At 35.4% G+C, this 72089-nt stretch overlaps 2 protein-coding genes across 3 annotated transcripts; one reads left to right on the forward strand and one right to left on the reverse strand.

Annotated features, from left to right (window-relative positions):
• The first annotated feature begins 2039 nt into the window (after positions 1 to 2039).
• Positions 2040 to 32976, forward strand: drd4b (dopamine receptor D4b). Its single transcript, XM_056462950.1, has 4 exons — positions 2040 to 2540; positions 3334 to 3446; positions 7537 to 8132; positions 31903 to 32976. The coding sequence occupies exons 1-4, from the start codon at positions 2307 to 2309 to the stop codon at positions 32106 to 32108; spliced, it is 1149 nt and encodes a 382-aa protein (XP_056318925.1). The 5' UTR covers positions 2040 to 2306; the 3' UTR covers positions 32109 to 32976.
• Positions 32977 to 52141: 19165 nt separating this feature from the next.
• Positions 52142 to 69172, reverse strand: sirt3 (sirtuin 3). Of its 2 annotated transcripts, XM_056462951.1 has the most exons (8): positions 69014 to 69172; positions 68677 to 68773; positions 63329 to 63502; positions 63018 to 63250; positions 60755 to 60855; positions 58524 to 58685; positions 54070 to 54282; positions 52142 to 52582 (listed from the first exon to the last, which is right to left on the reverse strand). In XM_056462951.1, the coding sequence occupies exons 1-8, from the start codon at positions 69102 to 69104 to the stop codon at positions 52580 to 52582; spliced, it is 1074 nt and encodes a 357-aa protein (XP_056318926.1). In that variant the 5' UTR covers positions 69105 to 69172; the 3' UTR covers positions 52142 to 52579. The 2 variants fall into 2 exon arrangements, with proteins under 2 accessions (XP_056318926.1, XP_056318927.1); XM_056462952.1 differs by lacking the exons at positions 60755 to 60855; positions 63018 to 63250; positions 63329 to 63502; positions 68677 to 68773; positions 69014 to 69172 and adding an exon at positions 58966 to 59050.
• Positions 69173 to 72089: the final 2917 nt, after the last annotated feature.

A 72089-nucleotide genomic window follows, 5' to 3' on the forward strand; every position in this document is an offset into this window, starting at 1 on the left:
TATAACCATAGTTTATCTTATAAAATATCATCATAATGTTCTAGCCTGTTGCACTTCAAATGAAACATAAGCATTTTCCAAATGTTTGTTGTATTGAGGATTGAGATACACAATTTTATATTGCACCTATTGAACCTCAGCCAGACCTCCCTGGTCGTAAATTTTGCAATAATGAATTACACTGTACAGTTAAATCATTATCAAGAACTGTGATTTGTTATTCAGCAGATTAAAATATGTGCGTCTTTAAATAAGGAAAACTGATTGATAAAATATAATTTAATTATTTGAATATAATTTAAAATGCACTTTTCTTTATAGGACTTTTTAATGAACATTATATTTTTATGATGTATGTTAAATTGCATACAGGCCTTTATAATTTGAATTCTTCTGTAGCAAACAAAAGAACATTTGAAGAATGTTTTGTTTTGTCCATTCAGTTAAATCAGGGCTGCTCAATCGTGTTCCTGGAAATCTACTGTACCTTCCTGCAAAGTTCAGCTCCAAACCTGATCAAACACACCTGAACCAATTAAATAGGACCTGAACAGCACTTTATAAATACGGGCAGATGCGTTTGATATGGGTTGCAACTGAAATCTGCAGGAAAGTAGATCTCTAGGAACAGGGTTGAGCACCCCTGAGTTCAATTCCCCAACTGTTTGTCCCTTGAATTGTAATGGTTGCTTTCCAATTTTTTTTTTTTTTTTGTTGCACATTAACTTTCACATTTTGATATATTTCATTTTGCACAACTTTTTGGCTGTTATTTTGTTAAGAACCCTTTAAGATGTTTAATGGAGGTTTAATGGCAAAACGTACAGACTTACATACTTAAATTTATATGCCAATAGAAAACAACTTTTAAGAATAAACCTACCCAGAGAAATATTCAATGAACAAATATGACAACTTTTTTCATTTGTCTTACAAATAACTTAAATATAATAAACTATGAAAGGATGTGTATATAAAATACAATCAATAACTGTATTAAATAAAATAAGCCAATAAGTAAATGAATTTCATAGGGAAAAATAAAAATAAAGTCTGTTGCACTTCAAATGAACAAATTTGCTAAATGTTTCTTAAATAAGCTGTTATTTTGATGAGAACCCTTTAAGATGTTTATTGGAGGTTGAATGACAAAACAACAATTTTAATTGTTTCTTTGCTTATACTTTGTGCCAATAGAAAACAACTTTTAAGAATAATCAATGTCAAATATTCAATGAACAAATATGTAATAATAATAATACCATTATTACATAATACAAATAACTTTTATTCATGTGTCTTACAAATAAATTAAAAAATAATATAATACATAATAAAAAAAGTGTGTTTATATATTACACTCAATAACTGCATTGGATAAAAATCAGACAATAAGTAAATTAATTTCATAGGGAAAAATAAAAATAAAGTCTATTGTGCTTCAAATGAAAGCATTTGCTGAATGTTTGTTAATTAAGCTGTTATTTTGCTGTTATTTTGATGAGAACCCTTTAAGATGTTTATTGGAGGTTAAATGACAAAACAACATTTTTTTATTAATTATTTGATTATACTTTATGTGCCAATAGAAAACAAATTTTGAGTTTAAAACTACCTGGAGAAATATTCAGTGATATAATAATAATATCATCATTATAAATAACAATACAAATAACTTTTATTCATGTGTCTTACAAATAAATTAAATTAAAATATAATAAACAATAAAAAGTGTATTTATATAACTGCATTGAGTAAATCAGCCAATAAGTAAATTAATTTTATCGACAGAATTAATAATAATCACTTAGAAATCCACTTACAGATAAAAGAATGTAGTTATAAAGATGCTTTCGCAGGATGACAGAGTTCTCATTATGGTACAGTATGTTTAAACCGCTATACAAGCCATAATAAATGAGAGTCCTACAGACTACTGTAGCAGCGCCACTGACTGACTGAGAGCGAGCGCGCGTCTCTCTCCACTGTGATTACGCGCGCGCCTGGAGATATACTGCTGTCTTTTTTACATCGAAAAGTTTCACATTGACTGCAACTCCCATCAAATTAAATGCAGCTCGTGACTTTCCCCGATTCTAGGACTGTATTATTTAAGCAGAGACGGCAGATGGATTGACCTCCAGCACTCAACGTGTCTATCTGGCGCGGTGCTGCTGCTAGTTTATATGGCTTGTCTTCTGCGTAACACAGGATGCGCAGAGATGGACCACAGTGGACAGGACAACATGAGATATTTATGAAAAGTTTCCCCGAAGAATCCGTCCTCGCCCGGATCAAGAAGGACAATGTCTGTGAATATCTCGAGCACACTTCAACCCGCGCTCTTTACCTACAATGTTCCAGCGCTCGTGTTTGGGATTTTGCTTATCATTGTTATCATCTGTGGAAATGTGCTCGTGTGCCTTAGTGTTTACAAGGAAAAAGCGCTCAAGACGACGACAAACTATTTCATCGTGAGTTTGGCTGTGGCAGATTTGCTGCTAGCAGTTCTGGTTTTACCCCTGTTTGTCTATGCTGAGGTAAGTGGTGTGTTTGACAACAAATTCTGTCTGAGCTTTACGAATACAATACGAATATAATTATAATACGAGGGGGAAAATGACCTAATAGTTTCTAGTATTTTGTTTTTGTAAGTTCCCAGCAAGCATTTATTTGTTTTTTGTTTTTAATAGATGTCTAATAGATGTCTAAACATTGTCGTCTTGGTCAGTGAAAATCTAATAGACGTCTAAGAATAGCCCAAAATTAGACTAGTTATCAAATAAACAGAAATGAATGACTACACACAAGTCTGTCTATTTGACCACTAGTCTAGTTTTGGGCTATTCTTAGAAGTCTATTAGATTTTCACTGACAGCCCAAGTTTAGCCTTGTTTTAGCCGAGCTTTCTACGTTTAGATGTCTAATAGACGTCTATTAAACACAAAATTGTTTGCTGGGTTGCTAATGTCATATTTTATTAGCAGAAATAACTGTTTAGCACCATATTTATTATCAGTGTGCTCTAGTATAAACTGTATTGTGGTCCCAATATAGTGTATTCCAGTGCATCTGTATTGGATTGTATAGGTTAGATAACTCTTTCTTTGAATCTCTTTCTCAGGCTGTTTTAGGCCACTTATCTCATTATCCTCAGGTTGTCACCGCATTAAATCGGTCAAGTTGTTGCTTCGTTAGGCTCATTAGGTTAGTTTGACTCATTTAGAAAATCAAGGACAGTCTGAGTATCTGTGTCTAAGTTGGTTACCTGTAACAAAATGAATTGTATTGTTAAGAATATGCTAAATGATAAGTAATAATCTGTCTTTGCAGTTTCAAGGAGGTGTTTGGTCCTTGGATGTGTCTGTCTGTGATGGACTGATGACTATGGATGTAATGCTGTGTACAGCGTCTATATTCAACCTGTGTGCAATCAGTGTGGACAGGTTTGTATTTCTTATCCTAACAGCATTGCTTTTCCTGAGAAAAGGGGAAGTTCGCTTTGGGAGCCCTGAGGCATTTTCTCGAAAAAGAATGCAAACTGTATAATCAGTTTTTAGCATATTATTTTGACCTAATCAGGGTTGCAGAAACAGGTCATGCTGGTTTTGAAGTTCATTATCATAGTGCACAAGGCTATATTCATGCAAATCAATGTTTCCGGAAATACAAAAGAGAGCGTTCTTTGAGTCTCTTTAATAAGAAAGTTTAAAAGAGCAATATTCAGAAAAAAAATGTTATCAGCTGGTAGGCCATGACCCTAAAGTGGGTCATAGATCTGAACTGATAGCTGAAACTAGCAAACTAACAATGCAAATTATTCATTCTTTCATTAATTCATTTTCTTTTCGGCTTGGTCCCTTTATTAATCAGGGGTCACCACAGCGAAATGAACCGCCAACTTATCCAGCAAATGTTTTACGCAGCGGATGCCCTTCCAGCTGCAACCCAACACTGGGAAACTAATACCAAATTATATGAATGCAATTAACTATATAATTGTATTTAGTGAAGAACAGAATAACCTCTGTTGGTAATGTCAAAGGTGGTGTGCCTAATCTTGACACAATTCATCGGTTGTGTAGTAGAAGGTAGATGCTAAACAAGGACTGGCTGTATGACATTCCCTCATCAAGTCCAAAACTATGCAAGCTACTTTATTTATGGGTTAATTTGCAATCAGATTTATTTTTCCGGTGACCACAATTTCGTTTGTCCAGTCAATTTTTGGTAGTTGAGCACATTATCTTCGAAATTCAAAATGGTTTTAGTACCATTACAGCTATAAAACCAACATGCAACTAAAAAACTGATTTTCCTATTCAGTCTTTAATTTAGAATAGTTAGAATTATTCATATTTAGACTCTATTTTCATATATTTCATAAGTCAAAATTATTGATTTTAGTTCAAATTGCTGTTAAACGAACAATTCACCCAACATTTTTGTCATTATTTACTTACACTGTACTTTTTACCAAAGCTGATTGAATTTTTTTCTCTTAAAGAAAAAATATATTTTGAAGAAAGTTTGAAACTGGTAGCCATAGACTGACATTTATTGTTTATTATTATTATCTTTATCATTATTTTCCCTTTCCAATGAAGTCAATGGTTATCACTTTGAAAAATTGTTCAGAATATCATAATGTGTGTTCAACAGAAAAAAAATATAAGAAAAAACTCATGAAGGTTACCTGAGGGTGAGTAAATGGTTAGTAAATTTAAATTTTTGGCTGAATTATCTCTTTAAAGGTTATTAATAAAAACCTCAATGCCAATAATGCACTGTTATTTCTAAATTCACACTGAGACTTTCATTCATCTTCAGAACACTAATTAAGATATTTTAGATTAAGATTTTAGATAAGATTTATGCAAAAAAAGGTTTATCTTATTTAGAATTTTTGTCTTCTAGTCCAAACATCTACATTTCAAAGCAAAACAAGATTATTTTCCTAACTCTGTTAGATAATTCAGCTTGTTTGATGTAAAAACTTTTCGATATTTTGATTAGAAACAAAGTAAGAAAAGCATTTTATTGCATTGTGATTATTAAATTTCTGTACCCCAATACTGTTAGAATCCCTAGAATTTTTGTGTTCCAAAAAAATGAAAAAAGGATTTTGCTTGGCTATATCTTCTGGATGTTTGTTTACTACAGGCAATATGACTCTTGCATCTGCTTGCGCTGCTGACTAATGGTAATAAGTTATACTGCCAGTAGTGAACACACACCCTAACCTGATGCTGGAGAGAAGATATACAGTCGGTAAACAATGTCGTAGACAGTTGAAGTCAGAATTATTAGCCCCCTTTGAATTTTTTTTTCTTTTTTAAATATTTCCCAAATTATGTTTAACAAAGCAATGAAATTTTCACAGTATGTCTGATAATATTTTTTTCTTCTGGAGAAAGTCTTATTTGTTTTATTTTGGCTAGGATAAAAGCAGTTTTAAATTTTTTAAGAACCATTTTAGGGTCAAAATTATTAGCCCCTTTAAGCTAAGTTTTTTTTCAATAGTCTACAGAATAAACCATCATTATACAATAATTGCCTAATTACCCTAACCTGCCTAGTTTACCTAATTAACCTAGTTAAGCCTTTAAAAGTCACTTTAAGCTGTATAGAAGTCTTGAAAAATATCTAGTAAAATATTATTTACTGTCATCATGACAAAGACAAAATAAATCAGTTATTAGAAATGAGTTATTAAAACTATTGTGTTTAGAAATGTTGATTTTTTTTTTCTCTTTGTTAAACAGAAAATGGGTAAAAAATAAACAGGGGGGCTAATAATTCTAACTTCAACTGTATACAGTTTTTTGCAGTTGAATCATTAAAGTCCCATGAAATGTGTTGACTATGTTCTTGTTTCGTGTACTATTTTGTTTGGTCCATGTTCCGATCATCCTTTTCAGTTGTCTTAATGTACTTGTTTGGTGCACATCAAGGACCAAATGCAATCAACATAGGTTCATTCTGAAAACATAGCCCTAAATACATTTCTGGATGTCACAAATTATGTAGCCAAAGGAACGTATTAACGTAGCCAAACGAACACTACAGGGCAGTATGACATACTTCCTTTCGCACTTACCTCGGTGTGGACAGCTTTTTTGCTGTTACCAGTTTGTCTAGTGGCTCACCGCATTACGCACCACATTAAGACACAGAGAGGAGTTGACTGTGACGATGGGGTTCGAGTTTGGTGAAGAACGATTCCAGAAAGTGGGTAAGACAAAAGCAAAAGCCGAAAAATAAAATAAATAAGTAAATAGGATGAGAATGTGGTAAAATGCTGGTCAATCTGTGCTTTTTAAAAACTATCAGTTGGGGTTAGGGAAGGAGGAGGGTGGGGGATCGGTCAGTCAGTCAGTCGGTAAGTCAGTCAGTCAGTAAGTCAGTCATCAGTGGTGGATATATGTTAGAAAAGCAGGCACGAATGGCATTCGTGAGAGAAATTTGAGATCTCAAAAAGCGTACATAGCAGCCTCTGGTGGATTCACGAATAACAAAAACTGCAAAAGAACGTAGCTCCTGGGACGTATTTGGCGCTCTCCAGAAATGTATATAGAGGTACGTATTCATAATAAGCCTGGATTGAATGCAATGTTCACAATTACAGTATTTTAATTAATTAACCATTTAATTAAAATGCTTTTTTATTTTCAATGCTCTACTTTTCTATTGTTTTTCATTGTAAACACAAGCTTGACAGATGCTTGTGGCCGTTATGCTCAAGTTTTGCATCTATTGAAGCAACCATTGCAAGTTTTTGTTTACAGGTGCTCTGCTGCTGTGTCCAGATGCTTTTTTTTAATCAAACCATTTCGAACCCTTGTGTCTAGCATTTTTAGAAGCAAAGAGCCATTTGGTGTAAATGAGCCCTACAGGCTGATTTATACTTCTGCGTCAAGTGCATGGGCATGGTCTGGCGCAGCCTTTGCGCGGTCGCATACCCCTCACCATGGCTGACGCCGACGCTGACGCACACCTCTCAAAATATGTAACTACACGTTGTAAGGACATGTAGCGCAAGCTTTGTGATTAGTAGCTGTGTCGAGTGTGGTCAGTGCTGAGAGCCATGAGCCCGATGGAGTGAGTGTTTACAAGTGTCGAGTCCTGTGTAGGACCTACACATGTTTTGTGTTTACCTTATGGTTAAAGTTGTTGCACATCCATCGGTTCCTGCCTCTAAATGAGCGAGTAGTAGTGTTCAGAAAAAACAAAACACCCGTGAAGAAATTCGACACAGAGGAACATAAAAAACTACCGCCAGCTAGCGTTTCTGAAGTGTTATGGCAGATCAACACAAACAGCACGCAGAAGTATAAATGCACGACTATGCCCAAGTCAGGCACCATGAGTCATGCCGATCACTCTGCGCAGAAGTATAAACCAGCCATAAGAGTGCAGTAACAAACAGTTCATTTTAAACTAACCATTGTTTCTCTTGTGATCATAGTACTTCAAGTAGAAAGTCTTCATTTTTTATATCCATGTAGTAAAGTCCAATTTACATTCTGTTAACAGGTTTATAGCTGTGTCCATCCCGCTGAACTACAACAGAAAACATGTTGACTATCGGCAAATTATCTTACTGTCTGCGACGTGGCTGTTGGCGCTGGCCGTCGCATGTCCTGTCATCTTCGGAATAAACAATGTTCCCCAAAGAGACCCCAGTGAATGCAAACTCGAGGACAACAATTATGTGGTGTATTCATCCGTCTGCTCCTTTTTCATCCCGTGCCCCATTATGCTCATGCTGTACTTTGGGATGTTCCATGGTTTGCGCAAGTGGGAAGAAGCACGCAAAGCCAAACTGAGGAACAGTATCCAAGCCTGCCGGAGTTTACAGCACGCTGCAGTGGCTGCTGCACTCCCGCCATTAGGGGCTCTGCCTGCGTCTCTGCCCCGGGTCATTGAGAGAGATTTGGCCCAGTCTAGTCTTGAAGAACTTGACGACTTCACTCAACCCGTTTGCCCCTTCCCACCAGAGTATAAAAACAGTGCAATACAAACTGTGGCCTACTCTGACATTCAATATGGCCACACAGCCCAAAGAAAGAAGAGGGCTAAGATCAATGGAAGGGAGAGAAAAGCCATGAGGGTTTTACCTGTTGTTGTGGGTAAGTGCTGAAACAGATTCATAAAGTACTGATGTGACTGGATGTGTGGTGGGGGATGTTTGTTTGTTGCAGTCTAGTTGCAGTTAAAAGTAAGGTAATACTTCATTTTGATGGTCCCCTTAGACATTCAGTTGACTTTACAGTATGCAACTTTGCAATTAGAGGTCAATATCCTGTCATTGGAGTGTTAGTAGAGTGTCTGCATAATGTCTGTTTATTTTGACTGTAAGTAACTTTGCAAGTACTCATCAACCTAGGGCACAGGTCTCAAATACAGTTCCTGGGGGGGCCACAGCTCTGAACAGTTTAGTTCCAACCCTAATTAAACACACCTGATCAAACTAATTGAGTCCTTCAGTTTAGTTTAAAACCTATAGGTAAGTGTGTTGAAGCACGGTTGGAACTAAACTGTGCAGAGGAAATGAATTTGACACCTGTGACATAGGGGGTGTTCATATGTATCATTTTTTTTGACAAGAGAAGGTTGACAAGGGTCCCTTTTATGTAAAAAAAAAGCTGGCAGCATTTTGGACACAAATAGCAGTAAAGGGCATCTTGTTGCTATAACAACAGATGCAAAAGTAGCCTTGTGCTGTGTGATTCAGAAATGTCGAGAAAGAGGAAGTTGGCACTTGCTTTGGCTTTTGAAGTTAACAGGGAGGAGAATGCCGGTTCACAATCACAATGATGTTTGTGGGTTCATGACATTACAAGAGGAAGGAAATTGTATGGTGCTAACAATTTAACAATTCACTCCAAGGGCTCCTGTTGAATGGCGCAGCACATTTTAGAACTCCTTGTGCTCTGAAAAAAAGTCTGTCTACAGTCTACACCTTGTCCATTTTTACTTCAGATGTTGTTATGGAAAAGACAGGTCTCGCTACTCGCTTGTCATTGGTCAGCTGTCAAGAATGAAATTGGCGTTGGACATTTTGAACCAAAAAGTTCTTATAGATAATATAAGTAAATATGTAGGTAAAACTAAATTAGGGTTTTTATAAGACTACCATGACACCATGACACCATGACATAATAATCAAAACATGAGGATTTATGCATGCCAACTGTTATTAAGTGTCATTCACTCAGTTATGTCATTTGAAATGCACATTTGAGATGTCTTTGTTATGACAACTTGACAAACAAATATATCATTACCCGCCTTTGTTTTTGTCATGATAACTTGACATTGTCAAGACAATAAGACTTGTCATAAATCTGTCATAACGATGATTGGCATGAGGCCATGAGCATCATGAATATTTTACTGGCAATTTTTTCATGTCTTTGTAAGAGTGTCCTTATTCTAACCAATAATTATTTTATAACCATATTATTAATAATTAATTACTTTTACAGTATTATCAGGCCACCTAGATTTTTACTATATTTTTTTTTATTTCTTTTTATTTTTTTGATTTTTGTGGTGGTAATTCCCAGAAATTTGCGAACAATTTTGCGATTAAAATTTATATATATATATTTATATATATATATATATATATATATATAGGGGCAACGCAGTGGCGCAATAGGTAGTGCTGTTGCCTCACAGCAAGAAGGTCGCTGGTTCGAGCCTCGACTGGGTCAGTTGGCATTTCTGTGAGGAGTTTGCATGTTCTCCCTGCATTCGACTCGGTTTCCTCCGGGTGCTCTGGTTTTCTCCACAAGTCCAAAGACATGTGGTACAGGTGAATTGAAAAAGCCACGATCCACAATCTTTCTTTTACTCAAATGACATGCGCTGCGTATGCTACGACTATAAGTCAAGTAAAACAGTTAATTGCAAACTGAAATAAACATAATTTGATTATATGTTTTAGAATTGGATATTTTTTTCGATTATTTTGTGTTTACGTTAAGAATTTTGCAGGATCGCAAAAAAATTGTGACTCTTTGTTGATTTTGCATTGGATTTAGCAATCGTAAAATCGCGAAAAACTAGAGGGTCTGTATGGAAAGCAGTTTTGACTTTAGTCAATCTCAGGATATGTATTCTTGATATCAACAATTTAATTCTTGATGTCAACAATTAGCTTTCTTGATATCATCAATTCAGTTATTGATTTCAAAAAGGTAATTGCTGATAAAAAAAACTGAATTGTTGATATCAAGAATTGTATTTCTGCGAATGGTGACATCATTGCTGATATCAAGAATTAATGTTGTTACTAGTTGAAATGTAATATTGATATCAACAATTTCCTTTTTGATATCCAGAACTGAATTGTTGATATCAAGAATTAAACTGTCAAAATGGCTTGCCCTAGGGGCTGTTTTATAATGACAGCTAATTTTTTAATTATTGTATTGAGATAGGACAGTGGAAGTTGCAGACAAGAAAGCATTGGGGCCAGAGAGAGGGGAAGGATCAGCAAAGTATCTCGAGCCTGGAATTGAACGTGGGTCATCATGAACACTTCAATGCAGTATGTCGGCACACTAAATCACTAGGCTATTGGTGCAGATGACATTGACATGTTAGTGGCAAATTCCATATGTGTAGTTGAGGTCATGTAGTTGGCCTCATATTTATGACAGATGTATGCCAAGTTATGTTGCATTAGTAATGTCAACTTGTCATGACAAAGACAGATTGTCATTTATTTGTTTATATATGTCATATATTTGTGTATAATAAGACATAATGACATTTGTCATAAGCATGCATAAAATCTCTTTCATATTCATGACTTGTTAGATAATGATTATAAAGCTTTTATGACAGTCAAGTACACCCCTGAGCAGCTTAAAAAAAGTTGAGTGTGAACATAGCCTCAGTTTACTTACTCTAACTAGGCCTGTTACAATGATTAAAACTGGTCTAATTTTAATGGTTGCAAATCCTTTAACAGGCAGGTTAGAGTCATGAGACATGAGACATGAATGTCTTGGTCAAGGCTGTTTTCAAACTGCTTTCAAAACAATTGCTTTTACTTTTTCTTTTAAATGCACACAATCCCTTGCTGGGAGTTTGGCACAAAGCAATGGTGCCCCCAGGGTTACCCTTTGTTTCACTTTCCAGAATATGTATGCAGGGATGGATTTAGTGATTTCGGGGTCCTAAGCATTTCTGGCCATAGGGCCTGAAAGTTCTAAAATATATCTTTTGTACTTTAATTTTTTTTAATTGATTTATCTTGCTGTTTTTTTTATTCTTATATCATTATATCTTTTATTATTCTTATTATATCTCCTTTTCTACATTTTGTCCTAATGAAAAATATTAATGACAACATGTAAAGCACCTTGTAAAACTTTTTAAATAATTAATTTTCTTAAAATGGATAGAAAATGATGCTATATATAATTTATAGGTATAATTTATACTTCTAGATATTTATTTGGATTCACATTGCACACAAAACACACCAGATATTTGTCTTCACGCCTGATGGCATTGCACTTCAATTAAATCATTTTGGGAAAAGGTTACTGACTCACTCTCTAACTTTATGGGCTGTCACATCCCACTGTGTCCCTCACTCTGTATATTAGGTGATATATCTACAATAGATATAAATACTTCAAATGGTCAGTTACTACTGGTGGCTCTAACTATTGCAAAGAAAAATATCCTTATGAACTGGAAATCAAGAAATACCATTCATATCTCACACTGGAAAAACTTATTCAGTACACTGGAAAAACCTCCATCAGTACACAAACGGGGGTGGGGGGGGGGGGGTATGTAGAGGCAGGAACTGTCTCTAATATTAAATAAAAATTTATTAATTTAAAATTTATAATAAAAAATAAATTGTATTAAATTTATTAGTATTTTACCACAATGTAATTCGGTCTTTACATACTTTTAAATATTTTCCCCTCTTGTTCTATTCATTGTCTTTTTCTGTCCCTCTCAAATTTACTTTTATTATTATTATTATTATTATTATTATTATTATTATTATTATTATTATTATTATTATTATCAATACATGTATGTGTGTGTATGTATGTATCAGTGGTGTAGTCCTTGCTATATGCACGTATACTCAGTATGCTTACTTTTTTCCACAAGCTGTTTGGGTATTACCACTTCTGAGGATCAATAATTGCATATACCCTCGGTATACTCCCTTGTTTTTCTGATTAAACTTCCATAATTTAAGTTTATTCATGTCCCCTTTAACTGTATACCATACTTTTGTTACCATTATTAGTATTACTGTTTTGACTTGTCCTCCTCTTATCTCCTCATTATCATTATCATAAGTATTTCTGCCATTGTCATTCTTCAGGTTGCTGTCGTTATTGTAGTAGTGGTAGTAGTGATTGTAGTAATAGTTGTGGTTGTTGAAGTAATAGCTGTAGTAGTATCAGTAATAGTAGACGTCATTGGTGTAGTAGTATCAGAATTAGTAGATGTTGTAGTGGTAAATGTTGTTGTTGTAGTAGTATCAATAGTAGTAGTCATTGTAGTAGTATCAGTTGTAGTAAACGTGGTAGTAGTAGTATTAGACATTGTAGTAGTCGTCGGTGTGGCTGTAGTAGCAGCAGCAGTAGTGGTTGTAACATTAGTAATTTTATGTAGTAGTAGTAGTTGGCATAGTACTTGTAATAAATTATAATTATTATTGTTGTTGTTGTTGTCAGTTGTTATTACTGTTGTCCTTTTCACTATCATTACATTACTATCATTGTTGTCATTCCTTACCACAGATTGTTTTTGTTCTATTTTAGAAATAGATCTACATAATATATCTAAATATATCTACCTATTATATATATATATATATATATATATATATATATATATATATATATATATATATATATATATATATATATATATATAATTATTTTTTTTAATATGTATGTACTCAGACTATCCATCCTGTTACCTTTACATGCAGGCACACACATGTTTTCATGTTTTTTGTTCTCTTTGTATGTGATCCTATTTTGTGTACTACTTGCATATTCTAATAAAAAAAAAAAGATATTTATTTGGGGGCCATAAAATTTCCTGGGGCCATAAGCGACCGCTTACCTTGCTTATTGGTTAAATCTGCCCCTGTATGTTACTGCATGTTTGTTTGGTGGATTTACTACACGTCATCAGATATACTACAATATTCATCTCTCTTTAAATCAGACGCAGAGATAAATGATTCAGGTAAGACTGCGCTTATTAAATTAGAAAAAGATTGCACTGCCTGTACGAGCACACATGTACTACGATTTAATGTCTAAAGTCATTATGCTCTGGACTCAAAAAAAAACAAATAAAAGTGCTGATGCATCTTTAATTACATTTAAGGCTTATTCCACTGTATTGATCAGTTAATATCAAGGAATGATTGTGACCTTTTTCAGTTTCAAATTGACAGAATCACTTTTAGGTTTAAGATGTGGATCTATAAAGAGAATTTAAGCCATGTAGAAACTCCTATAAAGCACATAGAAACACTCACCTTGGATCCATGTATGTGTCTCTCTATCACTGCATGTGATGTCACAGACTGAAGTGTTTTTCAGGAAAGCAGTGCATGCTGTAATGAATAATTAAGCAAAGTGTTTTCTCATAGGAAAATGACAGTGTCATTACTATTTATGAGACGCAACACGTCACAAAGTAGCACTGTTATTTTCAAAGTCACTTCTGGTGACACCATTGACATGGTGGAGAATTCAAATCCGAAAGACACAAAATAGCTTATAAAGTTCCTCAGAAGTGCCTTAAAGGTGCAATGGAAAAAAAAATGTGTATATACCTAAGCAAGCATAACCGAACACTAAGTTTTTAGTACATGGAAATGACATACCTCATGTTTCCTCATTCTTGTGTAAATTTCGTGTGTAAAAATCAGGGAAAAGCAAATTAAGAACAAGACACTGACTCTGTATTTAAAAATGGGATCATTTATATGCACACTCAGGGAACTGTTTGATTGACTACGTTTCCTAGTGAGATTACAACAATTACATTTTTCCCTTAATTTATAATTTATCTAAGCTTGTATTAGACTATGTATGTGGGACTCTTATTTTAAAATGGGACAGGCTATAAAGTCAATAAGACCTGGAAGTTGCTGAGACTTATTTGAGTATGTACTTCCACCTGAGATTGAATATTGAGAAAGGGGCAGGTCTTTTTTTTCCGCATCATTCCTTCGTAGCAAACTAACAGTAAAAAAAGGGCCGTGGTTAAAAATATTGTGGCTGGAGCCATCAAACTAACGTCAATAAAGAAGAACCACCACTTCAAACGTGAAAGCAAATGGTCAGACTTTAATTGAAGACTACCAAGACAAACTTTTATTTTAGTGGATCAACTTGCATGAAATAATTGTTCACCTAAAGAATAACAATTTTTTACAAATTTATTGTTATACCCCCCAAAGAGGTCTAAAGTCTTTTTAAATGTATCTTTTGTTAATCCCCAGTCAGATTGCACAAATTTGTCACAATTTCGGCATGCTCCTTGACGTAGGGTGTCGTGTGGAGTCGTAAACGACAAATGGACGTCACGACACAAGATTCAATCGTTTCTTCTTGTGTAATATGGCATATTAATTTTTTGTCGTTCTTCACGGCGAGTTCCATCATGTGGGTGACACTGGGCAATCGTAGCACATAATTTCTCGGTTATCTCAGCGGGTGCTGCTATTAATGCGCTGGGTCAGATCATCAAAAAATAGGCTGCATATTTCCTCATGAGTGGGTCATGGGTGGATAAGATTAATCATTAATTATGCAAACTTTAACTACCTTTGCTAAAATATTAAGGTTTAAATTAATTCTATCTAACAGACTAACAAATATACAGACATCTCCATTATCACAACCAGTTTCTGAGTTCTCTCAACCTTCCAACAGAGTTTGTTGCTCCGAGGTAATCTGGGAACATGTTCAGTGCTCCGAATACATTGCAAAGCATTTCCTGCTTATTCGAATTTGTCATTAATAATGAAAAGAGTTTAATATAGGCTTCTCTGAAACTTTGAATATTTCACTTTCATTTTATTTAGGCTAGATTATTATTTTATTTATCAAGCCAGCACAATAAGGTAAATTTGTTATACATTTAAGGTAAAAATTATACAAAATTAATTTCAAAAATATCTTTTTTCAAAGAAAAATGTATGAATTATATTTTTGTTTGTGCCCCTCCACTACTCAACTATTTGGAAGGATGATTTGTTTTGTTCTGTGGAAAACAAGGATTTAATTAATGCTTCCCTGTAATTATTGTATCACAAACCTCTGAAATGTTATTATTTTAAAGATTATGTCTTGAGGATTAGTTTAACATGTATATTGTGAAATTTTCCATGTATGTTTGTAATGAAGCAACAAACATATGTAAAGTGCTGCATATAAGTGTTTAATAATAATAATTCCCACACAGAGCACAACTAGCACCTCTTTCAACACCAACCTTTTTTTGCCATCTAGGTACTTACCAGGCACAGCCCTGCTTAGCTTCACAGCATGACAGTGTTAATGCAGAAAACTAGCTGCCATTTAATGTATTTTTATGCATTGTGTCATATCACTGCAGTCAAATGATGTCAACAAACTTCACAAACTCCTCTGTTTATGTGGACGTTGATCTTAATTCCTGCCTGTGATTTTAGAAAATAAAACCACAAAATACAACTTTAAATACATCTGTCTGATCCATTTATTGTGTATAATTGTAATTTAGCTTATATTTTATTCACAACACAACTCAGGAGAAAAATAGGTTACTATGGCATCGTAATGGTGTGTTCAAATTAGTAGCAGATGAAGCGCCAAGTGCAAATGATGTACATGTTAAGTCAATGCAAAGACGTGAATAGACATCCTGTGGTGCTATTTCCTTGAATGAATTGACGCCAAGGACCCAGTTCACGCAAATGAAGCGGCAGGCTTCAAGTTGGAAAATCTGAACTTTAGCAGACATTCATGCCGCAAAAACCAATCAGGAGCTTGCTCTTGTGGAGGTGTGATTATGATGTATCACCTGTTGATGGTGACACGAGGTGAAATCCTCCTGCCAACACGGGAGAACAGCTCATCAAACTGGGCTCAGTTTAGTTCCACTGCTGAAAGCTACCATCATCCAGGTATAGTTTCTGGAGAAGTCGATGAACGCACAGAGCTGGGTGCACCTCTGAAAGGATCTAGTTGACTCAGAAACAGTGCCAAACAAATCAACTCCATTTTTCAGCCTTCCTAATGCACATAAAGCACAGCTACTCTCTCCATAAAAACCATGTTAGCCATTTAGCAACTATACTAGTGTCACCTCGGAGACAGAAGCCCAACCCATGACTCGAATCTGCATCTATTGTGAAGTGAATTTCATGCACAAATGAAGCAAATTTGATGCTATTGAAGCTAGTAAACTTAAAATGTTCACGCATATATTTACACGCGAATAGCACAATTTATTCATGCACCCCTTCAGGATAGATAGCTCAGTCACTCCTAGCTAAGCATCTAAAAATATTGTCATTTAACAAGTCATCTACTCAAATTGTTCAAATATTTTTTGACATCTGAAGGATGATTAAGAATTTATATGAGCTGCGGGAGTGTCAGAGCAGAGCTTATTAATATTAACGACACTTCAAAATATGGTCAAAACCATCCATATCACGTTAGGGCTAAATCCCATGGATTGGAATTAAATTGGAATTTTTCTATTGTGTCAAAGGGGCAATATGGTTCACAGCCATAGCCGACACAACACACAAACAAACACAGTAAACAATAGAATTAATCCTGATCAAGTAAAATATTAATTAAAAAAGGTTACCAATCAAAACATGTTCAAGAGCAGGAATATCCAGTGTACATAAGCAAATACAACATAAAGTTTGTTAAGTAACCCAATTGCAGTTAAAACAACTGAAAGCAAATATCTTATGGGCCTAGCTCATCTGAAATAAGTATATAACTTCTGCCTGATGGCCGGAGGCAAAACCTAGAAAAAATTGCGTGGTTCTCATCTGCTAAAATGGACATAGCCCTCTGTATGACTCTCACCTCATACACATGCCCAATGCTGTTAAGATTTGTTCCCCAAAATCTTTTGAGATAGGTGAACAATTTTTGTAAATCTGTTTTACTTGTCACTCTCAGATTACCATAGCAGCATACCAGCATGGGTTGAAAATGGACCTGTAAAAAGAGAAAAAAAAAATCTGGAGAATTTTACTTAAGCTACATAAATTCTGTTTAGATTACATCATGGAACAATGTTACACATTGCATTAATGCATTCTATGGCACCTTTAAAAATGTGCAGTTTTTTTTGGATGTTTAGTGTACTTTCAGCTGAAACACGAAGATTGGGAACATATCAAGCCATTCCTCCCTTTCCTTTAAAAAAATAAACAGACAGTAGCCTTTTTATTTATATCACAGCTCTGCCAGTCAGAGCCATCGAGTTAAAGAAGCATCTGACTTCCAATAGCCACAGTCTGTTATAGCAATGCTGCGTCTGTCTAACCATCTCTCTGCTTTACAATAAAGCATTCAGTTTTGTGGTTTCATGGGTGCACATATGATCTGCTCTGTGCTGCTGCATCCTAGACTTCTAGGGGCCCTAAGCTAAATTCTGAGAGGGGGCCCATGTGAGTGCATTAATAAAAAATCCCAAAATGACCCCAAATCCCTTAATCTGTTCATTCGGAGAAGTTTTGCTGTCAACAAACAACAGTGAATTGCAACAATCTGTAACACAATAACAAAAGGAATTTTTACTGTATAATAAAGGCATTCAGTTACTTTAATAATGGTTCATGTTAATTTAAAACATAATTAATGGTTTTAAAGATAAAACCTGACAAGAAGGACATTTTTACAGTCAACAGCCATAGATATTTACATTAGAATTCGCCTACTCTGTTGTCTATTAGAAGAAATGCGTCAATAAAGCCCCCGTTTTAGTATAGGGTAATGCTCCTTTGAAATGAATGTGGGACCAAGGTGCAGTGGAGGACTTTGGCCATCCAGAGCCAGAGATATACACACATATCTATGATCCGGAGTTTTCCTGGTGGTCAGTACGCAAATATTTTTTTTAATTTACGAAAATTCAAATTTAATAACACTTTTCTACATCGATGGATAAGTTACGGCACAGGCATTGCCGACAAAGAGAGTATTTGTGTTCATGGAAATGTATTATCATCCCTCCCTGTTTAATTTGATCTAATCCATATCCTGAAACACATCCCCTCTCCTGCTTTCACTTCTCATTCTAATGGAGGGAGCTATTTGTTTGTGAATGAATCCCCGTTATGAACGACTCCTTTACTTAGGCGACAATAATACAAGTTTCTTGCACCGCAGCGTCTTGTTGTCAAATTTCATTTATGTTGTTTGCTTATTTTATTCAACAAAACTAGCATAAGCCTAATATTTAGTGCAAATTGGTGGTAAAAAAAGTTCATAACATACAAAAATGTAAAAAAAAAAATATTACCTATGAAATGTTCTGGCTTTGTGCTTTGTTTTCTTTGTTTGCTTGTTACCACACCTGTAAGCAGCGTTAAAGTCCAGCATCTTCACATTGGCACACTGTCTTGACTAGTGTGATTGAATGACATTTGTCCTGGGAGCACTGTACAAATGTGGCGCCGTTATTGACGCATGCTCAGGGTCCGTATGTGATATCTAGTTTATATACAGTTGAAGTCAGAATTATTAGCCCCCCTGAATTATTAGGCCCCCCTGTTTATTTGTTTCCCCAATTTCTGTTTAACGCATTTCTAAACATAATAGTTTTAATAACTAATTTCTAATAACTGATTTATTTTATCTTTATCTATGATGACAGTAAATAATATTTGACTAGATATTTTTCAAGACACTTCTATACAGCTTAAAGTGACATTAAAAGGTTTAACTAGGTTAATTAGGTTAACTAGGCAGGTTAGGGTAATTAGGCAAGTTATTGTATAATGATGGTTTGTTCTGAAGACTATCGAAAAAACATATAGTTTAAAGGGGCTAATAATTTTGTCCTGCTTAAAAAACTGCTTTTATTCTAGCCGAAATCAAACAAGTAAGACTTTCACCAAAAGAAAAAATATTATCAGACATACTGTGTGAGTTTCCTTGCTCTGTTAAACATCATTTGGGAAATATTTATAAAAATAAAATAGGGGGGGGCTAATAATTCTGATTTCAACTGTGTCTATGGTCAACAGCATGCAACCGTGGTGTAGCTTAGGAGAAAGATAAGCTTATTGCTTGTCAAAGATGAAACAACATTTGAAAACACTTCTTTACTAAAACAAAACATCTGTGAAAGTACGCTCAGATTTCAGCAGAACATCTACCTTACTGATCTAAATGGTATATAACATTTGTAATATTCAATAATTTAGGGTGGACAGTATGCACATTCAGGGGCAGGCACTGTTATGTTATCAGGCACCCTTATAAGTTACTTCAAACTAGCCATTACTTTAATTAGCCGATAATAATACAAGTTTCTAGCACTGCAGCGTCTTGTCATATTTCATTTACATTACTTGATGATTTTATTCAACAAAACTAGCATAAACCTAAAATTTATTGCGAATTAGTGCTACTTTGCCTTATGGTCAGTGCAGTAATAGACTATTTATCATCAAAAATGTTACTGGTTAAGCACAAAATTGTAAAAAAACGAAATCTTAAATACATTTATGCTTTGTTTTCTTTTCTCGTTACCTCAGCCGTACGGAGAGCAAAAGTCCAGCATCTTCACATTGGCTTTGGTCTTCTTGACTAAGTGCGGTTAAATGACTTTTGTCCTGGGAGCACTGTACAAATATGGTGGCGGTATTGACGCATACTCAGGGTCTGTATGCGATATCTAGTGTATACATCTATACCTAGCTACTCATTTACTTATATTTACATTTACTCATTTAGCAAACAAATTTATCCAAAGAGACTTACAAGTGAACTTCCCAACACTGCTTATAGATTAGCCTCTCATGTAGATACAGATAAAGTGTAAACACTTCTGCTACTGTCATGGGGAGAGATCCTTTTCTGAAAACTCTTTGGGTCAAGAAAGTGTCTTAGTTTGCTGTGTATTATTCCCAAACTAAAATGATCGGATTATGTCTAAGCCACTAACGACTTTAGTCTGAATCAATAAAGGACAACAGGCTAACACCTTTACATGAGCACGTTTTGTCTACTTGTTTAGCATAATCCAGTTAAGAACCTCACTGTTCTGATGTGTTTCATGACACTTTAAAAAGTATCTTTAACTACTGTTCAGTTATATCTAAATATAAATACAATTTACTTACTTTGTTCATAATGTATTACAGATTATTTCTAGTGCTCTTGGGGTGAGATACAAGTAGGGTTAGGGACAGATTTGGTGGTATGGGTTGGTTTAAGGGTGGGTTAAGGTGTAAGAGATGGTCAACAGTGTAATTATAAATGTAATTACAGAAATTAAAGATATAATTACATGCAGGTATTTAATTAAGCATAAGTACAATGTAAAAACATGTATTTGCACCATAAGTACATAGCAACAAATGATTAATTTCAGTGTTCGTACATATTAGTATCAACTACCTAATAAAAAATGGGACCAAACTTTTTACTGTATATGCAATACAGTAAGTGAAACTGAGATCTGGTATTTGAACACTGTGGCTAAATAAGCAGACAGGCTGTTAACAGAGTCTCTGGTGCAGTTTGGTATGAATGCAACACAGACCAAAGAGTAAATTAACCATACAAGGTGTGCTGTTACAAGAGATGCAAATCTAAAAATGAGCTATATTTCCCATTCAGTTGAGGTGATGGATCTCCACTGCACATTTTATAAGCTTTTCGTGAGTTCCCAGCTGATATAAATTCTATCACGCTCACATATAATCAGCTGATTTAACCCAGGTCATGGAATTACTTTGGATGTTTGAAATGTTCTGTTACAAAATATATATGATAAAAGCCATTTTGTTTTGTATCTTTAGTTTCAGTCGTAAAATTGTCTGCATTGAAGCTGAGCAAACCAAAGCTAAACACGTTGTATTCTTTATTGGTCTAATAAACTAAACTATCAGTGTGAGTACAACCTTATAGTCAACAGAATGAGGACCATTAAAATAAAGTGTAACTGTACGCAATGACTATATCATTAATCAAATGTGACTTAAATACGCAGAATTAAAGAAGACATAAAAATGCAGTTTAATAAATGCTCCTGGAGCTTTTTATTAACGCTTCAGCTTAATTAAGTATGTGTACAAAGTTATTAGCTTCAAAACTTTGCATGAAATTTCCACACAAGTTGACTTTTCCCTGGAACACAGATAAAAATAACTACAGGCAAATCCTCAATCCAATTATGATGTCATGGTTCACCTGGTGCCTTAACCTAATTTCTGGCCCACCATTCATCAACACCAAGACACACTGCTGCAGAACTGCATTGCAAATCTTTCATTATATTATATTATATTATATTATATTATATTATATTATATTATATTATATTATATTATATTATATTATATTATATTATATTATATTATATTATATTATATTATATTATATTATATTATATTATATTATATTGGTTGTTGTTTTTTTTTTTTTCATAACATATGTCCTGAAATGTAAATAATTGTTTGTACTTGCTTGTTACTGATTATAAGGAATATCCAGTAGTTTATAATTCTGTCAAGATTTATCAGTATTTACTAATTATTAATATTGTCATGTTGCTCTACAACATACATGACCTTTTCCCATGTAAAAAAAATAAGTGTTTTTAAGTCATACAGCATAATTTTTCCCCCACTTTATTAAAAATCTAACAACCAATATTTGTTTCTAAAATATCTACTTTAGTGTTCCACAGATGACTAGTAAGACTAGACAAGACTAGATTAGACATGACATAAAAAAAATTAGCAAATGATGGTGTAAATTTTATTGTAATCATTATATCGTCAGGCAATATATCACACATTTAGACCATGTAAATAAGGTTTGTCTGGTAACCTAAAATGTGCTTTCAAAAAATAATATCACCTTTAATTATACATCATACAGTGGCCTCTCTGTGGTCCCATTTTCCATTATATGTTTAAACCAATTATATCCTACACTTATCCTGATCTATTATTGAAAAACTGTTTATCATTTGAAAGCTTTGAGTGTACTTTCATATTTGACCACTGTTTTGCTGGAAATATTATGTAGGGCCGGCGACGCAGTGGTGCAGTAGGTAGTGCTGTTGCCTCACAGCAAGAAGGTCGCTGGTTCAAACCTCGGCTGGGTCAGTTGGTGTTTCTGCGTGGTTTCAGTTGGTGTTCCTGTCCCTGCATTCGCATGGGTTTCCTCCGGCTGCTCCGGTTTCCCCCACAGTCCAAAGACATGCAGTACAGGTGAATTGAGTAGGCTAAATTGTCCATAGTGTATGAGTGTGAATGAGTGTGTGGATGTTTCCCAGAGATAGGTTGCAGCTGGAAGGGCATCCGCTGTGTAAAAATGTGCTGGATAAGTTGGCAGTTCATTCTGCTGTGGCGACCCCGGATCGGGGAAAGGGACTAAGCTGAAAAGAAAATTAATGAATGAATATTATGTAGTGACAGCAATAATGTATTGTAGTTTTATGAGAAGGTAGCTAAATAAATCTAAAGTATACCAGGAGTTGTGGTCTTTGTTATGAAAAGCCAATAAATACACTTACAATAATGCTTACTGTCATGAGGACATTGTTTTGAAATATAAGCATAAGAATCTGTGTTGTGGTAACCAATGGTCCCTTAGGAATCATCAATTAAGCATAAATATGCACCTAGTGGCCTTTGTAGGTATAGCAGCTCACAAAAACCAACAGTCAAGCCTGAAATTATTCATACCCCTGGTTAATTCTGACGAAATGTTTGTTCAAATGTAAATAAATGCTGAGAAATATTTTTTTCCACTGTGATGACTCTTGTATCACCATCTTCTTATCTTTCGGGAGAAGCCTGTATCCTTTCCGGTCCAAAAAAAAATAAATTTTGATTGAATAAAAGTAACTTCAAGTCAGAATTTGCAAGGGGTATGAATAATTTCTGTTTTTGTGAATTGCTATACTAACAAAGTATTTTATGCCCAATTAATGCCCAATTAATGATTCTTAAAGGATCATTAGTTTTTGTGATAGCAGTCTCAAATTTGGAACACAACTTCTTTAGACCAATGAGTTTTATTATCTATTTTTTAGGGTGCAATAAAATAAAATAGAATAAAATATAAATTGTGTATATTGGCCGACGACACAGTGGCTCAGGTGTTAGCACTGTCGCCTCACAGCAAGAAGGTCACTGGTTTTAATCCCAACTAGGCCAGTTGGAATTTATTTGTGGAGTTTGCATGCTACCCCCATGTTGATGTGGGTTCCCTCCGAGTGCTCCAGGTGCTCTGGTTTCCGCCAAAGTCCAAAGACATGTGGTAGGTCAATTGAATAAACTAAATTAGCCATAGTGTATGTGTGTGAAAGAGAGGGTATGGATGTTCCCAGTACAGGGTTGCAGCTAGAAGGGCATCTGCTGTTTAAAACATATGCTGAATAAGTTGGCGGTTCATTCCGCTGTGGTGACCCCTAATGAGTTAAGGGACAAAGCCGAAGGAAAATTAATGAATGTGTTATGGTACACTTTTCATTACAATATACTTAAACGGGTATAACTTTTGTTAGTTTTGACCCTGGAGTCTGGAGCACCAAACCAGACACAAAGGCTCAAATTTCAGATACAACACATTTAAAAAATCTGGAATCTGAGGGTTAAAAATTCTACCTTTTAAGTTGTCCAAATTAAGTTCTCATCAATACATACTAATAATAATAAAAAAAGTTTTTGATACATTTACATGGTCTTTATATTCTAATGATTACTGGCATGAAATAAAAATCTATAATTTTGACTCATATCTTATGTATTTTTGGCTACTCCCACAAATATGTACTTGAGACTGATTTTGTGGTCCCTGCTGTGTTCAAATTAAGTTCAAACTCTGTCAAAACTAGGGTTGGGCGATATTGCAAAAAAATAAAAAATAATAAATCACGATATCATGTTTTGTATCATTCGGGATCGATAATTATTGAGTATTTTTAACAATACATTTAGAAACATTAACATTTTTTTCCCACTTTAATTTAATTTACCTTCATTCATTTATTTTCTTTTCGGCTTAGTCCCTTTATTAATCAGGGGTTGCCACAGCAGAATCAACCGACTTATCCAGCATATGTTTTACGCAGCGGATGCCGTTCCAGCTGCAACCCATCACTGGGAAACACCCATACACACTCATTCACTACAGACAATTTAGCTTATTCAATTCCCCTATAGCACATGTCTTTGGACAGTAGGGGAAACCGGAGCACCTCCAAAACATGCAAACTCCACACAGAAACGCCAACTTACCCAGCCGAGGTTCGAACCAGCAACCTTCTTGCTGTGAGGCAATTGTGCTACCCACTGCACCACCGTGCAGCCCTAATTTACCAACATTACTGAGGCAAATAGTTTTAATGGTCAAAAAAGTACACAAAAATATCTCATAGCTTATGTTTTATAATAAAATAAACGTAAATGTTAACGAGACTCTAAAACTTGGCAAATTGTTACAAAGTGTGTGCAGTGTTAAAATGTAAACTCTGAACAATCCAAGCAAACATTAGGCATCAATAATAATGATACAGTAAACCTCAAACTCTGTAAACAAAACAAATTATGATAATCAAATCTGAGCTTTCAAGTAAAGGAACTGACCATCGTTATTCAAATACATACTGCAACATTAGAAATTTTGAGGTTGGATGAACACATTACCCCCTATGCTAAGAAATCTTTCAGATGGTGTGCTAGTGGCTGGGATGCACAAGAAAAGAAAACCAAAAAGCCACTCTCGTACAATCCTTGCATCCTTTTTTTTTTACAATCTCCTCACTGCTTCTATACAGCATTCATTTTTGCGTATGTTGTTATTCTGACCCGAGGTGGTGATGACACAACTCAAAACTCACACGTGAAAAGTCTATCTGTAACTAGGCAACCATCAACCATTATCTTATAGGAGGACAAATAGAGAAATCATTGCTGCAGTTCCGAAACAAGTTTTATTTATGGAGAAAAGTAAAAAGCACTGCAGTGTTTGGGTGCGCTGTGTTTGTCTAAGGAAATTAGTTTACCGTTATTACTGAAATGTGTAAATTTCATACAAAGTGTGAAGTAGATTGGTTACGTACATGAATCGCAGTGCACTCTCAGCATTTTGGAGAGTTTAGATGTTTTCAACTAGGTGCATCTGGAAAATGCGAGCATGTCACGTGTGCACCACTTGGACACCATGTGCGCTCACTCCCTTTTTGCATGAGCCTCGATTGGAAATAATACTAACTTACACCCTAAGCTTATTGGCATTCCTTTCAAGGCACGCACTCAGCGGCCACGTTTTAATAAAATGCCATACTAAACTTTTTTTTATTAAACCGTTATTGACGATGGTGTTCGATCGATAAATACAGATACTGTTTTTATCACCCACCACTAGTCAACAATATTGAGTACAATACTTCTGTTGTGTTACTCAACTCAAGTTAGTTTTGTCAGTGTTGAGGTTGCAAAATATTAATTATGCAACAAAGTTTTATGTGGTAACATAACACCTTAACTATTTATAAGTCATAAATGTAATAAGTCAAAACCTGATTAGATTATATCAGTTTAGTCAGAAATCACACTTTAAGGTCGAGCAGCAAAACATTACTGCTTAGAGGAGAGACATATGAACTGAAAAAACTCAACTTGGAGATTCATACTGCCTAAAGCTATGCGGTAGGTAGACTCAGGGATACTTTTTTCAAAGAGGTAAACATATCTTGTACTGTAAGCAGCATCTTGTTGAAGTTATGCAGATGATTTGAAACTTATTCCAAGTCCATTACTGGATATTTATAGAAATACCATTACTATACTTTAATAATTCAGCAGAGCTGAGGCCACTGGAGGAGCACATTAATAACCATAATATACACGAGCTTGATTTATGTGTGTCGTCTTTCTTCATAACATTTGATTTGACATAGTTTGGTCACTTTCGCAAGAGATTCTTATGTCAGCATTGCGTAATGCTGAATTTTTGAGCATGGTTTTGCAGGTTTCTGGGCTATCCAAAGCCTTCCAGAGCTCCTGAAATCAATCTTGAATATTTTGAGAGCCTTGGCTGCTCATTTCTCTTGCTTCTTCTGAACAGACGCAAGACTCAGAATTCAGTGCGCTGCCTGTTAAAGGAATAATTTGGGATCATGCTGGCATTTGTCACAGAAAATCATTTAGAATTTTGAAAAAGAATAGTATTAAGTAGGCATTCAGAACTGTGCTGCTTATAGCTTTATTAAAATAGGTTTATTAAAATGCTAATTCAATAATAAACAAATTGCTTAGAATGTGAATTATTTGGCCATTAAAGTAATTAAAATAGTGTTTAAGCCATAGTGGATTTTATGTCAATTCCATGTCAATAGTTCTTATCATTCATATTTAATAGACTAGAAAGTAGGGGTGTGCAATAATGTCAAAACAATATTATGTGGTTACAATATTATAACCAAAATATGATTTAGTTATAAATGTTCCATAGTATTTACAATTATTATGCCTAATTGTACAATGTAGTTAATTAATTATAATTATATTATTATACCAAGTACATGTAGTTAATTAATTTACTTAATTAATTAATTTTACACTGTAACAAGAACACAATACAATCAAGCAAATATTTTTTTGATTATAAAAAAATTATATTTTGGTGAGTTAATGTGTTTTATTTCTGCCATCTGCACTGGTTTAGATAAATAAAGATGATGCTTGGTTGTAGCTGTCTGTGTGGTAACATGGTTATGTTTTCTCACGTGTGTTTTGTTGTTGCGTGTCAGTCTTGTTGCGGTCTTGTGGGGTATTGCTTGTCGATCAGCTGTGCTGATTACCTGTCCAGCTGTGGCTTGTTATCGCGGCTATATCTGGGCGGCGGTCTTTTGTTTCTCTGTCAGTTCATCCTTAATAGATATATTATTCTGTGTTTTGTCAGGATTCACGTGGACTCTTCTCTGGACTCTTCATCTGTTGTCTGGTTCACAGTCTGATTTCTTGTCGCTATCGACTACATCTTGTTATGTTTTCTGTTTTCTCTTTTGGATATTTTGAACTCAAATTTGAAGAACTTAAATTATTGTTGACCTCCGGTCAATAAAGTTTCACTTGCAACTTGGATCCTTCGCTAATGCTTTATTGCTATTTGAAGAGCGTGACAATGCTAAAGCTGCCGATTAATTTGCAGTTGAAATGAGGAAAAAAAAGTGACTTTTTGAATGCTCAGAGAGATCAATTTTAGTTTGAATCAGTGTTTAGCTCTTGATTTAAAAACATACATGTATATTTTGTTGTTTTAATAACTTCAAACTGTATACACTCTTAGAAAAAAATGGTACAATGTTGTACCAAAGAAGGTACAAACCCTTGTCACTGGTGCAGTACCTTTTTATGGGACAGAATTGTACCTTAAGACAAAGAAACAAATTTGCACCATTGCAGAGTCTGTACCTTTAAGAAACCAAATGTGCCTTTGGTTTCTAAAACCTGCAGATACAGTATTGTACCTTCATCAAAGGTACAAATCTGATCCATGAAGGTACCACCACAGTGACAAGACACTTTGTACCTCAACAGTGTCAGATGTGTTCCTTCAAGAACTTTTTAAAGGCATTTTGCTTTATCATGTCTTTTTATTTTCAGTAAATATAAAACATCAAATACATCTTAAAACAATGTTTCAGTTTACAAAAAAGACTCTTTTTGTGCAAATACACATTTACAATTTACATTAAAAAATGAAAAAATACTAAACATAAATAAAAAATCCTTTTTTTTTTGCTAAACATTTCACATCACTTTTCACCAAAAATGTTACAGAAACACTTTCTCCCATGTACAATATAAAATATTTTTTTCTCCAATTTCCACACAATACCTTTGTAATCGAGATACACACAATGTTTGATCAGTTTTACAATACTATCGTTATACCATGTTTTTACCATCCTTTTTACTATGGTTTTACTATCGTTTTTCTATGGGTTTTACTATGGTTTTACTATTGTTTTACTATCGTTTTACTACCGTTTTATTGTCATTTTACTGTCGTTTTATCATGGTTTTACTATTGTTTACTATGGTTTACCATGGTTTTACTATCGTTTCACCATGGTTTTACCATGGTTTTACTATCGTTTTGCTGTCGTTTTACCATGCTTTTACTATATTTTACCATATTTTCACAATCGTTTTACTGTCGTTTTACCATGGTTTTACTCTCATTTTACCATGGTTTTATTATTGTTTTACTATGGTTTTACTGTCGTATTACTATGGTTTTACTATGGTTTTAGTATGGTTTTACTATCGCCTTACTATGGTTTTACTATTGTTTTACCATGGTTTTGCTACCGTTTTACCATGATTTTACTATTGTTTTACCATGGTTTTACTTTTGTTTTACTATTGTTTTACTACCGTTTTACCATCGTTTTACCATTGTTTTACTCTGACTTTACTATAGTTTTACCATGGTTTTACTGTCCTTTTACAATGGTTCCTCAATGACAGTGCAAAAAAGCCTGCTTTTACTATTGTTTTACCATGGTTTTACTATGGTTTTACTATCGTTTTACCATGGTTTTACTTTCCTTTTACAATGGTTCCTCAATGACAGTGCAAAAAAGCCTGCTGTAACGTCTGCAATTACATGAAATAAATAAATAAATGCAACATATATGAACACATACAGTCTCCAATATGTTACCAATTACAGAAAAACTACACGCAACATACATTTAGTCCTTATTTGTGTTCAAAAACAACACGAAATATAGCCCACAGTCAGTGCAAACCTCTCATCTGTGTCTTTAATCTTCAGCAGCACATGTAGCCTCTTGTTAGAAAGTAATTCCGTCATTGTGAGGTCATAATAGTCCAAAAGGGGATGATGATAGTTAAACATGGCTGTTTGTTCATGTTTGCTGAAAAAATTATTTGCTCTTTTTTTTTCCAGCCTCTGCTTTGTTTTTTTCGCACGTCACTCTCACATTTGTCAGTTTCTAAAAGGATCTGGTTTTCAAAAGCATGTCAATAATCACGCACATGTTATTATCATCAGCTCAAGAAGTTTGTTATTTCAAATAAAGACGCGCATGCAAGCGCAAGCAAGAAAGCAAAACCGCTCGTGCTTTAGACTGGCTCGTAAAAAACTACGGGGCACAGGGTAGAATCTGTTCTTCTCAACCATGGCTTGTTATTTTATGTATATATTAATATGGTGTAATGTCTCAGCTGTGTATTTAAAACATGGCAGTTCCTTTGTTTTCATTCTGGCTTGTTGCGTGAGCGAATGATGTATCTCTGTAAACCAAAAGCGTTCAGCTGTGCATCTAGCTCCACCTTTTGGTAACCTTTGGCACCCTTGGTACCCGTACACTCGCCGTAAAAAAAAAGTCAACTCTGAGCAGAAAAAGCACGTTATGTCAGTCGTGCCTGTTTCATTCTCCAATTAAATGAAAGCAGAAGTGGGGTTTCTGTTGAGGTGCCTGCAGTGTTTGTGTTGTCAAGACAACAATGGATACTTTTGAAGATGAAGGAGAGACTTGTGGTTGCTGTTTTCAGTTATCAGGAGCTTTGTGACTTCACAAATCTTGAATATCACAATATTATTAGATATTAAAATGATATTAATATCAACAGCAACACTCGCGCACAATACCCAGCTGATTCAGTCGTTGCCTAGCGACATAAATAAGCACACCATGCTCTTTCTTTTCTTGTCAACAAAAAAGGCAGTATGGTGCGCCTCTCTTTTTTGCAATGTAAATGCGCATTCGGTGTGATCGGCCCCTAAAACAGGCCAGGTGGAATAGCGCTATTTACTGATGATTTGTTGTTAAACTAAATACAAATGTACATTATTGATGCTGTAACATTATTGATGCTCCATTATGAAACTGAAAATATTCACATCAATCTTTCACTGGAAGATTTCAGTGGCTGAACAAGACTTCTGTGCATATAACCCATTCATAAAACAACACAATCTACATCAGCTTTGCGTGACTAAAATAGTTTTAAAACAGAACATTACCTGTCTAACAGAAATACTTCAGCCATGGTGTCATCCTTCCTCCAGCATGCAAAAGTAACTCCAATATCGATTTAGGATTTTAAAAAGTTTTCATTCAGCATTTGTTTTTGTGTCCACATGACTGTGGTGCGCATTGACATGCAAATGGCAGATCTGCGTGAACAGAAGTGCACAATTGTACAAATCTATATTTGTTGACAGACAGTTTGGTCTACTTATCAGAATTATCGGCCCGACAATATTTAATTTTTTAGTCTTATGCTTTACCCAGAATATAAAAATATATATAAATACATTTAGATCATTTACTTTAATCAGTACTATTGGAATGTGAAGAGACTTTCAACCAGCACAACAAAACGTGTTTCTGAAGACAATCACATGCTATGTATCTTTAAATATAAATGTTTTTGTATCTTTAAATAAAAATGTACTTGTGACCAATGTAAAATTTTAAGGTTATTCACACAGGCCAGTGCATGCGTATTCAACAGAAGCTAAATATGCTTTGTACTCTCATGAAAAATACTGTTTAAGGCAAATGATTTATTTTTCATTGGCTCAAAAAATTAACCCCGTGCTTGCGTGGGTTTTCCCCAGGTCCTCCGGTTTCCTCCCACAGTTCAAAAACAAGCACCCTAAACAATTAATCCAAAATATTTTAGCCAAGCTCCGAGTACACCTTCTCAGCATCCATATCTGACACTTAGCTACACTAAGCAGGAGGGGGAGTCATCGAGATCTACCTGAGCTCAAACTCCCCTCTCGCCCTGCAACGGGAGGGAGCCTAGGGCTCGAGGATCTTATAAGCTTAGGGCTCTCTCCCGGGACAGCACGCCAAACAAGCTTTATTATCAATCATCAGCTAAGTGTGAACTCTTGAAATTATTTTAATTAGATGAATGAACATTTTGTGGGAATTGTTGTTTTGATTAAAGCTATATCATCTTGTTTAGAACAAAAAGAGAATTCAAATTAATTGACTTTCTTCAACAAGAGAAATGCGCTTTGTACCAGGTTATATAAAATTATTCTCATGGAGATAGAAAATATTGTTTAAGGCAATTGATTTATTTTTCATTGGCTCAAGAGATTAAATTTAGATGTGAAACCATTACCCTAAAATTCTTAATTGGAATGAAAGTTTTTTTTCTTCCAGTGTAAGAAACCCTATGATTCAGATGCTTGTAGATCCACTTTACACAGTCATGACTTAAAAGTAATCATCTTCTGTATGACCTCATCAGTCTCACAGATCACTCTGGAGTTTTTTTTTTTTTTTTTTTACATTTTTTCACAGCACTTCAGTGAGGATGTTTTTCTTTTTCAACTGTTCTGTCTAGATTTGCTGGTGTGCTTAGGACCTTTGTCTTTTTGCATGACCCAATTTTGGCTAATCTTTAGCTGTGGTATGGGCATTGTGGTATGGGCATTGTGGTATAGGCATTGTGTTCCCACACACATACACACACACACACACATACACACCTGAAGGCTCTAGACCAACAAACTGCTAAAATGACCGTATATCATGTATCTGAAAAATGCTCTGAAAATAATGTCTGGTCTCCTAATTGGATTGATGGCAGAGTGACATGTGATGTTTCCGCAGGTGTTTTCCTCTTCTGCTGGACTCCTTTCTTTGTGGTTCACACCACTCGAGCTCTGTGTGAATCCTGCCACATTTCTCCAGACCTGATGAGCACAGTGACATGGCTGGGTTACGTGAACAGCGCTCTCAACCCAATTATCTACACCGTCTTCAACACTGAATTCAGGAAATTCTTCCGAGGATTTCTACCTCGCTGCTGCTGCTGACATCCACCGTAAATGATGCTGAAGACGTTTATACTCGTGAACTCAACTGTACTGATTTATTTTGTTTTTTTTATTCTGCCAATACTCTGTCTGTTTGTGCCTACAATGTACTGCATCTGTATTTTATATACTGTACAGCGAACTGTCTTTTCAGTACAAAAGATATTCTCAGTGGTGCCTGCCTGGAACATTTCTGCATCTTAAAACAACGCCATGCCATGCTGTTAAAATATGCCTCAGTCTGAGTTCACTTTAAGCGCCCCATTAAAGTTTAGGAGCTCTAGTATGATAGGTTCACATCCATCCAAGATCAGAAAAACACAATTTTACCTTAAAATACATTGCAAGAGCGTCTTATATTCTCAGTATATTCTCACCATTTTTTTTTTTAAAACATATTTCTAAAGGTGCCACTGACTTTAAATTTTCTCCGGATATTGGTAACAACCAAAGAAATCCATAAATACAAAGAAAACTAGTTTACAAATTATGTGTAATAAATGAAATGACAAGAAACAGTATTGAACACATGAGAGAGGTGTAGAAAGGCAGTGAAAGCCCAGACAGCAGCTGAAATCTCTCAGTAGTTCTTCAGCAACCAAATTAGTTGCTTCAGTCCAACATCTACACTAGCAAGATGAAACCAGGGTGGACATTTCAGCAAGACAATGATCCAAAACACAACCAAGGAAACTCAAATGCTTTCAGAGAAAGTAAAATTAAACTGTAGAATGGTCCCAACAATTACCTGACTGAATCCAATAGAGAAAACAAAATAAAGATCAGATTTGATAGACGAGACCCACAGAACCATCACGATTTTTACACTTTGTTGAAGTCTGTAATAAATAATCAGACCTGAGCAATTCATGTGACTTCATTCACTATATGAGAGGTGTCTTTAAGCTGCCATCACTAAAAAAAGCCTTGTATATAAAGTTTTAAATACATTTCAGTAGTTCAGTGATTTCTCTGTCTGTCATTTCATTGTTATTACTCATAAATATTTTTTCGGTTTTGTTTAGTTTTGTTTTTATGTGTGTATTGTTTGGGTTTTTACCAAAATCTGCTTCAACTCCATGTCAACAGCTCTTTTAGAAATATTATTCCCAGGAAAAAAAAAAAAACATGACATGTTTAAAGCTTATTTTACTGCTGCAGACAACCAAAATTATTCAGACAACTTCCTCCTAATATCATAGTTTATTTGCTATAGTTGTTTACTGTTAAACTGTCAGAACAAATTGGTCTTCATCATTACTTTGATAGAGACATACAGTATGTAATGGATTACAATTAAGCAAGAATTATTTAGACAACTGTGTCAACTTTAGCCTCAGTAAACGTCTGTATCTCCCAACTCAGGCTCATTCTGAAAACGTACCTCTATATACATTTCTGGAGACCGCGAAATACATCCCAGGAGCTATTTTTTTTTCTGGTGCGAATCCACCAGAGGCTGATGTTTATGCTTTTTCAGATCTCAAATTTTGTGCCATTTGCACCTTATGTTCACGCATAAATCCACCAGAGGCCGCTGTTGACTGACCTACCCTTCTGCTTCCCTAAACCCAACCAATTGTATTGATTGACCCGCCCACCCACTTCCCTAAACCCAACCAACAATTTTAAAAAGCAATCCAGAAAAAGAAAAGCCCTTGTCTGATTTTTACCACATTTTCATATTTTACCACATTCTCACCCTGTTATTTACTTGTTTTTTTTTTTTTTTTTGCTTCTGCTTTTGTCTTACTTTCTGGAACCATTCTTTACTGGACTCAAACCCCATCATCGTGGTCAGCTCCTCTCAGCGTCTCAAGTCTGCCGATGTACATGGCGAGCTAATTGGACACACTGGCAACTGCGGTTAAGCCGTCCATACCGAGTTAAGTGGTCAGCTGGTAAGCACGAAAAGGAATGGCATCGTACCGCCCCGTAGTGTTCATTTTAAAAATGAAATGCAGCTCTGGCTACATAATTCATACTCTCTAGAACTTATATAGGGCTACGTTTTCAGAATGAGCCTATGTTGGTATCTCCTGATGCTGTGATCCAGGATCATAATCTGACCTTTAAAATTTCCCAGCTCCTTCACTTCCTGTTGGTTTTTAGTGCACTGCATGAAAATTCTTTGTATTGCTTTATTTTGTTATCGTCACTCAGTAGTAGCAAAAAAAATATATCAAAAACAATTCAAACAAAGTTATTTCATACACTTTATGATAATTGCTTTGCTAATGCTTATCAGAATGAGTTTCGTGTTAACATGGACCAAAGATGAAAACATCTATGAAAATCATAATAGGGGCACTTTAAGATTGATGATACACTATACACATTACAAAACATTGCATATTTACAGTATGAGCTGCTTTTTAAATGTTCATGTTAAAATTAAAAGACCACATTGTACAAACTTGTAATGTAGTAACATGCCTTTTAAGGACTGCATATTTTTATATAAATTTTTATTCTGATGAAAATTGAATTGCAAATGACTACATTAATAGAAATGTATGATGAAGGAAGGCACTGGATTCCCTAAATGAGGTTTGAAAAAAGAGGGCTTCCTTGATGTTTCAGTGAGTAAGAACTGTGGCTTGCAAAACATCATGAGAAGTGTCTAATGAAGTGCCTTGAAAAGCCCCAAGGAATTTACCATACTTGGTTACTAGCCTTATTCTTTGAGCACATCATCTGTGTGCAGTGAAAAAAGGATCAGACACCTGGGCAGAATTCCCACTTGTCTATTTTCCCCCCTCTCGTATTGAATTATAAATAAAATGTCTGCATGATCAAGTGCAGCTTCTCCAGCATGCCTGACACTGGCATTTCTTAGAGGATTAAGAGCAACCAAGACCTTGGTGAACATCTGTCTTTTCCAACTACAGGTACCCTTGTTCACCTGTATTTTCAAAAAAAATGGTTCTTTTATTAAGCATATGTATATTGATGGTAACACAGAAAACTAGAACTAAGCTTTGATTTGGTGTCTGTTATCACTTAAAGCTCAGTCAGAACAGGATGGACCTCCATTTCAGTTAATTGTTTAACTGTAATTAATTAATTAGAGAATAACCTATAGTTCAATCATTTTGGGGTCATCGCATAGTGCTCACAAAGAGGTCAAAGAGCCATTTTAAGCATTTTGCATCTTCTGGTGGCTACTTCCAACAGGATAATGTGCCATGTTATAAAGCACGAATCATTTCAGACTGGTTTCGTGAACATGACAATGAGTTCAGACTGTACTCAAATGGTCTCCACAGTCACCTGAACTCAATCCAGTAGAGCACCTTTGGGATGTTGTGGCACGAGAGATTCGCATGATGGATGTGCAGAAACTATCATATGATAGTTTGTGATGTGTGATGCAATCATGTCAATATGGAGCAAAATCTCTGAGGAATATTTCCAGTACCTTGTTAAATCTATGCCACAAAGGATTAAAGCAGTTCTGAAGGCAAAAGGGGGTCCAACCCAGTACTAGTAAGGTGTACCTAATAAAGTGTCCGGTAAGTGTATATTATGAAGCACACTATTAAAAAAACGTAAAGATGCCATATAATGAAAATCTGGATATACCTATAGGCATAGCTGAATAATAAAAGTTCAGTTCATGACATTCCATCACAAAACACAGACTGTTACGTTACACACCGGATCATTAATGCACACACCAGGCTGCTTTCCGAGTGACCTGAAGGTCCGTTCTGAATGAATGGTGAAAATAAAAAGGGATATCAGAGCTCATTTTCTAAGTTAAGGGAAATGGCACTAGTTAGCTAACGTTTTCTTTCCCAAACACACATTTTAGACACCTTTTATTAAACTCGAGTTAATATACTGATTCTTTCAATATATTAGACTTGTCACGATACTGACTTAAAAGAAAAACCTTAAATTTCCCGCTAATGTTTAAGGTACTGTTGATGGTTTTCTTAAAACAGTGCTGATTTGCCATTGTGTTCACATGCTCAACAGAAATGCTTGTGATTGGCTGAGAAGGTCATCAGTTCACCCTCTGCTGTTTACCGAGCACAAACACAGATGAGCCGAGGGATCTGCTTGATGACTCGACTGATCTACATGGCTGCTTCGCGCTCCAGGTTCCGTGTATCTGTGTTTGCACTGGGTGAAGAGCGGTAAACTGAGTGCAAACACAGATCCACGGAGACTGGAGCAGGAAGCAGCCATGAAGATCAGTCGAGTCATCCGCGCTATGCGGCGCTTCAATGTAAGCGGGAAATAGATGGTTTTAAAACTTAAGTACTGAGACAACACTGTTACAGACAACACAAGGGTGTGCTAAAGAGGACTGCAGTGTTTTATCGCTCACCGGGTTACATAGGCTGAAGCAGGAAAGCGTCCTCAGGGTGTTTAACTAGTGCCATGAACTGAAGCCTAGGAGGACACTTGAGCATATTACTCTTAAAGAGATTGTGATGTTGTTTGATGCTAAATTGCTTTTAATTGTTTAAATTAAACTTACTGAATGATATTAAAGTGATGTTTACACCATTTCTGCGTTTTGAAAATCTCGGCAACAGCTTTAGGTTTATAGTCCACAGCATGTTACTGCAATGTTTACAGTGCTGGTCCTATACTTCCGGGTTTCTTCCCACTGCAGCCTCGCTTTGGTTCTTTAAAATGGCGGCCACGTGAAATAAGCATATTAAAGGAGGTCGAGCCTTCTCATTTATGGCTTCAGGATCCAAGATCTGGGAAGAGATGATGCCAACCATTGAGGACAAGACATGCACATAATACACAAATACACTTAAACGTAGACATAGACATCCCGCTATATGCTATATAACTTCAGGTTAACTATGTTTCTATAATAACTTTAAATGTCAAATGCTATTGCTACTAGTTAATGTTTTTAGTAACTAATAAAGTTATGGTAACAAATAACCTTAACTTTTCTGAATGTGATTGTAATGCAATAATGTGCACCTTTTGTAAAGCTGCTTTAAAACAATAATTATTGTAAAAAACGCTATACAAATAAACTTGAATTGAATAATTGTACTCCCTAATTTTTAAGTTAAGCCAATATTAAACTTAGTACATATGTAGGACTCTTATTTTAAAAATCTGAGATGCTGAATGCAGCCTTCATCCAGTCATCTCTTCTCAACCTTCAGAATGCAAAAGTAAGGATAAACTGATTATAAATTTATTTACAACCAACACAAAGCATAAGGCCTGTTTAACTGTACCTTTTGTTAATTTGTCATGTTGTGAAATTTGCTATGTGTATATTTGTAATGAGGCAACAAACCAACACAATCTCACGGCAATTCGTAATTTTTTTATTTAGTGGCTAATTCTTATGATCTAATTCATCCAATTTAGTACGATATGCACCAGGTTTCACAGGCCGCCCACTGCGATCGGACATTACACCAATGTCAGCAATCCGGGGGTGTTATAGACTGTACCAAAAAGCAGAGGAGTGGGGTGGGGGGAAGGAGGAGTTAAATTCCTGGAGTTTTCCGGGAGACAGAACAAACGAGAGATGGGTCTGAAATACGGGAGAGTCCCGGGAAAAACGGTACTGTTGGCAGGTATGGTTTAATGCACATTTATGCATCGTGTCATATCACTGAGCTCTTACGGTCATTTTTCTATAGACAACTATATACTTTATTATGCAGAGGTTGATATTAATGCCTGGTTTTCGTATATGAAATACAACTGTTATTCCATTTTGTCAAGTAAAATGATGATTTAGCCTAAATTGTAAAACCCAACAGTCAACTTTATCAAATGAAATGAGTGTAGTTAACTCAAAATTGTGTTAAGTTAATTCTACTCATTTGAAAAGAGTTTTGAACTCAGTGTTTAAGGTAATGGGTTAATTAAATACCTCATTACTTCAACTTATGGAGTAACTTCAACTATGGTGTAAGTTCACAGTACTCATATAGATTAGTTCACAGTACTCAGATTAGTTTTTTTAACAAATGGTTTGTAGCAATCGGTTTCCTCAAACGGTTTGAGTTGCCTTAACTTATTGAGTTTTACAGTACCCAGTTGGTTTGAGTTCTCTTCATTTATCGGGTTTTACTGTGCTCAAATTACTTCATTTACTCAAATGGATTAAGTTCACAGGACTCATTAGGATTAGGTTTTGGTTTGTTGCAATCGGTTTCCTCAAATGGTTTGAGTTACCCTAACTTTTTGGGTTTTACAGTGTATATTTTATCCACAACACAGCTCAGGAGAAAATTTTTGTTTTATTCTGGTCGAATAAAGATAGCTAGCTAGCTAGTTCAAATAAACCTTGCTACTTCTTCAGTTGAAAAAGATTTAACAAGGTATACCCAATTTGATTAAAAAAAAGTCACAAATGAAGTATGACTATTTTGTACGTGTTTATTTCAGACTACATGTCTGTGTGTGAGAGAGAGAGATAGCAAGCACTGAGCTGCAGGCACCAGAGCAGAGTTCATTAATATTCATGACCATTCCAAATATAGTCAAAATTGACCTTCTGACTCTAGGGGCAATTTCTGTTTATCAATGGGCATACCTAAGTGGCATACCGTGTACATGTACCATGTAAAAATATTTTGGGTTCCACACAATTCCTTCATGTTGTCTCAACACAAATCGATTAGGTTAACTTAATTGTTTTTTTGCAGATTTAAGTAGATTGAACATAAAAAAATAAGTTGTCCCCAAAATTACCTCAAGAATTGTGTTGATTCAGGTTATTTTAAATAAGCAGTTTGAACAACCAGCAAAAAAAAAAAAAAACAATTTGAGCGTACAGTGTGTAGATATCAATCTATTTATCATATTCTGTTTTAATTACTTATGCTCATGTTCTTCCAATAAAGTCATTCATTCATCATTGGAATGTAATTTAAGATATTTTAGATGAAATCCAAGAGCTCTCTCATCCTCTATAGAAAGCAATGGTCTAGAGAGATTTGTCCAGAAAAGGAACCAAAAATGTTGTCAAAACATTCCAATTAATTTTAGTGGTCCAACAGTAATAATTAGAAAACATTTTTGTGTAAAAAAAAAAGATCAAGATCAAGAGTGTGCGTTTACTGATGACTTTAACAACATGTTGTATTGCCCATAGGTGCATGCTAATAACCTGATGAAGAGAAGATATAGGCAAAGTCAATTTTATTTTTTTATTTTTTTGTTCTTGAAGCTTCATATGATTACAGTTAATCCACTGAAGTCACATGGGATGTTTTGACTATTTTTGTTTCTTTTCTGAACTTTGAATATCTCGTGACACTGTTCTATGTATTATCTATTCATGGTATAGTTACAACTAAAATTACTTCCACTTTTGAACGATGAAGATTGTGCTATTTCTGATCAAATCTAGAGTTTATACATTGTTCTCTAATTTCGAATCACCACTGTAGGGTTAAAAGAGCCATTTAAACACATAATAAGCCTTTTTTTCCTATCATCCCATAAAGAAACCTTTATATAAGTTCTAGTGTTTTGAAGATCCCTGGAAGGCATTTACATTGAATGAATAGATTTGTAAAAAAATGCGACTTCTGTGTGAAAAAGGAGAAAATTTGTGATCAAATGTCTTGCTAGTACTAGGTTGGGCCAAATGTTGCCTTCTGAACTGTAGTAATTCTTTGTGGCATAAATTTAAAAACAGTGCAAGAAAAGATCCTCAGCTATTGGTTTATAATATTGACGTGATAGTATCATGCAGCTGCTTTATTATTATTATTAGTTGATTTAGATTAGATTAGTTGATACATTCATGATGCACATCACATCACAAATGTTTTCTACTGGATTTAGATCTGTGCAGGCTACAGTGTGGAGTTGGCTCACAATCATGATCGAGTAACCAGTTTCAGAGGATTTGACTTTTCCAACAAACAATTTTTGATGTTTTAAGGACATTAAATTGATTCTAAGGGGTCGAAAATTGTAAGCAAATTTCCACCAACACCAGTTTGAATCGTGGATGCAAGGTAGGATGGATGGCTCAATTTTGCTTACAGGAGTGTCACAGATGTGTTCATCTTCTGCTGCTGTAGCTCATCTGATTTCAAGGTTTAAGAAAGTTTTGCATTCAAAGATGCTCATCTACAGACCCTTGTTATAACAAGCGGTTATCAAATTTAGTCAGTCATTCTGCCTGGTCATTGACCTCTGACATCACAAGAAGGCATTTTTGGCCTCATGAACTACCATTCACTGGATATTGTCTGTTAGACCCGAAACACAAAGAGATAGTTATGTGTGAAAATCCAGGCAGATCATTAGTAGTGTTATAAAGTCTGAGGATTTGGGACATATTTGGGATTTAGTTTTACTCCCCAGCACAGGTTTTTTTTATTATTAAGCAGTTTTGAAGGGCCATGAAAATCTGTAGAGTCAGGACAATCAACATGAACTGGAACCACAGCTGGTTTCCACCATTTCCAGATTTGAAAAGCTCTCAGGTAAAAAATGTTCCTTACAAACATTTCCATCGCGTATTTGCAGACCACTGTAATCCAAACAAATGGGCCCACCGCCAGCTGAGCCCTCATCTCTGGAAAATGGAAACAAAACGGCACGTTATAAACGCAACACTGACGACCCATGTCTCCGAACAATTCCTCTACTACTTGTTTGACTTGTGATTGTCAACACAATGTGTGTCTCTCTGAACACTGTAACAGGTAAAAACAGTCTTTGAAGCTATATCATGCATATTAATTAAGTTGCATCTTGTTCACAACAGAGCGTGCTGATTGGTTCAAACCTTTCTCATGAATGAATGAACAGATGTGCTGAAAACTCAATGACATCATGTTGTACCTGCCAGTACAGACATCCAGTCTCCACAATGTAATTTCCACAATGATCTCATGGGCGTGACGCAGCTTCAACATTTCTTTTTAAACCAGAAGAACGAATTTGCTCTAAACAACGCAAAAACAACCAATGTTCACTTGTTAGTGGCATATATAAGTCCTAATAGTGTTTTTAGCAGCGTGGGACACACATATGACTGTCAACATCTCAAAAAACATGATCTGGTGTTTCGTGACCCTATAGGGTTTGACAATTTCAAACAGGGAGCTTTGATTACAGTTGTACCACTGAGATCACATGAAATTTTTGACAATATTTTTGTTTTCTTTTCTCAACCTTAAACCTCTCATGATCATTGCTGTCTATGGAGGATGAGAGAGCTCTCTGATTTCATCTAAAATACCAAACAGGACAAAGTTATATGAAAGAAGATCACAAGCAGATGAGTTGTGTATTGTGACAAACACGTGGTTTGTGTAAAACCAAATGGCAGAGATGTGTATTAAACCTGTGAGGGGCTCTGCCACGCCAGGAGGACCCATCCCGTGGTCAGAATGTTCCAGTAGTCCTTTATTAGCATAGAAGAAATAGTATTTTCTCAGCTTACAGTGATAATTACCTTTTTGACAATGTCAACTAATGACACCCATCCAAAACACTGCAGTTTGACTTGTGTTTAATCTCTAGAGGCTCAATCATCACCAATCTTCTCTTGTTTTTCAGTGGCTGGCTGTCCCATCATGACAAGTAATGTGCTTTTGGAAAACTAGCATTTTTTAGACATTTTAAATTGAGGGATAATTGAGGGTATTGTTTTGCTTCTCGCGTTCAGACCCTGTATAGTACCAAGCCACAGACTGACTGTCCAGACTGAATTAGACAGAGAGGTAGTGTCTGTCACTTACTTGGCATGCAGGCGCTGACACACAATGAACTGAGCAGTTCACCTTCTCAACAGACAAAACAGCCAAACAAAGAGTGCTCCGCTTCTCGAAAAGTCATTATCAGCCTGTAACGATTTTCCTCATTGTGTGTCAATTTATGAATGCGACGAGCGCTGGGCTTTTCTTTTTCTTTCAATCCAGCAATGTCAAAACAACGTAGGGCAAGGCATTACATGTCAAACCAAACCAGACGGCGCATTGCTTTACTTAACAAATGACACATCTGAATGTGGGCTGTGTCAGACATTTGAGGCTGATGCAAAATTTGCATCTACTGCTAACTCAACGTGCAGGGATGGATGTTAAGGGAATTACTCTTTAATATATAAATGACATTAGATAACAAGTGGTGTCTTTAAAGGGCACCTGTGATGAAAAATCTGCATGTGTGTAATGAAGTACAGCGATTTACTTCAGATTCACTTCATCAGCACAGCCGCTTGTCAGAACAATTATAAAAGAAGACGCTTCAATCCCGCTTTGTGGACGTTAAATCAGGTTTATTTTGTACATTAACATAACAGATATCCATACAGCAGTGGAGATTAACTTGTAGCCTGTCACATTTGCGTGCAAAAAAAGTGCAAAGCTAAAGCTAAACAAGCGCACTGTCTGTGTCTCTGCGTGTCATGTCCGCGCTGTATCTGTGTGTGCGCGTATCTGTGTATGTGAGTGTCGTGTCCACGCTGTGTCTCTGTGTGTTTGTATCTGTGTATGTGCGTGTTGTGTCCCCGTGTATCTGTGTGTGTGCGTGTCGTGTCCACGCTGTGTCTGTGTGTGTGCGTGAACTTTGTAACAACATTGTGTGTGACTCATCATAGCAACTCTACAACAAATACTCATTGGTAAAGTTCTTACTGTAGTATTTCTCACAAACGTTACATGAGATCTTCTTCCTTTATGTCTGTTGGTTGTCTGAATCTGCCGAGGGAGTAGATTAAGGCACACAGAAAGGCACGTAGAAACTGATGGGTGTTTTGAGCTGAAACTTTACAGACACATTCTGGAGACACAAAAGACTCATGTTAAATCTGAAAAAGGGGTAACTTAGGTGCCCTTTAAGACAATGATGACAAAAATATTTCAAGAGTTCACACTTAGCTGGTGGTTGATTATAAAGCGTGTTTGGCATGCTGTCCCAGGAGAGAGCTCTGAGCTCATAAGATCTTTGAGCCCAGGGCTCCCTCCTGTTTGCAAGGCGAGAGGGGAGTTTAAGCTTAGTTAGAACTCAAGAACTCCCCTGCTGTTTAAAGCTAGTGAGCAATTAGGTTTTGTTATGAAGAGATAACTACTTACTAGGAGCACATCTAAAAGTGCTGATATGTATACGTGAATTAACTTAATTCGCATGTTTTTGCATGGTGGGAGCAAACAGGGGGACCCTGGGGAAACCCATGCGAGCACAGGGAGAACATGTGAAATGTCAACTGGCTTGGTAAGGACTAGAACCAGTGACGTTCTTGCTGTGGGGCACTAGTGCTAACCCCTGGGCCACCGTGCCGCTCATCTAGGAAACGAGGAGGAGTAGGGGTGGAAGGGGGGATTCTTCAAAACGAAGATGGCTGTGGTATGGAACTTAGGTTATTTATGAAGACTTAAAATTCGTCTGATTGGTGAATCACAAATTGGCTAATGCGGGATCGGCCGTGATCAATCATAAGCACGTGATCCTCTCGAAATTAGTTTATAAATAAACTTCACTTAAAGGGGACCCATCATGGCCATTATACAAGATGTAAAATAAGTGTCTAATGTCTTTAGAGTGTGTATGTGAGGTTTCAGCTTAACATACCACACAAATAATGTGTTATAAATCTTTAAAATTGACCCTTTTAGGCTTGGATCACAATTGTGCTGTTTTGGTGACTGTTGCTTTAAATTTAAATGAGATTGTGCTCGCAGCCCTCCTCCCAGCTCCAAGAGGATGAAGCTACAAATGCCTATGTGTCAGCATAGTGGCAGATTCAAAACGGCTGTTTCTCACTCAGGGCTGTCTATGCTAATGAGGGAGAGATTGTCACTAATGGGTGGGGCTTTCCTCCTTTGATGACACGTACAAAGTGAGAATGTCAATCAGATCATTTCTTGACTGTTTTGAGTGTGATTATAAAAAAATTGAAATGATAAATCTTTGGCATTAGAAGCTGCTTATATTCACAGACTATTGCCACACAGCTGTGTTTAAACTAGGGCTGATTTATACTTATGGAATTTATACGTATGGGCATTGTCTGGCACAGCCTTCGCGCAGTCACATACCTGCACACCTCTCAAAAAAATTAACTACACATTGCACGTTTGCACTACATTGACGATGATTGGAAGCTATGCCAGAAAAGCGTTGAGACAGCATATTTCCATTACAATGAAATTATTTACATTAAAATATTTGTTTACAGAAGATGCAAGAAATGCACTGTTTAAAACATTATTTACAGGATATACAAGAGTTATTTTATTTAGAAGAGATGCTGCTTATTTTCTACTTTTAATATGAAAAAAAAACACAATAATAATAATTTATTTTGTTTCCAAAAGTGCAAGTTATTTATTTTCAATTTTTTTTATAAGTAAAAAGTGATTGTTGGTTTTAGGCAATGTGTGTTTTAATTTTACTTGTTCAACATTGAAGTAAATAATCATAGATAGTAGATAGTGTGTGTTTTTTTTAATTATTTTAAAATCAAGCAATGCACCCTTTATTCAAAAATCTTTGACTTGTAATATGTGAGAATATTTACTGTACAAAACTTGTCAGTGAACTATGAGGGCAAAAAAATTAATAAATAAATTAATTGTTCATTAATCATAATCGAGTCAAAATGTTCAATTAATTGAGATTTTGATTTTAGGCTAAATCGCCCAGCCCTAGTTTAAACCCCTTATAAAAGTGATTTTTAAAAATCTACAGTAACTTTTTTAAACATACTCGGCAACACAAGCTCATTGGTTATCATTAATAACCAAACTTGTGGCTAATTTGGATGAATTTATGCGTTCATGTGGTTATGCTCTACAGTTGTTACAGTTCTATTTTGGAGTGAGACTAATGGGTTCCTGTTGTGCTTTTTCTTTTCTAAGAAAAAAATGGTAAAATTCAGAATGTTCAAATTCATACAACATTGCCATAACAATATAACTCAATGCATATGCATTTTGAGAGTTTCATTTTCATATGCAAAATTTATGGCAAAGAAACATATTTAAAGATGTAGTAGGTAAAATGCCTAAACGTTATCCGTTAGCATAATATCTTTGAAACACAGTCCTTCCCCAGCCGTCTAAAGCCATGCCTTCTGAAATCACGAACGTGCACATTAAAGATGACAGAGACCCACTAGATCATGTCATTCACCAGTTAGATACAGTAGTACTTAATAATACTACAATACTGAATGAAAAACTGTATTATCTGTATTAGCACATTTTCAGTTGTGTAGCAAGCAAAACTTGTCATAATGTACAATATTTTATGCAGGCAAGGATCGATTAGCTCACTCTCTTACACGCTTTGTCCTAAAGTGACTATTGTATGCTTAATGTTTTGCTGGTGGGGTGCAGGAACTTATTACTAAGCCATACTTACATGCTATTTTAGACTAAATATTCAGAGTATCGGTAAACAATATAGGGAGCGCGTCACAAACAGCGGATCTGTCTGCATGAACAGGGGTGCGCAGATGTACAAATCTACATTTGCTGACAGACAGTTTGGACTACTTATCAGAATTATAGAAGATGTTGGCCCAACAAATTTGAATTGGATGAACATTTCTTAGTCTTATGCCTAATCCAAATATAAAAATACATACAAATACACTTAGATTATTTACTTTAGTCATTACTATTGGAATGTGAAGAGACAACAAAAAAAGTTTCTGAAGACAATCACCTACTGCACCTTAGAATAAATCATGGTTTGCTTATGTGTGTCCGTTTTTACTAATGGTGTAATTATTTAATGTCCCAAAAAAAGCATGTCTTAACCATTTTTTCTATAATAATCATTAACTAATTTGAAGACCGTGTTAGTCATTCTTGAAATAAACTTGTGTCTTTGTTCATTACTGTGCTCACTGTCTGCAGAAACACCTGCAGGACGTTTTACTCCCATCTGCACTTTTATGGGATTGTGATCTAATGCTGATTTGCCCTGTTTAGTAAATCTGGCCATAAGTGCATCGGAAAAGGATGCCATCTTCAATTGAGATGCCAGAATTCTCTCGGTACAAGCCTGAAAGTTCAGGCGGAGTACCTAGCGGTTAAACATTGAGTGTAATACAGCTGAACACTTGTTATGGCAGTCCATTATAGGACTGCAATCAATCATTTCAGACATTGCTAAAAACGCCCATTCCCTCAAACAAGGCACTATATAATCAGTCCCACTTTTTAACAGCCAAATGTCCGAGCAGAGTGTAATTGCCCAGTATTTACCATTATATATTTATTCAGGAGAAAGTCGTATTTCTTACAGTTTGCCTGAAATAAAAAAATAAGTGCATACAGTTAAGATCGGAATTATCCCCCCCCCCCCCCCCCCCGTTTATTTTTTCCCCATTTTCTGTTTAACGGAGAGAAGATTTTTTTTTTCAACATTTCTAAACATAATACTTTTAATAACTAATTTCTAATAACTGATTTATTTAATTTTTGCCAAGATGACAGTAAATAATATTTGACTAGATATTTTTCAAGACACATCTGTACAACTTTCTCCAGAAGAAAAAAACATTATCAGACATACTGTGAAAATTTCCTCACTCTGTTAAACATCATTTGGAAAATATTTTAAAAAGAAAAAAAAAATTAAGGGGGGCTAATAATTCTGACCTAAACTGTTTATAGAGTTTTATGCAAAAGCTTGGGCACCCCTCTGTTGCTGCATAGTAACGTTCTCTTTCTTTATAAGAGAAGATGGCAGTAATATGCCATTCGGTTTCTCGTTAAAGCTAGATAATGTCATGCTTTTCAGATATAAATTCATAGTGTAGCAGTATTGAGATGTGTGAAATTAAATTGAAACTAAAAAAAATCTGTGAAACAGTTTGGGCACCCTCATTTTTGTGTGGATTTCAAAACCTGTAGTCACTTAATGCTGATTGATTACAACACAAAATTTATTTGAGTGACTCAGTTAACCTGTCACGGGTTTCAGGAAGGATGAGGGAGCGAGGACTCAACATAAGATAGGATGCAACATAAGATAGATTTTTTTTACTAAAAACAAAACAAAAAGACAACAAAAACCAACCGAGGGGGGAAAACATTACTAAACAAAAAGGTACACAAACTTGACTGGGCTGGGCTGGCAATACAAGAATGGAGCAGGAACACAGGGGAATACAGACAATGAACTGGCACAGGACAGCAGACATGAGGAGAATACAAGGGAGAAATAATTAACACACAAACAGGTCAACATAATAAACTAATAATGGGTTAACAAGGAGGGTGGGACTAGACAATTGGCGGGAAAAGCACATGACAGTAGGGGTGCTTTCACATCTAGACTTTTGTTTCGGAACCTCATTTGCCCAGTTAGCGCGGTTCGTTTGGCATATGTGAAACCAGCAACCACGCTCGGATCAGCGCTAAATCAATCGGTCTGAAATCGTCTGAATGAAGTGGTCTTGGCTCGATTGAAACGAACTCTGGAGCGGATCGATTGTAGTGAGAAAGCAATACGATCCGAGCCCAGCTATATCACATTGTATTATGGATATGTAATAGGCATATATGGCTATAAGAAGAAAGAATTATAGGGTAAATGTGCATTTCATGTTAAATACGAAAGTGAAAGCATGCTGAACTATTAACGAGAGCTGTTTATCCGTTAGGAACATTGACTGAATTGCAGTCTAGCCAAGGGCTATGCATGAGAGAGTCTTACCTCTGATTTATATCTGGTGATGACGTCTGTGGGCATCGCCATTCAAAATTAAAGCGCAGCTTTCCGCTTGTAATGTTATTACTTATTGCTCATCGCTATAAATTAAAATAAGGACGCATGACAGCTGAGTGGAACTCTGCAAAATAAACCATGAAACTCTCACTAATGTGACGAGATTTAACTCACACGTGACTTGTTTTAGCTCTTTTGGTCCGTTTAGAAACTTTGCAGTGTGAAAGCGTACCGCACCAAGAACAAAGAGCAACAATGTAACAACTTTAATCCCTGTTTCGGAACAACTGAATCACAGGTGTGAAAGCACCCTAAAAAACAACAGAAGCCATGTGCTCACAAAACAAGACTAGAACATGCAGCCATTGAGAGAACTCAATCACATGTTCACGATCCAACAATAAAGCATGCAACGCATGTAAACATGAACCACTTGCTAAAACAACAACAGAAGACTGAACGCATAACACTAATACACAATAAAAAAAACTGAGATGCTGAGAATGAAACACCACACTGCAGACAGAACAAACACAAACACTTGGACAAGAGGCGTGTCACAAGCACGCCCAGACCTCATGTGCCCACATCAGGTGCGAACGAGCAGGGCCTGAGCGCAACTGAGACGGCGCTCATACAAAAGACACACAATGACCGAAAAGCAGTGCTTGACCTGAGAAAACTCGAGCCGAGCACAACACACAAGACCTGACAGGACTAGTGTCTGGACTCTGCCACCAAAACAAGAATTAACAAGACTGAAGAGGCAGAATCCTGACATAACTAAACAATCCTAACACAGGTGCAACTAATCATGAAAAAGGATGTTTAAGAGAGCTGATTGCTAGTTGTGCTGCTCCTTATTGTGAGCCTGAAAGTAGCAACATGGGAACCTCAAAAGAACTTCCTAATGACCTAAAAACTAGGATAATTCACCAACATGAATTAGGAGAAGAATACAAAAAAAGCTATCACAGAGGTTTAAAATATAAAAGTCTCCAGTCAGAAATATAGTAAGAAAATGGAAGGCTACAGGAACAGTTCTTGTGCAGGAAAGATGTGCTAGACCAAGAAACATATCTGAAAGGCAAAGACGAAAAATGATTAGAATGGTCACAGACAAACTACAGACCACCTCCAAAGAGCTCCAGGAACATCTTGCTGCTGATAGTGTCATCGTTCCACAGTCCAGCTATCTTCACAAAGAACAGCTCAATGAAAGGGTGATGCAAAAGAAGCCTTTTCTGCTTTCTGCCAACAAGCAGAGTCATGTATGGTATGCAAAGGCTCATCTGGACAAGCCTGAATCATTTTGGAAAAATATACTGTTGACTTTGCATGTCAAATAAGAACCTGCTCCCTACTGTAAGATATGAGGGTCCATCATGCTGTGAGGATTTGAGGCAAGCACAGGTACTGAAAACCTTGTCAGAGTTAAAGGTAGCATGGATTTCACCCAGTATCCGCAGATTCTGAAGAACAAAGTTCAGGAATCAGTCAAAAGGCTGAAGTTATGGGCTTCAGCAGGTCAATGACCCAAAGCACAGTTTCAGATCTACCAAGGAATTCATGCTTAGACATGATACAATGATCTACAATGGCCATCCCAGTCCTAAACATCATTGAAAATCTATGGATTGATTTGAAAAGGGCCGTTCATGCTCGGCACCCATCAAACCCAACTGAACTGGAGAAATTTTGCAAGGAAGAATGGCCCAAAATGCCTTCAGCAAAAATTCAGAGACATCCTTGACTATAAGAAGTATCTACAGGCTGTTATTTCAGCAAATGTTGGCTCTACAAAATAGTGATGTCATTATTCTGTTGGACTGCCCAAACATTTGCACCTGTCTGTCTTTTTATGACATGACTTGCATTGCACCTGTTGATTAAATAAATGTCATGTCAGAACTGAAATGTTGTTTTTCCATAGGCTATAAAATGTATCCATATGAAATTGCTGATCTGAAAGGCCCGCATGCTATGGCCTGCAATTATGATAATTTTCAGGGGTCACTAATGGGCAGTGCTTTCCCCCTCTGATTACATGTACAACATTAGAATGTCAATCAAAGTGTTTCTGCCGACTGTTTTTATCAAGTGTGATTTTAAAAAATAAAATTAATACATTTTTACTATTAGGCTGAGTATATTCACACATTTCCTTCCCTAATTAACCAAATTAAGCCTTTGCACTTTAACCTAAATATTATTATCTGGCAAAATAGCTAGAAAAAGTTATTTAAAGTTGTTTTGTCATGGCAAAGACAAAATAAATTAGTTATTAAAACTGTTTAAAATGTGGTGCAAAATCTCTTTATTACACAGCACTTGTGAAATATAAAAAAAAAAAAAAAAATCACAGAGCTAATAATTTTGTGTGCAATATATATTTTTGATTTTTTTTTTCTTTTTTAAATATTCCCCAAATTATGTTTTACAGAACAAGGAAATTTTCACAGTATGTCTGATAATATTTTTTCTTCTGGAGAAAGTCTTATTTGTTTTATTTCGGCTAGAATAAAAGCAGTTATTAATTTTTTGAAACACCATTTTAAGGTCAAAATTATTAGCCCCATTAAGCTAGATTTTTTTTCGACAGTCTACAGAACAAAACATCATTATACAAGAACTTGCCTAATTACCCTAACCTTCCTAGTTAACCTAATTAACCTTGTTAAGCCTTTAAATGTCACTTTAAGCTGTATAGAAGTGTCATGAAACATATCTAGAAAAATATTATTTACTGTCATCATGGCAAAGATAAAATAAATCAGTTATTAGAGATAAGTTATTAAAACTATTATGTTCAGAAATGTGTTGAAAAATTCTTCTCTCCGTTAAACAGAAATCAGGAAAAAAAAAAATAAAAAGGGAGGCTAATAATTCTGACTTCAACTGCCAGAATATAATATATAAATATATATAAATATATAAATATATAATATATTAAAAGTGTTTTTGTTAAAAACCTGAAAAAAGTTCTATGGTTAACTTAAGGTTCAGCTCCAGGTTTTATTTGATGATGTAACATGCATAATTAATACCACTTGGTGTTTGTTTCAAAGCAAAAGTTACTTGCTATGCAAGATAAGACAAATCAAGTCAAACATTCAGGAATAATGTGTTTAAAATAAATACTGGAGTATTTGTGCTTAATGTTAATGGTTTGTCTGGTCACGAGATTGTGGTTTTAAAGGGCACATAGGTTACCCCTTTTTTCATATTTAATATAAGTCTTTTGTGTCCCCAGAATGTGTCTGTAAAGTTTCAGCTCAAAACACCCATCAGATTATTTATTATAGCTGTTTGAAATGTCCTTATTATAGCTGGAAAAAAGGTTTTGCTGTTTTTTGTACTAGCCCTTTAAGGCTAGTCCTCCCCGCCCACCGTTCCCACGTCAGCAATCGCCGCCCTCGGCTGCCTCAGGAAGCAGATCTCACATAACGTGTGTGAGAAATACTACAGTAAGAACTTTAACAATCAGTATTTGGTGCATTTTTTTGTGGATTTGCAACGAGTCACACACAATGTCATTACAAAGTTCACACACACACACACACACACAGCAAGGACACAAACACATAGCGCAGACACATACACACATAGCTCAGACACGCAGACACACACAGAGAGAGAGAGAGAAAGAGAGAGAGACAGTGGCAGCGCATTAAGCTTTGCACTCATTTTGCACGCATATGTGACATGATACTGGTAATATCCACTGCTGTATGGATATCTCTTATATTAATGTATAAAATAAACCTGATTTAACGTCCACAAACCGGGATTGAAGCGTCTTCCTTTATAATTGTTCTGACACGCGGCAGTGCTGATTAAGTAAATCTCTGTAATTCATTACACACATGCACTGTTATAAAACATTTTAAACTTGTAAAACTCACTCTTGATCAGGTTTGATGATGATTGATGAACCTAGCGAACTAAACATACCTTTTATTCCCGGCTACTTTGCGCTCGTCCTCTCTTGTTGATATGATTAGACACATGACTACCGGGACATCTTAATGTGCGCAGCTGTCAATCAATATTGGTGGGCGGGGGGACCGCTCTCCTACGTAAAGTTGCGGTCAATCTGAAAACCGCTCCAATTGGTCCACCGTTTTTATGTAGTTAAATTTGAAAAAAAAGCACTGGGTGTGTTTATTTCACCCCAATATGACGGTCTATACACTATACTTACACACATTTCTGTCCAAACAGCTTGAAAAGTAGATTTTTCACCATAGGTCCCCTTTAAAGTATATCTATTCTAAAATGAACAGAGGTCCCTGCTTTCCAGATTTTAGTGGTAAGAACAGTCAAACAGTGATACAAATTATATAAACTCATTTAGCATAAAAAGTCCACTCATATTATAGAAAAGGCTGTTTTATTCTTTCATCATAGTGGGGTTTTCTTCATATGAGCAACCTCACCGAGTTCAACTGACCAGATAAACACGTTGTTAGCTACAGAATAAATTAATCATATCCAGTGCCTTATTGTTCAAGATAAAAACTAAAATGATAAAATGTTTTTGCGCTTTGCTTCATTATTGAAATCATTATTTGCTTGTGAATTATACACTACAATGTGTAGAGGTGTGTGTAGAGGTGACCTGGTTATTTACAGTAGATTTTAATCTCCTTCCTCAACCCAGTATATATTCAAGTGCATCTTGACAACAACTGAAACTCACTCCAACGAGTGAATGTTCAGTATGGTAGGCAGAACTAAATCAAACTCATGCCAGGACTCCATATCACGTCAAGCTGACTTTTGGTTGCTTACTCCTCTCTGTCCATGGAAGACTACTGTATAGGGAAAGACAGAAAAAAAAACTGTTGATGGATAAAGTTTGAGGGGTTTAAAGTGAGAATACAAATTTGTATTGATGGTAACACTTTAGTTTAGGTCACAATTCACAGTAATAGCAAAACATTATCTAACACTCGTAGTCATTATTAATAATAAATGTAATTAATAAAAAATTAATAAATGACTATTTAGTTGTTTATTAATAGTTAATAAGGTAGAAGTTGGGTCTAGGTCTATGATCTATCTATCTTTATTCTTTAACACATCTATAGATATGCAGTGGCACAGAGTTAGACCTCTTTCTTAATTTCACACAGAAACAGCAACGTGTGCAGCATGACATCACTTTGTTGCAGTGACGCTATAGACCCTTTTCACACTTCTGGGTTTCTCAGTAGCAGAAGCCATCATAGTTGAAAAAACTTAGAACAGTGAATAGGAGAATACAACAAATACTTTTTTACAATCTTATTTGCTCAAATAATAAAAGAAAAACTCCACAATGATGCTATAAAGACAAACATTGTCTTTTTTGTAATTTGAAGCAAAGATTATATACGACATACATAAATACATATAAATGTTCACATATTTTTTTTAAATAAAAATATTAAAAACTTTGAAGGATTTAAGATGCCGATGACTGTTAAATGCATCATAACAGGCTTGTGAAAAGGGTCCATTGGTTAAATGCTGGCAAAGTAGAACACGGAAGCAGCTTGAAGCTGAAAGCGCGAGTATGTCTGTGGTCTGGAGGTATTATAAAGTTGATGACGACAACATTGCTATAGCAAACTGTGAAATATGTAAACTTGGGATTGCCTGCCGGGTATTTTAAGTTGAGGTGCTATTTGTTTTTACATTAGATTTTTTTTATGTTTACTATTGATTTAATTTGATGTTACTTATTACTTGATTGTTTAAGCTACCTCACAGAAGTGCTCTGTTTGTTAACAGAGTTGTTGAATGTTAAAATAAGGTTAATTAAATAAAAAATAGTGAATCTCCTGGATGTTTCTTCGCTCTTCTTTATTCTTTTTTTATGTATTATAGAAGTATCGGATCGGGTTTCGGTTTCGGCAGATACTCAAAATCAAATGACTCAGACTCATACTCTTGGGCAAAAAAAACTTCATCAGGATATCCCTAGTTTTAAGTAAATGTAAATAGAGTTAAATCCACCCACTACAAAATTAGGAGTTAAGATTCAGATTCGACTCCAAAAAACCCGGGACAGAACACTCCTAGTAAATAGTGAGTAAACTTAAATTTTTGGGTGAACTATCGATTTAAGTTATGGTATAAGGAACTATCCTTTATTTAAGGTGATGCATGCTGCTGCAAGAAAACTATAAAAATTATATCTCTTCATAACTCTAACAGAACGCAACAAATCAAGAATGTTCTGCCGAGTACAGCAGAATAATCTAAATGCATCCACTGAATAGATTTATACTAAGAAGAGAGGCTGATTATAACTCACCTTGTCTCTGCCAACATTCATTAAGTCTTCTAATTCCTTCTTCCAGCCCAGGAGCTCCACCAGCTTATTTACCCCTTTAACCACGTCTCCCAGCTCAGCCACGTCATTGTGACGTTGGGACCCCCAAGCAAACGGCCCCACAAGGTCTCGATTTATCAAAAGCCTTGGTACAGAACCACGCACAGCACCAGCCAAACTTGCAAAGGGTTCCACCTGACGATCCAGAAAAACAGGCCTGTTTAACTGCAGTAACCACCAGATGATTCTACAGTGACATCTGCTGGTAATGAAGCTCTATCACACCATGACTGCTTCAGCAAACACTGCACTGGTAAACTGGTATAGCAGCAGTCAGAAGTCATTTCTAATTTAAATGTCAGTATTTGCTTTTAAGGACACAACCATTTTAATTAAACAAAAGATGTACGATAAATATTATACTCTGATAAGATGAAATAACAGACATTTTATTAGATATAATGAAAATTATTGCTAAATAATCCATTGTTAGATGAAGCAGGCATCCTGTGGGACAGTGTTTCTATTTTCAATGCTTTGAGCCCCACTACCACTTAATAGAAAGTATCTGCCAAACAATCTTATGGTCAAAAGTTTATTTAAAAGATGGGCTGTTTAGGACAAATTTAAAGCAAAAACAAGCACTTTCTGTACCTCCTTGTGTTCCACCATCCTTAATTGATCATGCTTTTCAGATCTGGTTTAGAAAGGGACTCAGATGCAAGGGACTTTTTCAAGGAAGTCATTTTATGTCATTTGAACATATGACTAAAGAACTGGATATTCCTAAATCCCATTTCTTCAGATATGGACAGGTAAGAAGCCTAGTGAAAAGGTATTTTAGTACACTTTCAGCTCCTTCAATAAGCAGCTTGAGGAGATCTTTGACTTAAGTGCATTTGAAGGTGGTCTGATTTTAAAAGTGTACAGTCTGATTCAAAGAGCAGCCGCACTCTCTTTAGGTTTTTTAAAGAAACAGTGGGAAGATGACTTAGGAAATATAATTCCAGAGGCAGCCTGGCAATCAACAATTAAGCAAATTCACTCCACATCTATCTGCGTCAAGCATGTTTTATTACAATTTAAGATACTTCATAGGCTGCCCTTTTCTAAAAGCAAATTGTCAAAAATATTCCTAGAAATTGATCCAACATGTTCTAGGTGCCACAGAGGTGAGGCCACCTTGGGCCATATGTTCTGGATGTCTCCATCCCTAAGACCATTTTAGTCTGCTGTGTTTGAGACTTTTTCTTATATATGTGAAAAGGAGATACAACCAGATCCAGTAATAGCAATATTTGGTGTGACACCTGAAAACCTGCACTACCAGCAGGTCAGTTAAATGCACTAGCTTTCTCTTCCTTGTTGGCCCGAAGTCTTATACTTCTGCAGTGGAAGTCAACCAGCAACACATACTAAATGGGTAGAAAATGTCATGGCATATCTAAAGCTAGGAAAACTCAAATATTGCACCCAAGGCTTAAATAATACATTCTTCAAAGTTTGGAGGCAATTCCTATAATATTTTGAGAACAGATTTATTCCAAATACTTGAATTGTAAGCTCCCTCCCCGCCCCTAAATCAATCAATCAATCAATCTATCTATCTATCTATCTATCTATCTATCTATCTATCTATCTATCTATCTATCTATCTATCTATCTATCTATCTATCTATCTATCTATCTATCTATCTATCTATCTATCTATCTATCTATCTATCTATCTATCTATCTATCTATCTATCTATCTATCTATCTATCTATCTATCTATCTATCTATCTATTTATTTATTTATTTATTTATTATCATTTCACCTTGTATTTTCTACTGGGTTTTTTTTGTATATGTTTGAGTTACTCTGTTAAGATCTTCAGTTTGTTATGACTGTTAAACAGTTTTTCTAAAACAATCAATAAAAAGACTTTTAAAAAAATCTACTAAATAATCCATTGTTGCACAATGTCCTAAAACACACGAAATGACGCCATGACACGGCGGTAAAAGGTATTTTTTCCAAGTTAAAAAGAGTTTTTTTCATAACCATCTGAGACTGCAATGCGCAAAATTTCTATTTTAGAAATGCTTTCTATTTCCACAGCAGAACAACAGCATATCCTTCTATGACAAAGATCATCTCAGGTACAGATTATGCTCTTTATTCAGTGTTAATACCATTTACGTGACTTTTTTTTCCATACTAGGCTACTGAAAGTGGCAGCAGATATTTACCGCAGATCATGAAAATAAAATAACTAGCAGACAGTTTGAAAATTCAAGTCAAAACTGTGATTCAGTGCAAACCAAAAACATCAATCACTCAGTAAAATATTAAGAGGTGTAATATGTATAAATTTGATTAAAAGCCATTACCATTATTTAAATGTATTTAAACATTTCTGCCATGTTGCGTCGCTTTTAGTGCAGACAGACAAACTGCTTGAAGCTGGAATCTTGCATCGTGTGTTGTTAGGACATGGTGTTAAGAGTGTAAAAATGCAGGGTTTCACACAATTTATTCATGTTGTCCAAACACAAATCAATTAAGTTAACAAATTTAAGAGAATGGAACTTAAACCCATTACGTTGTCCCAAATAAATCTCAAGAATAGTGTTAAGTTCATTTTACATAAGTAAACAAGCATTTTTTGAGTGTATATAAACTATAACCATATATTATCACAAGATTAAAGTGTAATTTTACTGACACTTAGAAGTGACACTTAAAAATAAAATGAAAAATCAATTTATCAATTTAATAATTCAAACCTAAAACTGTATATAAATAAATAAATTTAAATGTGTAAATAAATACACACATTTACAATTGCTTATTTAATTATTGTTTTAAAATATTGAATAATCTAACAACATTTATTATTTGATAACTTTTATCATTTGATTAATCAGCGTATTAAAACATGGATTAAATAAACATTTTAAATTTGCATAATTATCTATGCATTTAAACAGGGGAATAGCAAACATTTAAACATTTTTAAAAATGGGGGTTGGGGAGGGGTGCAGCTGAATGAGATCCAAAAGTTTACGTTTAAATAATTATTAATTACCTGTTTCTAAATGGTCTGTATCTAAAAGTCAGGGGAATGTATCCCCCTGTCCCCCCCCGGTTGCTACGCCCCTGCATTTAAAATATATTTATATAATAATTAATAAATATATTGTTTTATTGATTTTAAGTGAAATTTAAAAGCACAAATAAACTAATTTAAGTATGCCTATTCATTTGTTCCTTTAAATATGATTTATTATGAATGTACTTTTTGTTATTTAATTAATCAATGTTTTAAACATTAAATAAACCACTATAAATTGTCAAAAATATTTTTAAATCCAGTGTTTAACTGCTTTAGAAAAAAATATTTTAAAACTCCGTTTAAATAAACACATTAAAAATGTCTTATTATTTGTCCATTAAAAAATGTGATTTATTTATTTTAAAATTAAATTGATAGATAATTTGATTTTTCATTTTATTTTGAATGGCGCTCCTGGTCCTCTTTAGTATTACAGCTCAAGTTAATAATAATAACTGTTTACTTTTGTGGCAAGCAGCTGTGTAATAAGTGTAATAATATACATCTAGGTAGTTTTTTTTCACATTAATAAGCCATTCAGTCTTATACAATAAATCTGATAAGCCTGTCTGGCTCTTTCTTTTTTTTTTTTTTTGCTACAAGAACAACCTAGATGTGCATTATCCCTTAATTACTGCATTCCTATTCATTCACTAATTTCTGAAGCTTAATAAGTATGGTTGTTGCCAAAATAGAGCTTTACATAACATGACCTTCTGAAATAAGGATACATACCCTAGTTCAAACATATCTCAAACACATTTTACAGTCAGCACAAGTAGGCCTATCTGTCAAATTTCCTGACAGGGCAAAGTGTGTTACATTCTTATGTTTAAGAATGTACAACTTGGCTCATGCTCATTTCTCACAGCAGCTCACAGAGTGCTATCTGCTATTTTCCAGATGCATTTTTGACTGAAGTGTCAGTGTTATGGATGGACAATCATTTTTTTTATCATTACTTTCATTATCAATTATAATTGACTGTATTATTTAAATGTTGAAACCACTCAAAAACTAAACTATGTACTTTAAGTGCGACCATACAGACATGACATATAGTCGATTAAAACAACCAGGTTAGGGTTAGTAGTTTCGAGATCTCTACTATTAATGATTGGCTCCTGTATTAGAAGATGGGGCTTCATTTGCCATATTTACCGTTACACATTTACAAATTCAAAACTACACGAGTTATATGTCTTGTGTTTACTATAGCCTTTGGCAATATTTAGGTTTGGCCTCCTATTGCATTTGTTCTATTTCTAGATTCTAGTATTTAAAAAAAAAAAAAAAAAAAAAAAAAAAAAACTCACTGACGCACAGCTTTTCCTCACCTCTAGAGATGTTCCCATTACAATGAGCAGGTCTGCTATTGGGAAGTCTGTAACGTAGGTGAAGAAGTGCTGAGGAAGCTCCTCACCAAAAAACACAATGTCAGGCTTGATGATTCCTTTACAAGTTGGGCATTTAGGTACCGTTCCTGCCATGATGTCATCCTATTGGAAAACAGCCTTCAGTCAGACGCTCTAAAAAAAACTTTTTTAAATCACAATAAAAAAATGTTTAGTTAAAGGTCACATAAAGAGCTTTGAAATTTTTTTTATTTGATTTTTGACAATCTCAATTTAAAAATGAAGAGAGGGCCACATATTTAAAGAGCCCATATTATACATGAAATAGGGTCATATTTTGGTTGTAAGGGTCGCCAACAACAGTCTAATATGCATGCAAGGTCAAACAACACTTTCATGGTCTTATAATATGCATTTATTTTACCTAATTATCCCAGCGACTCCCATTTGAATCGTTCAGCGATTCATTTGTTGCCAAACCCCTCCTTAGCACAAAGCTAGTCTGCGCTGATTGGACCAATGACAGCCTGCTGCGAAATGAAATGCCCAGCAGCTAATCAACAATATAAAAGTAGTCACAGTGCATACACGCTTTATGGTGTAAGGCTTTTCACACACACACACACACAAACACACACACACACACGCACACACACACACGCACACACACACACGCACACACGCACACACCCCTCCTCAGAAGAACTGGGGAGATCGACACGAGTCTCCTAGCCCCTAGCCGTCACACACTCTACCTGCTCTTTTTCTCGCACACACGCACAAACACACAAACATTACGCTCCTCAGAAGTAAGAACTAGGGAGATCGACAAGTCTCCTGTCACCTAGCCCCTAGCCATCACACACTCTACCTGCTCTTTTTCTCACACACGCACGCACGCACGCACGCACGCACGCACGCACGCACACACACATTACGCTCCTCTTCAGAAGAACTAGGGAGATCGACATGAGTCTCCTCTCTCCTAACTTACGATGGCCATAGCAACGACAAACGGCAGTGGAACGCCAGTTCACAAAAGCATTTAACGTTAAATCCGTAAACAAAGCAACACGCGTCACATTTTCAACGTGGCTTTACATGCAAAATGAGAATATAAAGAGTAACCGCGAGTACTGTATCAGGTTAACAAGTAACAAAACACAATAAATACATAATTTGCAAGCTAGAGTAAACGAGGCAACAATTTTAATCGCACTTACTTACACTAGTGAATAAACCTCAACCACTGACTCTTCACAGTTTCATCTTTGGGTAGAGACTGTCAATAATATCCATCTGAGCACAGCATGACTTCATTCTACCGGCGGCATCTGTGTGTGTGTGTCTAGTGTGTTTTCTGTGTTAGTGGGCGGCGCCGCAGGTTTCAAATCTCCTGGGTTTGCGCACGCAACTACTGGGCGGGGCTTGTGTTTCGTAGCCGCGTCATCGCGAAACACCTAATGACTCGTTATCAAGACGACTCATTTGAAGCACTATGAGTAGACTCTTTTATAGATGAATCAATAATTTTAAACACTGTACACTTACTGATTTAAGCCTTAGCTGGATATTTCACTTCACTTAGAGCTGTGTTACACACTACATGGAAGGGCATTTTCTAAAATCCAAAATTTGGTCTCTTTAAGGGCCTGTTAAAAAGCTTTAAATCATCTAGCTGTTTATCTAACCAACCTTCTGTCTCGTTACAATCTAAGCCGCTCTTTTAGATCTCTAAACTCAAGGCTTCTGGTAGTACCCAGAATAGCAAAGTCCACTAAAGGAGGTGGAGCCTTCACATTTATGGCTCCTAAACTCTGGAAAAACCTTCCTGATTAATGTCTAAGGCTCAGACACAGTCTCTCAGTTCAAAACTAGATTAAAGACCTATCTTTTTAGTAAAGCAAAGTATGAAGTATGAGGTGTTGTGAAAACAATTGTTGATTGATTTAGGCGGAGGTGTCAAATTGCACGCTTTGTATGTTGGATGTTTATATCAGTTTCATAATTTATAGACGTGGATTTTGGAGCGCACTAGTTTATAGATATCATACTGATACTAAATCTAAAAATATTGATTTTCATTTCACAGGACCTTTAAAATTAGGTTGAGGTTGAGATGCATGTTTATAAATAGGCTTGTCAATCATGGGTTTATTTAAAAGTGCAGCTCCATGGGTTAAATATTCAATAGTTCAATGACACATACTTACCCGAAGGTCCTCTCCTTTGTAATCCCTCCGGCAAACTGTGCATGTGGCCGTGGCAAATGTTCCATGAGCCTCCACAAGCATCTTTGGAGGAATGCCAGCCACTAAAATCAATGAAAGATCAATGACATTCGTAAATGATTCACATAGATGTTCAATCTGCAAAACCTAAGCCAAGCTTAGCCAAGTTGGACATAAAAAAATGACTAAATATGATCGCATTGCAAAAATAAAACTGAAATGGAAATCTATATAGTAACATTAACAGATGTTTAAAAAAAAAACAGATGCATCAATGTTTTACCTGACAATCATTGAGATGATGTCATTTATATTTTAAGAAAGACAACATTTAAATGAAGTACTTTTAATGCTGCCTATTCAGCACAAATTCAATCTGAAGCCATTTCTAAATATTATTTATTAATAAAATATGTATTGTCTACTTTCTGATTCAGTAGTATTATATATCAATCGAAATGCATTTTTCCTGTTATGTAAGGTAAACAAATTCAGAAGCTTACAAAATATTACTAAAATGAATGCAAATTCATTCATTTTCCTTCGGCTTAGTTGCTTATGTATCAGGGGTCGCCACAGCGGAATGAACCGCCAACTATTCCAGCATTTGTTTTATGCAGCGGATGCCCTTCCAGCCACAACCCAGTACTGAAAAACACCCATGCACTCTCACATTCACACACTATGGCCAGGTTTGTTTACTGTACCTAATTCACCTATAGCGAATGTCTTTGGACTGTGGGTAAAACCACATAGAAATGCCAACTGTCCCAGCCGAGACTCCAACCAGCGGCCTACTTGCTGTAAGGTGACAACGCTAACCACTGAGCCACCATGCCGCCCATCTGGTAAATGTAAATTACGTAATTTTATGTGGCAACACATTATTACATGGAGAGCTATTTTCTATTATCTACATTGTACCTTAACCATTTATTAAGCAATATAAGAACTGTAAATAATAAATTCATTGACACTGATTGCAACATTTTTTTTTCAACATAATATTTTTAAGTCATAAAAGTTTAAAAGTATTGTAATAAATTCTACTAACACTCCAAGGTGTTGCCAATAAGTATTTCAATTAGTGTCCTATAAAGGTTACAAACTAGCTAGTAACAACTGCACCACTAATGTGGACTTCAATTTCAATTTTAACAAGAATCTTTGACAGGTGATTATTTGCAATTGCATTTATTATTAATGTTGTTAAATATGTTCCTACTAATGCTACATGCAGTATACGGGATACGTCACCAAATTAATCTGTTGAGTTTTACCATTTCTAAATCCATTCAATCGATCTACCTGTCTGACAGGTGCACTTTTAGCTTAGCATAAATTATTGAATCTGAGCATCACGGATCACACTCAAAAATGTCAAAAAAGAGCTTTGTTAGTCAAAAGTTTGACTAATCTGCTGCTACACTGTGTACTAAGACAGACAAAAAAAAGTAATATTTCAAGGTTGATATGGCTAGGAACTATACTCTCATTCTGGCGTAATAATCACTGGACTTTGCTGCCGTACCATGGCTGCAGCAGGCGCAATGATATTACTTGTTACCTAGTTTAGGACTAAAAAAAGACTTAACACTTGACACTCCACTTTTTTGGAAACAGGCTCATTTTCACCCAATGAAACAGTTGAGTTTTACCATTTTTTAATATCCGTTCAGCCGATCTACTATTCTGACAGTAGCACTTTTAGCTTAGCATAAATCATTAAATCGGATTAGACCAATAGCAATAAGGCGAAATAATCAAGGGACTTTGCTGCTGTACCTGGGCAGCAGAAGACGCTGCATTGATATTACATATCACTGTTACCTAGTTATCTACCTGGAGACTTTTTTCAGGTGCTGCATGATATCATTATGCCTAGCTAAAAGTGCTCCCGCCAGACCAGGAGATCAGCTGAATAAATTCAAAAAAGATAAAACTGAACTTCAACTCTAGAGGAGCTGTAAAATGAGCCTATTTCCAAATAAACGGAGTGTTCGTTTAAAGCATAGGTCTCAAACTCAATTCCTGGATGGGTTCCAGCTCTGCACAGTTTTGCTCCATCCCTAATCAAACACAACTGATCCAACTAAGAGAGTCTTGAACACCTTGACTAGTTAGAGCAAAACTGTGCAGAGCTGTGGGCTTCCAGGAATTGAGTTTGAGACCTATGCTTTAAAGCCAGGGTGAGAAGAGTATACAATACATGTGTATGGTGTGATCTAAACTAAAGTATACTTACTGCGCTCTAGTCCATCAATATTTTGCGTGTACATCCTGAGCAGCTGTTCCTTATCATGAAGCATGCGAATGAAGTAGTGAGTCAGGTTGGGTTGGTAATTACCAGGATAAAGCTCTTTGGCAAGAGCGAAAAAAGGGTTAGGGTTATGATGGAAGTAATTTATTTCAAATATGGCTTCAGCATAGGGTAGATTGTACTGTTGAAGGTTATCATAAAGGCCACTGCCGGGTGATCTGTGGGAATAAGAGATTAAAGTTGCACTGATCTCCAAGGTGGATTTGAGGACAAGAGAGTGTTGAGTCCTGCTTTACCTGAAGTCTGGGATTCCACTAGGTGTGCTGATGCCTGCCCCTGCCATCACCACAATTCGTTTAAACTTGCGTTCCCTGATCTTTTCTGCAATGTCTTCAAGGGTTTGCTGGTGAACATTGTCCCGGTCTCCTCCAAACAGGCCTCTTGTCCCACCACATTTAATGAAGGCAGCTCTGTAAAGTCAAAATGTGTTTTCAAAATTCATTCATAAGAACAGTGGAGTCTTATTCTGTTCCTGGTAAGCCAACATCCCAGAGCTGTCTACTCCAACACACTTTACTAATGAGTGTAGACAAATCTGAACAAAGGCGGGCTTTCAAAAAAAAATTGTGTTTCTTTGTTTGTCATAAACCACTGAAAGTTGGTATGGCATGATAACCACTTTCAAGGTATACTGCGGTTTGGAAAAGTCAAGGTTTTCAAACCACCAAATTTTTTTGTTATACAGTATATACAGTATATGTAAAAATATGCATGTTTTTTTTTTAAATATACTACTAGACCAATAGAAAAGCATGTTCTATACCAGGGGTCACCAATCTCGTTCCTGGAGGTCCGGTGCCCTGCAGGGTTTAACTCCAACTTGCCTTAACACACCTGCCTGGGTGTTTCAAGTATACCTAGTAAGACCTTGATTAGCATGTTCAGATGTGTTTAATTATGGTTGGAGCTAAAATCTGCAGGACACCGGACCTCCAGAACAAGTTTGGTGATCTCTGTTCTATACAGTATCAATGTGAGCAGTATGAATGGAATTCAAGTGACATACCCGCTTCACTCCCATTCATGAATTTCTCTTGCATTGCATCATGGGCAGTGGTGGAAAGAGTACTGAAAAATCATACTTAAGTAAAAGTACCATTACTTGCCTAAAATGTAGTGCAAGTAGAGTAAAAGTATCTGTTGTAAATATTACTCATAGTATGAGTTAAAAGTAGACATTTTAAAAGTTCTCAGGAGTAGTGAGTAGTGAGCATTATGCAGTAAAAAGCTGATGCAATTACATGTATTTTGTGGATGTATGTAAATGTAACATTCTGTAGTGCATTTAGTGATTGCCCAGCAGTCTCACGATGTCATAAAAAGTTAATATTTGGTTAGATTTAGGTTGTGATGTCAGGTGACCAAAATTCAATGTCTAGCCAGAGTATAAGGGCATCGTTATTTTGATGTCCAATAATGACGTCAAATGACGTTGATATTTGGTTGATTTTAGGTTGTGTTAGAAACTGACCAAAATCCAACCTCGAGCCAACATTTTAAACCAACGTCATATTGACGTCAAATACTGACAATTATTCATCAGGTATGGCAACCAAAGTCCAACATCTGATAGACATCATAGTGGTAACATCCACACAACGTCAAGCTGTAACATCATTAGACTTTGATATTGGTTAGACGTTGGACATTGACATCGGCCTGATGTTGGGTTTTGATGTCAACCCAATTTTCATTTCCAAACAAAATGCAACGTCCCCAAAACTTTGGGGTACGACATTAATCTGATGTCATGTTGACCTCTTGTGCCTGCTGGGTGTTTAAGGCCATTTTGGTCATCATACAGTAAACACCTGTCATCTTTTCATCAGTGACATGCATCTAAACACTCTCTGGGTCAATGCGTGTAAAGATTTGGACATGTTCTTGGACACTTTTAATGCTTCCAAACAGTTTGCTGCAATTATAAATCGCCCATGTCTTGAAGTAGTTCATTATGATGTGATTTACCTTCTATGTGCGATATGATTGGACAGGAATCACAGGACTGATTATTCTAATCCTCATAGGCAAGAAAAAATAAAGTAGTGACTGCAGGTTGAAGGAAAGTAGTGGAGTAAACACCAATACAGCACTAAAAATGTACTCAAGGGAAAGAGTACACATTTTTAAAACTACTTAGTAAATTACAATTTCTGAGAAAAACTACTCAATTACAGTAGTTTGAGTATTTGTAATTTATTACTCTACACCACTGATCATGGGATAGCGTAGCATCCATCGGATGTGCACTTCAGAATCTTGCCGAAAGTAGCAGGTCATCCAGGTACTTCTCACATACTGTTTTTCAAATTCTATGAATTCAGCCTTACAATATAGTATAGAAATGTGTGATTTCAGACACAGCCATTGTGTTCAAAGCGGAAAAAAAGTTCTTTTTTTTTTACCCAGATATTTAAAAATAATATATTTTACAGCAGTAATCACAATAACGTGAAACCGTGACATTTTTATCCAAGGTTATCATAGCATCTGAATCTTATACCAGCTCATGCCTAACTGAAAAGTACATCTTTAAAAAATGCTTTTGTATGAGAAATGTCAAGGACATTTTCATTTTTATTTTCATTTTATTTAAACATCACTGATATACAGTAAATGTATAATTAAAAGAAAATTATTATAGTCAAAGAATTCACTATTAATGTTAAATAAGCCTAAATGTCATATGGAACATTAGATTATGTTACTAATTGTGGTTTAAATTACTGTTAAACCACTAAAAGTGTTTACAACATTTTGCCACCATTTTGTCCTTTGGTTCTAGATGCTAACATCAAACCAGATACCACACAGCATGTCTAAAACAGTGTTTACAGAGTTCAAGTATTTTCATCATATTATTGATTTTTAAAGTGAATCAAAATGTCACTGAAATATATCGAAGAATATCGACATTTTTTAATGCCTTCCAGATATTCCCACCAGAGGAAGTGATGTCATTTCTAGCAAGTCACATGCTTTTTCTCAGTGCTTTACATATTTTAATGCCTTTTAATAACCGATGTAGCAGAGTTGAATGTTGCAGAATGTAGGGACACAAAATTTATATTTTTATGATGACAATAAAAATACTGAAATAAAAATGACTTCAATAAAAAATTACTGCAATAGGTGACTAACTGAAATTATAAATAATACAGAAGTTTCATGAAAATATTAAACTCATTAGAGTAAACAAAAATAAATAAATTAGAAATTAATTTTTTCATGATATTTGAAGTTGAATGTATGCTCTAGGAGGTGGAGACGGTTGAAAACAATTAAGGTAAAGTTGGTCTTATACCCAAACATTACCACTTTCTGTAATAATGTAAATTTCAGAAAAGTGCTAATTCTAAATAGTGAAATCATAGTAGCAGCCAATGACTACCAAAGGACAACATTGTTCACAGTCAAATAAATAGTGCTAATGTTGTTTTGAAGTCATACCTGCATGTAATTTCAGACCAAATACCGTTAAGTCCATAAATATTTGGACAGTGACACAATTTTTTGCTTTATACACCAACACAACGGATTTGAAATCAAACTAACAAGATGAGCTTTAACTGATGACCTTTTATCTGCTTATTGTAATTGTGATAATAAGGGAATAACACACACCTGGCCATGGAACAGCTGAGAAGCCAATTGTCCATTTACTTTTGGATCTATAAGAAGTGGGAGGCACATACCCAAGCTGTTGTAATTCCTACAGCATTCACCTGATTTGGATGTAAATACCCTCAATGTGTGCGTATGAATTGAAGTCTAAGGGGAGAAAACTCTAGTGTGACCGCAGTTTAAATTTGACAGTGTGCAATTAAAGCACATATTGTTAGTTTCATTTCAAATCCATTGTGTTGGTGTATAGAGCCAAAAATGTTAGAATTGTGTCGATGTCCAAATATTTATGGATCTAACTGTATATGTACCGAATATAAAGTATCATGGTAAACAATATAGGGAGCATGTCAAAAGTTGTCACTGAACGAATGTGTGCATATTACCTCAATTTGAAAATTAGTATAATTGGAGTCCTCAAAGTAAAAATTTCATGACAAAATGTCACTAAATACACAAACAAATGTAATTTTTACATGTGGCTTGATATAATCATGTTATTATCTAAAACTACTTCATTAAATTGTGAATTTACTCCAATCACTTACTCCATATCCACAAAGACTGAATGAAGTTATGGCTGTGATGTGATTTGTTATGAAGATAGATGTGATACAAGTTGGTGATTACATTTTCTCTCATAAGAGCTGCAGAGCATTGTATCTCCAAATAAAAACACCATCACTTACTGTATAGACCATTTTGAGGGATGTAAACGATAACAATGGTCCTGACGTATTTCCTGCTTTACATTTAAAATTTCTATAGATTCTGAGAGTCCAAAAAGTTCCACATGTTGATAAATAATGTTATGATAGCTGTTATAACATCAAGTTATGATTGAATCTCCTCTTGTTACAGACATGAAGTAGTTTTACAACAAGCAGGAAGTTGTTCGTGGGCCCACGACATGACCACATTGAAATGATCTACTCTATAGAGCAAATTCTAAATTTGGCTTGAAATTTATCTGAACTTAAAATGACATTAAAACAAACCATCCACCATTTTTCACTGTCAAGTGGCATACAGCATTAGTTTTGTGGTAAATAATAAACATTCTCCTGTTTCCTTAAGGGGCAGTGAAGTGTCCATTAGGTGTACAGAATCTCATCTGAAATAGTAAATCTTTGGGACATTTCTCACATAATATTTTAAGAATACAATGCCATCAGACATACTATCAAGCTCACATACTATTTCTTGTATATACTTCTAAATAATAAGAATAGAAGGCATAGTTGGATGCAGGGAATCTCTGATCTGAAGACCTTTATTTAGCTAGTTTAGGTATATTTAATTACAAATGATGTTGAACTCTGCACATCAGAGACCCTCCAAAACAGATTGAGGTAAAGTTGGTTTTATATTTGCACATTCGTTCAGTGACAGCATTGAGGTAAAGTTGGTTTTATATTCACACATCCCTTCATTTAACGTTCTCTATATTATTTACTAAGCTAATTTGAATATAGGATCTAAGATCATACGTAAATATGACTTTAAAACAACAATAGCACTATTTAATTGACTGTAAACACTGTTGTACTTTCATATACATTGGCTGCTAATATGATTTCACTATTTAGAATTTACAAATAATACTTTTATGAAATGATATTATTAAGGAGAAAGTATGAATGTGTGAATATAAAACCAACTTTACCTCAATATTGTTTACCATGGTACTTTGAATATTTAGACTGAAATTACAAGTATGACTTCAAAACAACATTAGCATTATTTAATTGACAGTGAACATTGTAGTACTTTGATAGTCATTGGCTGCTAATATGATTTCACTATTTAGAATTTGCAAATAATACTTTTCTGAAATGATATTATTAAGGAGAAAGTATGAATGTGTGAATATAAAACCAACTTTACCTCAGTCAAAAACAAGTTTGAATTCACTAATTTCTACATTTCAGTTTTTTAAAGTATTATATACTATACTTACGGGCAATAAATGAACTGTGAAAGAAATGCAGCACTCTTCTGTGCATGAGGGAGATGTGACAGAGTCTTTTGATGAGCGAGGTTTGCCCCTGACAGATCTGAGGAAAAGCATCATTTTAAGTCTCTCTCCAACCACTGGATCAAATAGAAATAACAGCATTACCGACAACGCACTCAAAAAGGCACATCTCTCAAAAGTCATATTAAAATATTGTTTACAGTTAATGATTAATTATTTAATACGTGTGCATATAACCACGATCGACTGTAAAGACACTGGCTGGTATTGTCAAATGTACAGCAGGAACATAATGTGTAGGTCAATAACAAGAAAATACTTTGTGTAGTTGACAATCCTCTTCTCCATAAGAGTTTCTCTGCAAAACAGCGTCTGCACACATTTGGCAGGAAGGTTTGTAAGTACAGCATAATTGACTACAGCAAGTCTCCTGCTTTGTCAAACAGTGTACATTATCGCAGCGAATCTGTGCTTGTAAACAAACATGAAGGACCAGCAGCGTGAGACTGTGACGCGCTTATTACCGTAATACACATGCGATTCCCCAAAAGCTGGGTGGATAAAATAACGGTAATTGTCAATACATTGTTATACATTCTTTGCGCTAAAATGCAGTGTATCGACAAAACATTGTTTTCTTATGGTTACTATGTGGTTGCAAAATAATTTTTATATAACTAATTTAGGTCAAGATTTAAAGTGAGAAATTACTACAGTCTTTACAGTTGGAAGCCGCTTCGACGTTGTTTCATTCTTAAATCAAAAGTTAAATTTATATGTAATAATGCTCAATAATTCGTCAAAAACAAATAAAAAATGTAATACATTTTATAATATAAATACATTTAAAATATATAACGTTTTAATTTTCCTTAGATTGCTTATAGATTAGTAACGTTGTGCGTTAGATCTTTATTCATGGACTGCGGTAACATTTCATTGTGGTTTTACGCAAAACTATGTGTTTATGAACACTCATCTTGTTAAACACAAGTTTAAATGTGGAAATACATTATGGTTTTGTCTGCAACTAAAAGTCGGACTTTAATTTTGCTTTCTAGATCGAAGGAGATGCGGATGCAATGTGGAAATGTTGCGGTTTTTCCTGCCTGTATCGATATATATGAACTTGCCATTTGAAATGCCTATATGATACATAAAGGGAAATATTTGTGTAGTCACATGATAATAAAAGTTAATGAAAACTCAGGCAGAAATGCTTAAGGAAATAAAAATCAAACATTATGTGATTTAAAATTATGTGACTTAAAGTAATGAATTACTTTTTACATGCATGCAAATGTACATATGTCTATTGTAAATTATTTTGTATCCTATTATTATTAGTATTATTATTACACTTTATGTTCTATTAATGATTTTAATATGCATGATGGGATGTCTGAAAATGAACATGCAGTAATAGTGAACAAATGTGGCAACATTAGTATTATAATAAAACTAGCAAAACACGCCATCAAACTCAAGCCATGGTCATTCCAGTGACGTCAGCTAAATGAGACAAATATGATACATTTCTGATCTCTGAAAAGAGAGAGTTACAAATGTTACAATAGGCCTTTTTCATAGATAAGGCATGCCTCAGCTTGGATGTGCACATCTGCAACCAGATACTATTGAATCTTTAGGAAATAGTGATTTTAAAAAAAATACTTGACACAAAAAGGGAGCACTACGTTCATTATTTAAAACATTAATTTGGCATTTTGTGCTTTTTATGTTGTTTATATGATTTCTCATCGTTATAAATAAATTGTTGTATTTCAAATGCTATAGAAAATAAATTTTTGACCTCAAAATAAAGCACCTTTTCTCAGTGCATGTCTGTTTTAATTGGAATTCTGTGTAAGTAATTTTAAATGTAATATTTCTATTGAGACTGGGAACCGATAAATGGATTTTTCTGTAAAGTGACCCTTAACACATGTATCGAGGCTGGGCGTTTTTTTACAGTCTACAGGCATGACTCTCGGGTATTCTGTGCCCTTGTTTTATCAAGAATGTTAGTTATGTTGGCTTCCCCTACCTTGTTCAGTTTAAATTCAAACCACCAGATGGCACTGTCGACTACATGAACGCAGTAGAGCAGGGGTGCCCAAACATTTTCTTATGAAGGGCCAAAAACCAACCTTGATTGAGACTAGTGGGCCGAAGATAAATATAATTGCCATTGGTAATTTCCTAATTTATTTAATAATATTTAAAAATAAATAGAAAACATTGCATCATATGAACTAACACAGCATAATTCTTTAACATTTAAAGAGCTAATTAAAAAAAGTCTGCAGAGCAATGATCAGTTAGCCGCTAACAAATCTGTTGAGATTGAAGAAGACGTGGTAATGAACGGACTAGGAGGTGGTCGTCGTAAACGTACAAATCTGGCATTTGATCAGGTAATCAAAAGAAAAAACATGAGCTTGTTTATACCTACAAACATATCAAACAAACTATGCTTCTCTATCTATCTAGCACATTTTCTAGATCCTCAATTACCAGAGTGTGAATTAGAAAACCATGCGTCGATCATATTTAATAATTAACCTATTACAGTAAATACAAAAACAATCTCATTTACAACAGAATATTACACTAGTTTTTGCCTTGATTTGCTCACTGATGTCTTCTGCATCGTCCTTAATCTGTCAAGTGACATTTACAACTTTTAATTGAAACATTTTATTTCCGCTAGCTTTTTTTTGTAGCTCAGCAATAAAACAAACAAAATTGGTCACTTGTAATTAGAAATGATGATCTCTTTTAAAGGCATTCACCCCGACCCTCTCCATCCTACTCACTGTCTTCTCAGATGGGATGGTGGGCCAAATCAAAGGTTACAGTGGGCCAACTTTGACCCATGGACGCTAATTTAAGCGTCTCAGGAGTAGAGGAACCAAACTTTTTTTTTTTTTTTGGTTCCTTCATTGCTCACAGATTATTTAAAAATTCGTGCTCAATCTGAAAAAAGTCTACCTCAAAGTAATCAAGTTACTTCTGTAGTATCTAATTATGTTATCTGTATTTTAATGTATGTGGTTCAATATTTTTAAGATGTCAAATAGGCTACCATATGTATTAAAAAGCAAAAGTCCTATCTTTATTTTTTAATTGTGCAGAAAAAAGGCTTATTGACAGACTTTGAATTTTGGTTGCCAGACTTGATGAATAAATGTCAGGTTGACATCAATATGAGTTGGTTTAAGATGTTGACTAGATGCTAGATTTTGGTCACTTTCCAACACAACCTAAAATCAACAAAATATTAACATCATTTCACATCGTTACTGGATGTCAAAATCTTAGACGCTGGTGATCTATATCTAACCTAATATTAACGTCTTATGACAGTGTGTGCCAGCTGGGAAGATAAAAGA

This window comes from Danio aesculapii, chromosome 7 (genome assembly GCF_903798145.1).
Source record: "Danio aesculapii chromosome 7, fDanAes4.1, whole genome shotgun sequence".
Lineage (NCBI taxonomy): Eukaryota > Metazoa > Chordata > Actinopteri > Cypriniformes > Danionidae > Danio > Danio aesculapii.

Bases quoted from the DNA above. Each gene is read 5' to 3' on its own strand.
- drd4b (XM_056462950.1), top strand. From the start codon at position 2,307: ATGTCTGTGAATATCTCGAGCACACTTCAACCCGCGCTCTTTACCTAC. The intron at 3,447-7,536 runs GTTTGTATTTCT...TTCTGTTAACAG, and splicing joins TGTGCAATCAGTGTGGACAG to GTTTATAGCTGTGTCCATCC. The intron at 8,133-31,902 runs GTAAGTGCTGAA...ATGTTTCCGCAG, and splicing joins GGTTTTACCTGTTGTTGTGG to GTGTTTTCCTCTTCTGCTGG.
- sirt3 (XM_056462951.1), bottom strand. From the start codon at position 69,104: ATGCTGTACTTACAAACCTTCCTGCCAAATGTGTGCAGACGCTGTTTT. The intron at 63,503-68,676 runs GTAAGTATAGTA...TTGACTTTACAG, and splicing joins TCACAGTTCATTTATTGCCC to AGCTGCCTTCATTAAATGTG. The intron at 60,856-63,017 runs GTAAGTATACTT...CATTGATTTTAG, and splicing joins TATTGATGGACTAGAGCGCA to TGGCTGGCATTCCTCCAAAG.